Source organism: Prunus avium, chromosome 6 (genome assembly GCF_965620075.1).
Source record: "Prunus avium chromosome 6, drPruAviu1.hap1.1, whole genome shotgun sequence".
NCBI classification, from domain to species: Eukaryota; Viridiplantae; Streptophyta; class Magnoliopsida; order Rosales; family Rosaceae; genus Prunus; species Prunus avium.
The window spans coordinates 24114215-24184577 of NC_142289.1; the positions used below are offsets into that span (position 1 = coordinate 24114215).

The 70363-nt window shown below is 37.6% G+C and overlaps 7 protein-coding genes, 1 long non-coding RNA gene and 1 pseudogene across 10 annotated transcripts; 6 read left to right on the forward strand and 3 right to left on the reverse strand.

Annotated features, from left to right (window-relative positions):
• Positions 1–1661: 1661 nt before the first annotated feature.
• LOC110774161 (G-type lectin S-receptor-like serine/threonine-protein kinase B120) lies at positions 1662–5973 on the forward strand. Its single transcript, XM_088255735.1, has 7 exons — positions 1662–3047; positions 4238–4336; positions 4411–4613; positions 4711–4921; positions 5024–5261; positions 5369–5519; positions 5629–5973. The coding sequence occupies exons 1-7, from the start codon at positions 1796–1798 to the stop codon at positions 5935–5937; spliced, it is 2463 nt and encodes an 820-aa protein (XP_088111861.1). The 5' UTR covers positions 1662–1795; the 3' UTR covers positions 5938–5973.
• A 4864-nt stretch (positions 5974–10837) lies between these two features.
• On the forward strand, positions 10838–13338 carry LOC110744654 (uncharacterized). Of its 2 annotated transcripts, none has more exons than XR_015836808.1 (3): positions 10838–11587; positions 11755–12692; positions 13135–13338. It is a non-coding gene; the product is annotated as an uncharacterized LOC110744654 (long non-coding RNA). The 2 variants fall into 2 exon arrangements; XR_015836809.1 differs by having other exon boundaries at positions 10840–11587; positions 11755–11825.
• A 2058-nt stretch (positions 13339–15396) lies between these two features.
• On the forward strand, positions 15397–17438 carry LOC110744655 (G-type lectin S-receptor-like serine/threonine-protein kinase CES101; annotated as a pseudogene).
• A 1518-nt stretch (positions 17439–18956) lies between these two features.
• Positions 18957–23586, forward strand: LOC148293875 (G-type lectin S-receptor-like serine/threonine-protein kinase B120). The gene is made up of 8 exons (XM_088255736.1): positions 18957–20229; positions 21297–21395; positions 21469–21671; positions 21769–21979; positions 22082–22319; positions 22427–22577; positions 22687–23043; positions 23206–23586. The coding sequence occupies exons 1-7, from the start codon at positions 18960–18962 to the stop codon at positions 22993–22995; spliced, it is 2481 nt and encodes an 826-aa protein (XP_088111862.1). The 5' UTR covers positions 18957–18959; the 3' UTR covers positions 22996–23043; positions 23206–23586.
• Positions 23587–25108: 1522 nt separating this feature from the next.
• On the forward strand, positions 25109–25909 carry LOC148293876 (uncharacterized). Its single transcript, XM_088254630.1, has 2 exons — positions 25109–25414; positions 25544–25909. Exons 1-2 carry the CDS (start codon positions 25109–25111, stop codon positions 25907–25909), a joined length of 672 nt encoding a protein of 223 aa, XP_088110756.1.
• A 1967-nt stretch (positions 25910–27876) lies between these two features.
• Positions 27877–28605, forward strand: LOC148293877 (G-type lectin S-receptor-like serine/threonine-protein kinase At1g67520). The gene has a single exon (XM_088254631.1). The coding sequence runs from the start codon at positions 27877–27879 to the stop codon at positions 28603–28605; it is 729 nt and encodes a 242-aa protein (XP_088110757.1).
• A 5331-nt stretch (positions 28606–33936) lies between these two features.
• On the reverse strand, positions 33937–37040 carry LOC110768051 (uncharacterized). The gene is made up of 6 exons (XM_021971730.2): positions 36865–37040; positions 36690–36744; positions 36388–36438; positions 35286–35377; positions 35134–35211; positions 33937–34298 (listed from the first exon to the last, which is right to left on the reverse strand). Exons 1-6 carry the CDS (start codon positions 36918–36920, stop codon positions 34157–34159), a joined length of 474 nt encoding a protein of 157 aa, XP_021827422.1. The 5' UTR covers positions 36921–37040; the 3' UTR covers positions 33937–34156.
• A 3768-nt stretch (positions 37041–40808) lies between these two features.
• On the reverse strand, positions 40809–44260 carry LOC110768069 (Amino acid kinase family protein). Of its 2 annotated transcripts, none has more exons than XM_088254035.1 (7): positions 43909–44260; positions 43466–43613; positions 43324–43377; positions 42793–42884; positions 41991–42217; positions 41427–41603; positions 40809–41234 (listed from the first exon to the last, which is right to left on the reverse strand). In XM_088254035.1, exons 1-7 carry the CDS (start codon positions 44112–44114, stop codon positions 41125–41127), a joined length of 1014 nt encoding a protein of 337 aa, XP_088110161.1. In that variant the 5' UTR covers positions 44115–44260; the 3' UTR covers positions 40809–41124. The 2 variants fall into 2 exon arrangements, with proteins under 2 accessions (XP_088110161.1, XP_088110160.1); XM_088254034.1 differs by having other exon boundaries at positions 43466–43625; positions 43909–44259.
• Positions 44261–65134: 20874 nt separating this feature from the next.
• NDHO (NAD(P)H:plastoquinone dehydrogenase complex subunit O) lies at positions 65135–67132 on the reverse strand. The gene is made up of 6 exons (XM_088255801.1): positions 66670–67132; positions 66509–66564; positions 66253–66318; positions 66079–66120; positions 65620–65679; positions 65135–65442 (listed from the first exon to the last, which is right to left on the reverse strand). The coding sequence occupies exons 1-6, from the start codon at positions 66896–66898 to the stop codon at positions 65413–65415; spliced, it is 483 nt and encodes a 160-aa protein (XP_088111927.1). The 5' UTR covers positions 66899–67132; the 3' UTR covers positions 65135–65412.
• Between the last annotated feature and the right edge of the window lie 3231 nt (positions 67133–70363).

Genomic DNA, 70363 nt, shown 5'->3' on the forward strand with positions numbered 1-70363 from the left:
TGCCATGTCAGTAATTTTAATAGATTTTTTGACAGACTTAACGGTGGGGAGCAAAGTAAGACGCAAAACATCGATCAAGCGAGTAAAATTGGTCATTTTAACTTTCAGGGGGCAAATTGAGATTTGACCATAGTTTCAGGGAGCACTACAGTAAATAAGTGATATTTTTATATTGTCAATTTAGTCCCTTAATAAGTTTTTGGGTAAATTAAGAACTCCGATTATTTTAAAATCACCAATTAAGGGCCTATCGTCAGATTCTTAAGAATGCCATTTACTTTTCCGTTAGATTAAGGCCAAATTCGTAATTTTGCTGAAAATTAAGATTAATCCAAATTAGAAGTGGTGTTATGCGACGACGTCGAGGGCTGAGGCTGCGTTGTGTCGAAGATAGACTAAGAAGGGAAGAGGTCGTGGCTGCTTGGTGGTTGCTCTCGAATCCTAAAGCAATGGAGATTCCGGATCTAATCCTTTCTTGGCTTGCCTAATCCCTACACAAAGGTTAACAAAGGAGGAAAAATGGATTTTCTTTTCTTATGCTGGCTTGCGAAAGATGCTGGGTTTTCTTGATTTTCAAACCCAGCGGCCTCCATAGACCCATCATCCAAAGCATAAGGCTCGTTTTCAACTGGGTTTAGCCTAATCTTGAGACCTCTTCGGTTTTTGGGTTCTCCATGAATTGGATAGAAGCCACCGAATTCGGGGAGTGGAGTGGAGAGATTTGGGCGGCTGGGTCTGGTATTAGGAGCAGAGGAAGGGGACGGTGGGGACAGAGAGATCAAAGGCGGAGGATGGGGGAGATGGAAGAGGCACGAGGGGAAGGGGAGGGTGGGGTAGACGGAAGGGGAATGAGGGGAAGTGGAGTAAGAGAGGAGAGACGGAAGGGGAAGGATAGGGGAGGGGAGGGGAGGGGGGAGGTTGAGGTTGAGTTGAATATATTTTTAATTATTATTATTTCTTTAAATTTTAAATGTTAAATATTTCTTTTCTTTAAATTTTAAATGCTAATTTTTTTAAAATTTTAAATGTTTAATTTTAGGTTGGTAAGGTTTTAATTTTTAAATGACGATTTTTCCCTTAATTTTGACGAAAATTTGATGATAGGTCCTCAATTGGCGATTTTAAAACAATTGGAGGTCTTTAATTTATCGAAAAATTTATTAAGGAGTTAAATAGACAATATACAAAGAAGAAAAATGCACCTGAAGAGTTTGATTTGGACCGATTCATTGCTTATAAAGGAGAAAACGACTTAACTAATTTTCCTCACATCTGATTGGAAAAAGTCTACAAACCACAAAGTCAAGTTCACAAATTCTGGGACCTACCATTAGGGACAAATTTAGGAGAAAGTTAACAATCTGACGATAAAGTTAATAAACAATTTGAACAAAAAAATTTGGTGCATCTTTTGGACACGTAAGTGATGTCAATTTTCTGACATAATTATAAAATTAATTCTTCAGATTATAATATCAATTCTGAAAATTCATCTCAGTCTGTAATGAATTACATGGACTCAAAAGTCTCCGTTGACGCATGGCAAAGTATTCCATCACTTTCGACCGGATATCTCTCCTTTGAATCTTCTTACGGTAAAGTAAATTACATATTGGTGGTGAACTACTCCACACACAGAGAAGAAACACGTACGAATTCATTTACACCATCCACCTTAAATTAAACAGAAATTCAGAATTAGAACTTCATACTGCATTGGAACCAATTTTCTGGAGTGCTGCAGAAAGGAAAAAAAAACTAAGGAAGAGGAAGACAACACTGAGATCATTTTTCCATGGCTTGCATGGCATGCCTTCTTCTAGCCTTGGCATTTGTTGCAGCTGAAGCACAACAGATGCCGTCGAATATAAGCCGAGGCTCTTCTTTAACACCAACCACCAACTCCACATGGCTGTCACGTTCTGGTTTATATGCCTTTGGATTTTACAGGCAAGGCAACGGCTATGCTGTTGGGATATTTCTGGCTAGAATTCCCGAAAAGACAGTCGTATGGACTGCGAATCGAGATGATCCACCAGTCTCCAAAAATGCCACCTTGCTCTTCACAGGTGACGGCCTTGCCTTGCCAACAACAGAAGGCCAAAATTACTTGGTAAAATCTTCTGGCTCTGCTTCTTATGCTTCCATGCTCAATTCGGGTAATTTCGTGCTGTACAACTCTGGTAGGGAAATAGTATGGCAGAGCTTTGATCATCCAACCGACACCCTTTTGCCCGGTCAACGTCTTTTATCAGGAGATGAACTTTTCTCTGCGAAATCAGAAGCTGATCACTCAACGGGTATTTTCCGTCTCAAAATGCAAAATGATGGAAACCTTGTTCAGTACCCTGTAGATTCTCTAAACACCAGTGCTTATGCTTTTTATGCATCTTTAACTCATGGCGCGGGAGAGAACGTGACACTTAATTTGGATGCTGATGGCCATCTCTACTTGCTCAACAGTAATGGTTCGAATATTCGGAATATAACAGATGGAGGTCTTCCTACTGATGAAGGAAAACTTTATCTTATGAGAATTGATGCAAATGGGATATTTCGTTTGTATTCAAATGATTTGAAAAAGAATGCAAATTGGTCAGTTGAGTGGGAGTCTTCCAAGGATAAGTGTGCTCCTAAAGGCCTATGCGGATTGAATAGCTATTGTGTCTCAATTGATCTAGAGGCTGACTGTAAATGTCTTCCGGGATTCGAATCTGTCAACCAGGGAAATCCGACATCCGGGTGCGAGAGAAATTTTGTTGCGGATGCGTGCAACAACAGGAATGAGAATTTCAATTACACCATGGAAGAGCTGGAAAGCACAACATGGGAAGATGTTTCGTATATGAGTTTGAGATTATCCGACAAAGGCGCTTGCAAACAAGGCTGTCTGGACGATTGTGACTGTGAAGCTGCGTTTTTTGACGGTACAAACTGCAGAAAACGGAGGCTTCCTTTGAGATATGGTAGTAGAAGTGACATTGGAACTTCAAACATAGCTCTCATCAAGGTAGGTGTACCTACAAAACCAGGAAGCAAGAAAAAAGGTAGAACTGACATCCTCATTATTGGTCTTTCATTTACTGCTTTGATCCATTTTATTGTTGATTTCCGTGATTGTGTTGTGGAAACACAATGTCTGGGCATATATAAGAATGAGTGCTGTGAATGGTGACCTTGAATTGAATGAGAGTGTGGCTCCGCGATGATATGCTTATGAAGATGACTAATAATTTCAAGGAAGAGCTAGGTAGAGGAGCCTCGTCAACAGTTTATAAAGGGCTGCGCGCGCGTCAGAGCGAGGCAGCAAGAGATCACCTGAGTCGGTCGGCTGTTCCGCAAGCTGCACGTTTAGCGCCGTGAGGCATGGGAAGGCGTGATGAAGCGCTGCAAGGCCTGGCCAGACGGACGAGGCGGCGCGAGGAAGAAGAAGAAGAGTTCCCGAGAAAGAAGAACAGGAGTCCGCGTGAAATTAATATATATTATAAATTAATATATTAAGTTAATAATACATCAATTGCAGATTCGATTCTACTTACCTTTTTTTTTGCTTTCTAAATTAATATTTTAACAAATGGACCTATATATATATATATATATATATATATATATATATATATATATATATATATATATATATTGTATAGTACAACCCTAATTTCTACCCATACCCAATAATCCCCATCAATTTCAAGAATTCTCTCCTTTTGGTATGAATAAATATTTTATGTTTTGGGATTGATTATTATGCCTAAATGACAATTAGTACTTATATTTGATTATATATTTAAAAGATTGTTAAGAATTAGTAGTACAATTTAATTGTGTTGTATTATTTATAAATTTTTCATACTAAAATAAATTAATATTCGAAACGTTTACGCCTCACGTAACGTGACTAAAACGCCTCGCATCTATGCCTCATCTTTCAAAACATTGCAAAAGACTAGGGAAAGTTGCAGCCGAAGGGGAAACAGAATTTCAGAATGAGAACAGAGTTATTGGGAAAACCCATCACAAGAATCTAGTCCGTTTACTTGGGTATTGCCTTGACGGAGCTAAAAAGCTTTTGGTGTATGAGTACATCAGCAACGGCTCACTTGCAGATGTGCTCTTCACCCTTGAAAGGCAAAGTGTAACGAGAATAAATTTCAGGCACATGTACATAAGTATATATATACATGTCTACAATGAATATTGAAGAATTATCTCTTCACATTTGTGTTACTATGTGCAGCACATAAGTGGATATGGATTGGCACGGCTATTGGCGCTGCTCTATTGGTAATGGTGCTTTGCATCTCGAGCTATCTACTAAGGAGGAAACTATTTTCAGGTAGACTCTTTAAACATCTATGAAGGCTTTGGAAATTTTAAATTTTAATTTTCTTACAACATTAATCTAAACAGGAGAGACCAACCCGATTATTGAGAATGAATTGCTTGAACGGATGGAATCTGATAGATCCACTGGCGATGTCGAGGGGCTTCAAAATGATGGAATGATGGGAAATAATTTGACAGTATTTAGCTACGCATCGGTCGTGGCTGCCACAACTAACTTCTCGGAAGAAAACAAGCTCGGACAGGGGGGCTTCGGACCTGTTTATAAGGTAATTAAGGTTTTAAATAAAAATGAGTGTCTTTGTATTAATAACTGAAAAATATAAACCTGATTACTTGGTGCTATATTATGTATTATTAATGAAGGGAAAACTTGTGACGGGACGAGAAATCGCTGTGAAGAGACTTTCAAGATGTTCAGGGCAAGGAACTTTGGAGTTTAAGAATGAATTGATACTCATATCTGAACTCCAACATACAAACCTCGTTCAGCTTTTTGGCTTCTGCATTCATGGGGAAGAGAGGATGTTAATCTATGCCTACATGCCAAACAGAAGTTTGGACTACTTTTTATTCGGTCGGCAATTAAGATTCTCGATCACTTTAATCTTAGTTACTTGATTTCTTCTATTCGAATAATCTGACATTTCAAGCTATTTTCATGGATATATTTGGACAGATTCAACCAGAGCGATGCTACTAGATTGGACGAAGCGGTTCAACATAATTGAAGGAATCGCTCAAGGACTGCTTTACTTGCATAAATACTCAAGAATGAGAGTAATTCACAGAGATTTAAAAGCTAGTAACGTACTACTTGATGAATATATGAAGCCCAAAATTTCTGATTTTGGTTTGGCAAGAATTTTTACACATAATGAACTTGAAGCAAATACTAATAGGGTTGTTGGAACATAGTAAGTATATCATACATTATAAATTATTATGCCTTTCACCACTTTGACATTGCTAAACCTGTACTTACAAACATATACTAAATATATTTGGTTTTTATATGATACAGTGGTTACATGTCTCCCGAGTACGCTATGGAGGGGACTTTTTCGATAAAATCTGATGTCTATAGTTTCGGGGTGTTAATGCTTGAAATCATTAGTGGTAGGAGAAATAGTAGCTTCTACAATGCTGATCGCGTGCTCAATATAGTAGGATATGTACGTCTTACAAATCAAATTTACGATTAACATTTTCTTTTTTGAGTTGTGAATATATATACCATGAATCTTTCAACAACTTAATTAAATGAGTGCAATATTTTTTCAGGCATGGGAGTTATGGAAAGAAGGCAGGGGGCTAGAGCTAATGGATCCAACACTAAAGGATTCATGTACTGAAGATCAATTGTTAAGATGCTTCCATGTTGGTCTGTTATGCGTGGAAGAAAATGCAGCTGATCGGCCCTCCATGTCTGACGTCGTATCTATGTTGACCACTGAAACAATTTCATTTCCATTACCTACAAGGCCAGCATTTGTCACAAGAAGAAATGTTTTTGAGTCTGGTATAAGTAGAAGGGAGTTGCAAGTTATATCAGTAAATGGCTTGTCTAATACCACAGTTGGTGGACGATAGAGGATTCGACGTCTATCTTTGGGCCATAATTACAATGGTACCTTCATTTTGGAACATTGCAATTTGCTTTTGTATATGTTGTATTCCCTGTGAAAGTATGTTTTCTTGTGGATTATAGTTTTTTAATTGGTAATATTGCGTATAGATTCACTAGGTATTTGATATTTGACGTTTAATTGAGTTTTTATCATTTATAGCCGGAACTTACCACACTGCTCAATTAACCACTTAGCACAACCACAATGATAGTTTAGTGAACACTTGTATTGTGGGTGTGCTGAGTGATTTGACGAGTGATCCTATATATGTCAATACTGGGCCCCCAAAATTATATGGAAAGATTGGAATATGGGAAAAAAAAATACCCTTAATTATTTTCATGTTTTAGACCCCAAAACTAGCTTGCAAACGTTATCTAAAGGAAAGGGTTCAACTTTTTCCCGTATGGTCAGTGCAAGTACAACCTTAATTATTAAAGGGAAAGGTGAAAATGATATCAACAATTTTGTAAAGTTTTGTCTGCCACTTCACCTTTAGTTTATTTTTATTTTTTTTGAAGACCTTTCTTATTAATTTGAAGTTGTAACTTGTACCCTGTGCTCATTAAAGGTTAGTGTGCCAGCAATCCAGACTTAATTTTCTTGCTTGTAGATACATCAAGATGCAAGCGACACATTGAAACCAGATCACTCTTAATTCCTCAAGTTTCTTTCCTGCAAAGAGATAGACCATTCGCGGTGAATTTTGATCTTTACCAATTAGAATTTCGTTGGGACAGACCTTTCGCCGCGAATTTTATCTCTTCCAACAAAATTTGTCAGAACAACCTTTCGCAGTGAATCTAATCTTTCCCGACAAAGTGACACCGACCGACCTTTCCTGCAAATGTCGCAGGGACAGACCTTTGGCGAATTTTATATTTTCCAAGAAATTTCGTCAGGATAGACCTTTCCAACAAAGTTTTGCTGGAAATACCTGGCGAATTTTGATCTTTCCGACAAAAGTTCGGCGGGATTGCAGCAAATTATGTTGTTCTCATTTTATCTCTTTTAGTGCCACTTGCTTTTAGTGTTTCTTTCCCCCCCCCCACCCCCACCACAAAAACCAAAATTTCCACACGTGATAATCATGTGGTGAATCAGAATCAAACGGGATTTGAATAGAATTTTCCTCTCTTCCTCTTTGTATAACATATATACTTTTGTTTCTGTTTTCCCAGCTAAACTTTTGTATAACACATTTAAAAAAAGTACTGCAACTCACAATGAGTACTTTGTTTAATTCACACATCGCTAAGTAAGTAGTCGGCTGAGAAAAATAGGTACCTCTATATCTCACTTGATCACAGAAGGCTGAGAAAAACAGAGAGAAGAAAAGGGTTGGAGACTTGGAAATTTAATGTGAAAGGTTGAAACTTTCAAGTTAGGCTTGGGTGGGGCTAAACAAAATCACAATTTATAAACATGATAAAACATTGAAGTTAGGCTTGCCAATTGTTTGTTATCAGACGATGCTAATCCCGTGATGTAATCCAATTACTTGTCTTCATTTCTTCATATATTTGCATGAAATCACATATAATCAATTAAAACAATAGAAAACTGAGCATATATATACACAAAATATTAATAAATTTCTTATAATACCTTTGGATTTTATTTGGTGTTATCTTTTTTTTGTTCTACATTTTAAACTAGAGGACCTTGCGTGACCTTATAGTTTCTGTTTTTAGGGCATGTTTACGTATCAGTAATGGGTATGGGAGGAAAGGGAATGATTTCCATTCCTGACTTCCCCTATGTTTACTTGCAATCAGGAATGAAAAAATAAGTGGGCCCCACCTCAAAATCCGTAATCATATCCCCTCAAAACTAGGTATCAGATCAACTAGGGGGGAGTAGTCGATACGATTCCCATTCCTGTTTTATCTTAATAACTTCCAAAAATACCCTTACCACTTTACCATAATTCCCAAACACCCAAAACCCTAAAAATAAAAAAATAAAAAAATTAAAAACTCACTCCAAGAAGTTCCAAGACACTCCAACTTCTTTTTCACGTTAGCGTTGTAGACACAACCTCCCAGAAGCAGCAGCAACGCCTTGTGCTATGTAAGTCATTCTATCTATTTATCCATCTATCTATCTATCTTCTTCTTCTTCTTCTTCTATCTTCTGTCTTCACATTCATCACAAAACAGGTTATTATTATTTGATTGTTTACTAGTTACGTAGGTGAAAGATATATATTTTTTGGAGTTTATTTTTTCGTTTGAAATTGGCTCTGGACAAAGGTGTTATTAACATTATCATTGAATTGGGCTCTTATTGTTCACCTTGTTCAGCATATGAGTCCTCATGCTTACACCACCTTACTAGTTTGCTGCAGGATTAGTTTGATCTCCTTAGCCAATTTGAGAATTATATATGTGTTGTGGTGAAAATGTGCAGGGCATTTTAGTAATCAAATTAAATTGGATTTGGATTCATGAAAATTAGTAAACAATAACAATGGGAATCAACCCCATTCCTTTGCTAATTTCATATGTTTAGTAAACAACTTAATGGGAATGATTCTTCCCATACCGATTCAGTAGTTTCCCGATTCCTAAATTCTCTGATTCCGTACTTTCTCCATTACAGATACGTAAACATGCCCTTAGTTTCCATTTGTTAGAGATATAGATGAAATATTTGGGAAAATAAGAACAGAGGAAAATATTTGTTTTCATGTTTCATTCATTTTCTCATCCCTCCCACCACTCTTCTTCATCTCTCTTTTTATCTATGTATTTATTCTCTATCTCTGACAAATGGCTTGTGGCGAAGAAAATTTTTCGTATCATATTTCAAAAAAAAAAAAAAAAAAAAAGGAAAGACTTGTTAGTACTAAATGATTGCATGATTTTTTTGTGTGTGTGTGTGTTTAAACTTATCAGATGCAATACATCTCATGTGAATATGTATATATCAACAGGCTCCATTTTGAATAGAAACCTGACTTACGTACACAGGTACCCTGGTCAGAATAATTTGCAGTAAACACAAACACAAGCCAATTTAAGTTTTCAACCAGCAGAAAAATTCATTATTTGGATCAGAACTAGTACACGTTGTGGTTGCGGTAGTCATTCATGGCTAGCTGCAGTATCACCTTAACTCGTGGTGCAAGCGGCATGGACACACTCAAACCAGAGGTGAAACTCTAGATTACTCTGCAACTGGGAAGTTCACTTTGGGTTTCTACCTAACTGCTCATAATAATTCCAAGTACTCCAGCTACCGCTATCTGGAGCAAGCCAAATTACATGAATTAGCATGGGTTGCGAACGGAGACAAACCTATTCCATACCCTTTTACGGGAGTTCTTACTTTGGAAGAAATGAATTCAACCCTCAAAATTACACACAATGGTACTGGGAACCCTATCCAGCTTTACACTGCTCCACAAGCCTATACCAATATCAACACTAGTAATGTTGTGGCTACCCCCTTGGATGTGCTTTTGCCAGGTATGAAACTAAGTGTTGACCACAGAACTGTCACATTTGGTCACTTATATCTTGGTTTATTGAGTACAGCGCGGGCCAATTGAAGATTAGAAGACGTAGGTGGGGTGGTTTACTAGACAAAAGGAGCCTTTCTAAACAGTAACAGATTCAAATTCTTGAGCATTTTGCTTCTCTTGCTTTTTCCAGCTTTGTTATAAAAAAGTACTAATTATATATATTTGGTTTGCCTCAATTGTACGTATTTAATTAGGTGATGATATGCTCGAAGCTTTCAGCTAGTTTGCTGGACATTTTTCGTGCCAAAAATAAAGATAGATGATGATATGCTCAAAGCTTTCAAGTGATGCTTATGCGAAGTTCCAAATTTTCTTTAAATAGTATGTTATTAACAAGGCATGACCTAGTTTCAATCGTCATGTTGAAGGGTTACTACAAGTAGTGACCTGTTATCATAAAAATATTAATAAATAAATAAGAAAATTTTCATTATATGTATTAATTAATTCATAAGAGTTTGAAACTTTGAAAGTTCGTTGCCCTATGATATAGTATACCCATGAAAGTTCTCATTTTATATCTTCCATTGTAATTTTCTTTCCGTATTAAGAAGAGAAGAGATAAAAAACCGACACATCCATCCCACTCAAAGGTACACTATTTATTTTGGTATTTCTCAGGATTGATCCATCACTCACAAACCATTAGTAGGGCACCCCTATCTTGGCCGAGGATGGTTAGAGGGGCTTATTGACTGAATCGACCTCAGAATGACGTATCACTCATATCAGTGTCGAACATTTATCGACGACTTTTAACCGCAGGTCAAAGACAACATCCATGCTCGTTTCACTATATCATCCCAAAGAGTGAAATACCCAAATCAACATTTGGTACATGTCACATACTTCTACATAAAAAAACAAATAACAAGCATTGAGGAAGCATATATACAAAAGTATATATTGGAACAATTCACCTTGAATGCTAGGTAGAATTGTTTAATTAACACACTAGTCTTCATTTTATTAATTAGGAAGTTAAGGTTGTACTAACAATGTAGATACAAACAAGCGGAACATACTACTTACTGTTGTTGCTTGGGGTCTTCTCCTATAGCCGGCTTTGCTATCCTCGGTACTGGAGTATAGTAACTCTCCAGTTCATAAATTTTGATATTGGTTTTAGCTACTACAAAATTGTAAAACCACGACACCAAATAGACAATGGTGAAGTTTAAAACCGTCGTTGTATTTTAAAAAACGACGGTTTTACAAAACTGTCGTAGTATGCCATCTTATACACCACTAAAATCAATTTGTGTAGTTTCGATTTTTAAAACACGACGCTTGTAAATTACAAACGTCGTCTTTTAAAACACGCTAGCTCTTTTTTCTTCTTTGTCAAAACACGCTAGCTCCTTATACGAGAGTTCGCTCTAGACCTAAAAATTTTAGATTTCCCCCAAGCTCGAAAACATTCACTCCTGAACTCTCATGGCGCCCTCTCAACTCTCAAATCTTCCTAATCTTCCTCATCTCTCTCCCTCCCTCAACTCTTGCCCTCGACCAGATCTCCAAGAGAGACTCCTCCGTAACCCAACTTCATCGTCACATATCTCTCTTCCCTCGGTAGCCTTTCGTTGCTGGTACAAGACCTAGCGGTTTCGATTTGAAATCCTGAAACGACGGCGTTATATAAGCGACTGCAGAGAAAAGTCACAGCACAAGGTAACAGTGGTTGTTTCAAACCTGGTGGCTGCCGCTGTACTTCAAAGCATCAAGCTTTTCAATCTGCCGTGCAATTCAAACGTCGTCGGCGTCGTAGTGGCAGTGGGAGACCGCCATCGTCGGCGCCGTCGTTGGGTTTGCCACCAACGCGGCGATGCATCCCCTGGTTGCCGTATGAGATTTCAATTCCACGATGGTCGAGTCTCCAATCTTCCAACTTACACGAACACGGTTCATGCCATTTATGCAATTTCATTTGTCTTTTTTTATTCCGATTTCACTTCTGGGTCTTAGATTTATGTTGATTTACGAATTTTTGAAGTTTTCGTTTATTTTCCTATTAATGACTTATTTTTTCTGTGCAATAAAGTTTCACATTGGCTTGGATTGTTTTGAAGCGACTTGGGAACAGGTTGGTTGAAAATTAAATTCATTACTTCTATGTGTTTTTCTCTTTCTGTGGATTTTGGGGCTTTGGGGATTTTACTTTTGGGTTTTTATTTCATCAATGTTGTTCTATTCCTTAGTTTTGAGAATATATACACAAATTTTCTTTGGTTTGACATTTGCCATAAATAGGTGCTTGGGAATCGAGAGAGGAACTCTGAATTTGGGAAAGACAGTCAAAACAGATGAATAAGAACAAGTCTGTAAGTTTGGTCTTGTGTTATTCACAGTGCTTGCTTATGTAGCTCATGTCTATGAGTGTAGGTATTTTAATTGTCATCGTAATACATTTCAGATTTAAGTATTTGGTGTCTTGAAACTTTGTTTCTAGTTGTGATTTTTGTTCTCTAGCCCATGTGTGAACTATAATTTCCTGATACTATGTGCAGGCCTGCTTAAGATAGATAAAAAAAATGTAAGTATAGGTGGGTGTGGGTAGTGGAGGATTTTGAAACTTTCAACTCTTAGACCCCCTGAAGTAGAGTTTTCTTCTCCCTTCCTTAATATTTATTTTTTTAATAATGAATATAGCATTGGTGCACAACATTTGGGACTGGAAGAAGACAAATACAACAATAAAATACTATGTGATTATTCTCTTCCCTTAAAATATTTGGGACTTGTAGTAGTTATAGTGTTTTCTGACTGTGATGTTTGAAATATAAATGGACTTTGTTTTAAATCTTTCATTGTTGCTTGTGCATGGGGTTGGTTTGGAGATGAGATGCGCAGCAAAGAGCAATTTGTGTAATTGTGTCTGTGTATTTATCTGCATATATATAACAACAATGACATGATGATGATGGCGATTTGTGGACTCGGAGTGTTTTCTAAGAGTTGGTTTTGTTTTCACTCTCAATGCCATTCCTGCATTTTATTTTGTTTTTTTAACTCTAGAAAACAAACACATGAAACTTGAAATTTTTTTTATGTCTATGTCCCTGAATTTGGCTGACTTTCTTTTTCCCCTATTTGTTTTTTATGTGCAGCTCTTTTGAACTATAAGTTGAGTCAGAGTATTTCTTTTACTTGATCAAATAAGTCTCTCCAGGAATTGCCAAAAAATAAACGTAATGGCTCTAAGCTTTAGGATTTTCTATTGAAAGCCTATGATATTTGTTGTATTATAAGTCTGGAATGTATTGAACATTGTGTTCTAATATAAGTATGTCACGGAATCTCTGTTTTTCTGCACAAAGTTCATTTCAGTTAATTTGAGTCCCAGAAAATTGTGTTCTCATAGCATTCAAATTTGTTCATTACATTCAATTCATTTCTTGGTCTTTTGGGAGGAAGTAAGAGAGATTTGAATCCTGTTTGTTCATTACTCAAACAATTTCTAATTAGAAACATGTGCTATGTATTGATCCTAATCTTGTTTTCCTGTAGGATCTTGAAAAAAAATTAACAGGTTATTTGATTAATTTTTTTTTCACAAGGTAATATCATTTTATTCACTTTAAGTATTTTTGTTATTGGGTGCTTTTTTTTTTTTTTTTTTTAATGGAGCAGGGAAGGCATTGAAAGAGAGGGAAAAAGCTGCCGAACAAAGAATGAGATTTTGGGAAAGATACATGAGAAGGGACTATAGCGATTGAAGAGAGGAAGAAACACTTTGTTATATGTTTACATAATAAGAAAGGAAAGAGAAAGGGTTAATATTAGGAACCATGTAATTCAGGTATCATCTATGGATGTGGTAGAATTTGTGAGCAATCACATGTAGGCTTAGTTTGGTATTGCTGTGCTTTTTAAAAAAACTGCTTCTGCTGTGCTGCGAGAATAAACAGCTGTGAAGTGAAGCAGCTAAGTGTTTGGTAATCTATATTTATAAAAGTGCTGTGAATATAAAAAGCAGAGTTGTGGTGTTTGGTAAACCCTTTTGTAAAAGTGATGTGATTGTGTATAATGACCAAAAGGGTATGATAAAAAAAAATTATTTATTTATGTTTCTTTTTCAAAAGAGAAGAAATTTCAATACATCTTTTTTTCTTTATTTTTTCTCTCTCCCTTTTCTCTCAACCAATCTCCTTTCTTTCTCTTCAGACCAAAAAAAAAAATCTTCTCCTTTCTTTCTCTTTTTTGACAGAGACCATTCCTCTCTCCTCTGCAAGTCCTTTTTTTTTATAGTCAAAAGTGTAAGATTTTCCATCTCACACCTTTCTCTCTTTCTCTCCATCCATCCATCTCTTAAATTACATCAAGATGTGGGGGCTTGGGATGTCGGCAACCTTGAGTTAGTATTTGGGTTTGGCGATGATGCTTGGGATGTGGATGCTACATCCCCACCTCTCTCTCTTTGCTCTATGAATGTGAATAGTGGGATTGTAATATTGGGTTGTGTTTTGGTGGGGAAGACAAGGAAGTTGGGGGTTTGGTTTTCTTTTGCTGGAGGAGATAACTGGTGGGTAATCTGGATGTTGGATTTTTTGTGGATGTGGAGATGATAAAGTGCGGAGCTAAGGTTGGGGTTTTTTGGGTTGGAGGGGAAGAAGTTCTGGGTCTGTAAAATAGGAGGTGGGTTGGTGGGGTTTTGGGTTGAGATGGTAGCTTTGATGGATTGAGAAGGGGAGCAGGTTGCAGAGAGAAGATGAATCGAGCAAGCCAGAAAATCCAAGAGAAATGACACTTGGGAGGCTCGAACCCGGGATGACGAGGATAGAGCATGTAATTGTTTGAAACAAATAAGGGCAATATGGGCAATTTGAAAGTTTCATTAAACCCTCCGCATGCTTCTCCGCGCAGCAGATTTTAGAAGCAGGGTGTGAGCTGCTTCTTGTTTTTGGCTGTGAATGGCAGCAGATTTTAAAATAAGCAGCTTGGATTGGTTTTACCAAACACTTAAACCTCCAAAACTTCTTTTCAAAGCTGCTTATTTTTTAAGCGCAGCAACCCCAAACCAAGCCGTAGTTCCATTGTTTCTAATTCTATGTAATAAAATTGAATCTTCAACTTTTATGAAAGAAATAATTTTTGAGTATATATATATTCATTAATAAAGCGTTATAATTGATTTTCTAGTTAAAATCTTTGTATAGAATCATTGGAAACAAAAAATTAAAATGTAACAGGTTGGGAACTTATTAGACGACATATTTAAAGAAAATAAAACAATGGTTTTATTGGAAAAACCGTAGTTTGTACATATAATCAATGACCGTTTTTAACACAATACCGTCGTCTTTATATACAATCAATGACGCTTTTTAATAAAAACTGTCGTCTTTACTCATAAATAACGACAGTTTTTATAAACCGTCGACTTTACCCATAAACAACGACGGTTTTTAACAAAAGACTGTCGTCTTTACATTATAACAACGACGCTTTTACTAAAAACCGTCGTCTTTACATCTAATAGACGACAGTTCTTTAAAAAAAAAGGTCGTCTTTACATCTAATAGATGATAGTTTTGAGTAAAAGCGTCGTCTTTAAAAATAATAGACGACGGGGATTTACCGTTGTGGTTTTATCCATCAAAAGATGTTGGTCGATTTCATGACGGTTGAAAAACCGGATACACGACGGTGAATTACCGTCGTCTATTGCGATTTTTGTAGTAGTCCTTTCACTTTTATTCACTCCAACATCTCTCTCTCTCTCTCTCTCTCCTATAACCCTTCTATGAGCACATTTACTTCTTTTTTTCTGATTTATTTTGTGGCTTTAGAACATATCATTTCCATCTTGAAAGTTTAAGTGATAAGATTCTTATATTTCTCAAAAGAGGAGTTTTCAGATCATCTAGACAGTCTGGCCTTGTGGTCATTCTCATGGCTGCTGATTGGGTGATGAAGTGCTTCATTATTTTGATCCTTTTTGCATGCCGGTGGACTTTGCACGATGCAACAGACACACTGAAACAAGGGGACACTTTCAATTCCACAAAAGTTCCTTAGTTTCATCATCAGGGAACTACTCTTTGAATTTTACTGTAAGAACTATCGGCGGCTCAGACTCCAGCTTTCTTTCTATCATGCACATTAAACGTCATGGAAACATATCATGGATTGCGAACCCAGACTCACGTATTTCATCCTCCTCTTCCCCACTTCTTACCTTGGACACCAATAACACGCTGAAAATTACTCACCAAGGTGGCGATCCTTTTGTCATTTCCAGTGCTCCACAATCAAATGACACTAGTACTAGTGTTGTGGCTACCCTTTTGGATTTGGGCAACTTCGTCCTGCAAGAAGTGAGCTCAGTCAACAGATCAATGATCCGGCTTTTTTGGCAAAGTTTTGATCATCCACTAGACACATTTTTACCAGGCATGAAATTGGGTGTTGACCATAAAAGTGGCCACATTTGGTCTCTTTTATCGCGTGGATCTCCGGACAACTTGATGTCCCCAGGGCCTTTCAGCCTCGATTGGGACCCCAATGGACACCAACTGAAAATAAAGAAAGATGGGGTGGTTTATTGGACTAGCGGGGTCTTTTCTGATGGGATATTTGAATTTCTTTTGCCTGATGTGTCCAACAAGAGGTACAATTTTAGCATTGTGTTTCAAATCAAAATGAAGACTACGTCACTTACATTAGTAAAAATGATCCAAGTGATCCTGAGCCAGAATGGATTCTATCCTCCGGAGGGAATCTTAGAGACAATGGGGGCATGGGATGATGATTATATTATAGAAGTACAGAACTGTGATGGCTTTAACATTGTTGGCGGGTGCGTGAAGTCTTGTCTTCATCTTATGCGCCACTTATGTGCAGACTTCTCACCAACCAAGTTATCATCATTTCAGAGAACAAGTCCGTGGACTTTCTACAAACACATCGTGCCAAGTTTACTAGCTTTTTTTTTTAATTGGCTAATTATGCACACCATGATGAATTGTGACAAATATTAGAATCTGGTTAGTACTATAAAGTTGAAAACTCATATTCTCAATAAATATGTACATTACTTCTAAAGGAGGTGTTTCCTAAAAATCTATTGCTAGCAGGTACATTTTTTCATGTACAATATAAATCTTTAAATTATATTTGGGAGTCTAAAATTAGTTCAAATTGAAACTTTTTAAAGGTGTTTTGATGTTTTTTTAGACTCTTAGATTCTTAGGTCTAAAATATGTTCATTACTTCTAGATTCTTAGGACGGACGACTAGCTTCGACTTGGATCCAAGGCACTTATCTAGTCCGAGACACACTTTAAGCTCACCAAATAATGACTAGGACTCTTGTCCTTTTTAACTGAAAATATCCAGTCCAGTCCAACCTACCAAACATGATAGAATTTTAACTACTTGAGTACGAGTACAATTTCAACGTTGCCAAATGGGTTCGAGTGCTATTGGAGAGGAATTCGAGATCCACTCAAAAGATTTGGGTGGTTACTTTGAAATCACATAATGCAATGTCATTTCTGGTTTCTAATCTTGAACATCAAATCGGCATGAAATTATGCAACTTTGAGAAACTCACAGGAAAGACATTAGCTATGATATGGTCCACATATTGCAAGATTCTTGGCTCCCATTTTACAATTCAAAATATTTGGCTTCACATTTGATGTCTTCATTAATCTGGTTGATTTACTCTATACTTAAACAAAAACACATCCTTGATAGTAAATGTATATTGTACTGTATAGGGTACATAGTAAATTAATGAGAAAATTAATTGTTGTGCAGTTAATCCTGACATGTTCACACTTGAAGTACACCACGGTGGCTACTTTGCTGATGGTTTATATATGGGAGATATTGTACAATGGGTTGATGGCAAGATGCAAATGAGGTTTCAATGCTTGAGTTATTTGAAATGGTTACACCTTGGGTATGATGAGAAGAACATTCAATAATATTACAAGAACAGGACAAATGGCTGGGTAGAAATTAGGATAGGAAGAAGATCGTGAAAGAAGAGGGGTTGGATAAGAAAAGTTATTTTATATATTAAATTATCCTATATTATCGTTCAATATTTAGAACAACCATAGTTTAAAAAATACATACACGACAATATTATTACCTAAATATAAATTTGTATAATAAAATCATTTTGCACCGCTGGCGCAGTTCAGAAAAGTCATTTTTGAATGCCAATAATGTTGGGATAGGATTCCATCCCACGATGGAGTCAAATATAATTATTTAATGTTAACTCTTAATAATAATGTTGGAATGGATTCGAACATAATGCTGGCAATTTAATATAAGAGGATAATCTTTCCCATATTTACAATGGCAATTTAATAAAATTATATAGATGGAATCTTTCTCACTAACCAAGGCACTTTTCCCTTCCCTCTATATAATTAGTACTCTAAATAATAAATATTATAAATAAATAAAAAGTGAGAGCATGCATTTGCATCTGAAGATGCGCCCAAACCAACCCCTCTTTTTCTTTCTTTTGTAATTTTGTATTCTCCCCATATCTCATATCTCCTAAAGCCTTCAATTTTTTTTATTTTTTTTTTCCCATCTTCTTCTTCCTTCCGTCGCTTTCCTGGCGGAGCCAAAAACTCTATCAAGAGGGGTCAACATAAAATGAAACAAAATAAAAAAATTTCATCTAAAAATAAAATCCGTTTCTGGATATACAAAACGACTTAGTTAGTCATTACATGTTTATTGATGGTGACTTTTAGTTATAAAAAAAAAAAATTGTTTAAGACATTAAGTTATGACAAATTTTTATTTATAGTATTTTTCGTATTAGATTATGTGAGGCCCCAATTTAAGTTTCGCACAGGGCCCTCAAAATCTCAGGGACGGCCCTGAGTGGAGAATGTCGGTTGGGCTGGAGCATTTGAGTTGATATTGCTTTCATTGTTTTTGTTAAATGACAAAGTTTGAGTTGGCTAGGCTATTGTTTTTGTTAAGGAGGGGAAATATTTGAGTGGGTTGGGATTGAGTAGGCAGAAGAGATATAATTGAGTAGGCAGAAGAAATACAATTGTATTAAGTATTGGGTAATATTTGGTTTAGCAAAAAATAGAGTAGGCGGCTGCCTACCCTGCCCTTAGGGTAGGACCGCCCCTGTCCCTATGGATGTTGTTTGTTGACTGAGACTTAGGTTGGGTTGTGAATGTGGTCGCTATGCATGTTATTTGTTTATTGTTTGTCGGGTTCTTTATCTGAGTTTTGTTTGAGTTTGTATTGTATGGTATTGTATATGGTAAATTACATATTGATGGTGAACTACTCCACAGAGAGAGAAGAAACACGTACGAATTCATTTACACCATCCACCTTAAATTAAACAGAAATTCAGAATTAGAACTTCATACTGCATTTGAACCAATTTTCTGGAGTGCTGCAGAAGGAAAAAAAAAACTAAGGAAGAGGAAGACAAGTTACACTGAGATCATTTTTCCATGGCTTGCATGGCATGCCTTCTTCTAGCCTTGGCATTTGTTGCAGCTGAAGCACAACAGATGCAGTCGAATATAAGCCGAGGCTCTTCTTTAACACCAACCACCAACTCCACTTGGCTGTCACGTTCTGGTCTATATGCCTTTGGATTTTACAGGCAAGGCAACGGCTATGCTGTTGGGATATTTCTTGCTGGAATTCTCGAAAAGACAGTTGTGTGGACTGCGAATCGAGATGATCCACCAGTCTCCAACAATGCCACCTTGCTCTTCACAGGTGACGGCCTTGCCTTGCCAACAGCAGAAGGCCAAAATTACTTGGTAAAATCGTCTGGCTCTGCTTCTTATGCTTCCATGCTCGATTCGGGTAATTTCGTGCTGTACAACTCTGGTCGGGAAATAGTATGGCAGAGCTTTGATCATCCAACCGACACCCTTTTGCCCGGTCAACGCCTTTTAGCAGGAGACAAACTTTTCTCTGCGAAATCAGAAGCTGATCACTCAACGGGGATTTTCCTTCTCAATATGCAACATGATGGAAACCTTGTTCAGTACCCTGTAGATGGTACAGGCAGTGCTTCTGCTTTTTATGCATCTTCAACTTTGGGTGCGGGAGAGAACGTGACACTTAATTTGGGTGCTGATGGCCATCTCTACCTGCTCAACAGGACTGGTTCGAATATTCGGAATATAACAGATGGAGGTCTTCCTACTGATGAAGGAAAATTTTATCTTATGAGAATTGATGCAGATGGGATATTTCGTTTGTATTCACATGATTTGAAAAAGAATGCAACTTGGTCAATTGAGTGGGTGTCTTCCAAGGATAAGTGTGTTCCTAAAGGTCTATGCGGATTGAATAGCTATTGTGTCTTAAGTGATCTAAAGGCTGAATGTAGATGTCTTCCGGGATTCGAATCTGTCAACCAGGGAAATCCGGCATCCGGGTGCGAGAGAAATTTTGTTGCGGATGCGTGCAAAAACAGGAATGAGAATTTCACTTACACCATGGAAGAGCTGGAAAGCACAACATGGGAATATCTTTCGTATATGAGTTTGAGATTATCCGAAAAAGGCGCTTGCATACAAGGCTGTCTGGAGGATTGTGACTGTGAAGCTGCGGTTTTTGACGGTACAAACTGCAGAAAGCAGAGGCTTCCTTTGAGATATGGTAGAAGAGCCAATGGAACTTCAAACATAGCTCTCATCAAGGTAGGTGTACCAAAACCAGATACAGATCGTAGAATTGTTCAACCAGGAAGCAAGAAAAAAGGTAGACCTGACATCCTCATTATTTGTCTTTCATTTACTGCTTTGATCCATTTTGTTGTTGATTTCCGTGATTGTGTTGTGGAAACACAATGTCTGGGCATATATAAGAATGAGTGCTGTGAATGGTGACCTTGAATTGAATGAGAGTGTGGCTCCGCGACGATATGCTTATGAAGATCTAGAAAAGATGACTAATAATTTCAAGGAAGAGCTTGGTAGAGGAGCCTCGTCAACAGTTTATAAAGGGCTGATTTTGGGTAGCCAAAGCGCGTCAGATCGAGGCAGCAAGAGATCGCCTGAGGCGGTCGGCTGTTCCGCAAGCTGCACGTTTAGGGCGGTAAGGCGTGGGAAGGCGTGATGAAGCGCTGCAAGGCCTGGCCAGACGGACGAGGCGGCGCGAGGAAGAAGAAGAAGAGTCCGCGTGAAATTTTTTATTAGGGTAGTAAAACGCCGCCGTTTCACTTTCAGCCTTTCTAAAACTGAGGTTACTTAAATGAAACGCACGTTCAGTTTTGTTTCTTACCTTTTTTCTAATGAAATTAATATATTAAGTTAATAATACATGCTGTGTATTGTATATATCAATTGCAGATTCGATTTTACTTACCCTTTTTTTCCTCTTTCAAAATAATATTTTAACACATGGACCTATATATATATATAGTACAACCCTAATTTCTACCCTTATCCAATAATCACCATCAATTTCAAGAATTCTCTTTTGGTATGAATAAATATTTTATGTTTTGGGATTGATTATTATGCCTAAATGACAATTAGTACTTATATTTGATTATATATTTAAAAAATTGTTAAGAATTAGTAGTACAATTTAATTGTGTTGTATTCTTTATAAATTTTTCATATTAAAATAACCCATCACAAGAATCTAGTCCGTTTACTTAGGTATTGCAACGGCTCACTTGCAGATGTGCTCTTCATCCGTGAAAGGCAAAGTGTAACGAGAATAAATTTCGGGCACATGTACATAAGTATATATATATATATATACATGTCTACAATGAATATTGAAGAATTATCTCTTCACATTTGTACTACTATTTGCAGCACATAAGTGGATATGGATTGGCACGGCTATTGCCGCTGCTCTATTGGTAATGGTGCTTTGCATCTCGAGCTATCTACTAAGGAGGAAACTATTTTCAGGTAGACTCTTTAAACATCTATGAAGGCTTTGGAAATTGAAAATTTTAATTTTCTTCAACATTAATCTAAACAGGGGAGACCACCCCGATGGTTGAGAATGAATTACTTGAATGGATGGAATCTAATAGATCCACTGGCAATGTCAACGGGCTTCAAAATGATGGAAAGATGGGAAATAATTTGACAGTATTTAGCTACGCATCTGTCGTGGCTGCCACAACTAACTTCTTGGAAGAAAACAAGCTCGGACAGGGGGGCTTTGGACCTGTTTATAAGGTAATTAAGGTTTTAAATAAAAATGAGTGTCTTTGTATTAATAACTGAAAAATATGAACCTGATTACTTGGTGCTATATTATGTATTATTAATGAAGGGAAAACTTGTGACGGGACAAGAAATCGCTGTGAAGAGACTTTCAAGATGTTCAGGTCAAGGAACTTTGGAGTTTAAGAATGAATTGATACTCATATCTGAACTCCAACATACAAACCTCGTTCAGCTTTTTGGCTTCTGCATTCATGGGGAAGAGAGGATGTTAATCTATGCCTACATGCCAAACAGAAGTTTGGACTACTTTTTATTCGGTCGGCAATTAAGATTCTTGATCACTTTAATCTTAGTTACTTGATTTCTTATATTCGAATAATCTGACATTTCAAGCTATTTTCATGGATATATTTGGACAGATTCAACCAGAGCGATGGTACTAGATTGGACGAAGCGGTTCAACATAATTGAAGGAATCGCTCAAGGACTGCTTTACTTGCATAAATACTCAAGAATGAGAGTAATTCACAGAGATTTAAAAGCTAGTAACGTACTACTTGATGAATATATGAAGCCCAAAATTTCTGATTTTGGTTTGGCAAGAATTTTTACACACAATGAACTTGAAGCAAATACTAATAGGGTTGTTGGAACATAGTAAGTATATCATACATTATAAATTATTATGCCTTTCACCACTTTGACATTGCTAAACCTGTACTTACAAACATATACTAAATATATTTGGTTTTTATATGATACAGTGGTTACATGTCTCCCGAGTACGCAATGGAGGGGATTTTTTCGATAAAATCTGACGTCTATAGTTTCGGGGTGTTAATGCTTGAAATCATTAGTGGTAGGAGAAATAGTAGCTTCTACAATGCTGATCGCGTGCTCAATATAGTAGGATATGTACGTCTTACAAATCAAATTTACGATTAACATTTTATTTTTTGAGTTGTGAATATATATACCATGAATCTTTCAACAACTTAATTAAATGAGTGCAATATTTTTTCAGGCATGGGAGTTATGGAAAGAAGGCAGGGGGCTAGAGCTAATGGATCCAACACTAAAGGATTCATGTACTGAAGATCAATTGTTAAGATGCTTCCATGTTGGTCTGTTATGCGTGGAAGAAAATGCAACTGATCGGCCCTCCATGTCTGACGTCATATCTATGTTGACCACTGAAACAATTTCATTGCCATTACCTACAAGGCCAGCATTCGTCATAAGAAGAAATGTTATAAAGTATGATATAAGTAGAGGGGAGTTGCAAGTTATATCAGTAAATGGCTTGTCTAATACCACAGTTGCTGGACGATAGAGGATTCGTCTATTAGCTAAACGATATCTTTGGGCCATAATTACAATGGTACGTACCTTCATTTTGGAACATTGCTTTGCTTTTGTATTTGTTGTATTCCCCGTGAAAGTAGGTTTTCTTATGGATTATAGTTTTTTAATTGGCAATATTGCGTATAGATTCACTAGGTATTTGATATTTGACGTTTAATTGAGTTTTTATCATTTATAGCCGGAACTTACCAAACTGCTCAAAACGGATCAACGGTGAAGAGGGTATTGTGGCAAAGTTTCAATTATCTGGAGGATGTGCTTTTGCCAGGTATGAAACTAAGTGTTGACCATAGAACTGTCACATTTGGTCACTTACATCTTGGTTTAACGAGTAGAGCGCAGGCCAATTGAAGATTAGAAGACGTAGGTGGGGTGGTTTACTAGACAAAAGGAGCCTTTCTAAACAATAACAGATTCAAATTCTTGAGCATTTTGCTTCTCTTGCTTTTTCCAGCTTTGTTATCAAAAAGTACTAATTAGATATATTTGGTTTGCCTCAATTGTACGTATTTAATTAGGTGATGATATGCTCGAAGCTTTCAGGTGATGTTTATGCATCCCCTGAAAGGTGCACTATATATTTTGGTATTTCTCAGGATTGATCCATCACTCACAAACCATTAGTAGGGCACCCCTATCTTGACCGAGGATGGTTAGAGGGGCTTACCGACCGAATCGACCTCAAAATGACGTATAACTCATATCAGTGTCGAACATTTATCGACGACTTTTAACCACGGGTCAAAGACAACATCCATGCTCGTTTCACCATATCATCCCAAAGAGTGAAATACCCAAATCAACATTTGGTACATGTCACATACTTCTGCATAAAAAAACAAATAACAAGCATTGAGGAAGCATATATACAAAAGTATATATTGGAATAATTCACCTTGAATACTAGGTAGACTTATTGTTTAATTAACACACTAGTCTTCATTTTATTAATTAGGAAGTTAAGGTCGTACGAACAATGTAGATACAAACAAGCGGAACATACTACTTACTGTTGTTGCTTGGGGTCTCCTCCTATAGCCGGCTTTGCTATCCTCGGTATTGGAGTATAGTAACTCTCCAGTTCATAAATTTTGATATTGGTTTCAGCCTTTCACTTTTAATCACTCCAACATCTCTCTCTCTCTCTCTCTCTCTCCCCCTCTCTCTCTCCTATAACCCTTCTATGAGCACATTTACTTCTTTTTTTCTGATTTATTTTGTGGCTTTAGAACATATCATTTCCATCTTGATGAAAGTTTAAGTGATAAGATTCTTATATTTCTCAAAAGAGGAGTTTTCATGATCATCTAGACAGTCTGGCCTTGTGGTCATTCTCATGGCTGCTGATTGGATGATGAAGTGCTTCATTATGTTGATCATTTTTTCATGCCGGTGGACTTTGCACGATGCAACAGACACACTGAAACAAGGGGACACTTTCAATTCCACAAAAGTTCCTTAGTTTCATCATCAGGGAACTACTCTTTGAATTTTACTGTAAGAACTATCGGCGGCTCAGACTCCAGCTTTCTTTCTATCATGCACATTAAACGTCATGGAAACATATCATGGATTGCGAACCCAGACTCACCTATTTCATCCTCCTCTGCCCCACTTCTTACCTTGGACACCAATAACACGCTGAAAATTACTCACCAATTGTGGCGATCCTTTTGTCATTTCCAGTGCTCCAATCTAATGACACTAGTACTAGTGTTTGTTGGCGTGAGTCAATGCTCATATTATGAATAGAATTTATATTTTATTGTAATTATCTATTTTGAGTAGAATTAGGAATTTTGTACATATTTCCTATTTGTACCCACTCTGTATGTAGTATATATATTCCTCCTTGAGAGAAGAATAAACATATCAGTTTAAACCCTAATTATTTTGAGTTGGTATCAGAGCGAGTTCCGATCCGTCTCTACAACATCAAAACCCTAATCCTAAAAATACCTATTTCCGCTGCACCTAATCTTTTGCTGCCGCCGCCATCTATCACCATATCAAATGTCACTGAATCTTCTTCTTCTACTCCTATTGTGACGGTTCATACCGAATCGTCCACCAACCTACCTATGGGATTCAAATTGAATGGATCCAACTATGAGATATGGGCTTCGATGATCGAACCTCATGCTACTACACAAGGCAAATTGGGTTACCTGACTGGCGACACTAATGCTCCTGATTCTCAAGACCCGAAATTTGGGAAGTGGAAAATTGTTGATGCTGTTGTGAAAAGTTGGATGCTGCGAACTATGAAACCCAGTTTGTTGAATATGTTTCATACTCTACCTACTGCTAAGGAAATTTGGGATGCTGTTAATCAGATGTTTTATGATGGCTCTGACATATCCCAACTCTACGAACTGCGGTGCCAGGCTACTCGTCTCAAGTAAGAGGGTCGTCCTGTCTCTACCTATTTTGCCGAACTTAAGGCAATCTGGCTTGAATTGGACAAGAGACGTCCTTTTCAGATGAAGTGTGCTGATGATATGAAGACTTTTCAGGCTGCTGTTATGGCAGATCGTGTGTATGATTTTTTGGCTGGCCTTGACGATACTTACGACAAGGTCCGCAGTGATATTCTACGGAGTGATAAAGTTCCAAGCATTGAAAATGTATTTTTTATGGTCCGTCGAGAGGCTCAACGCCAGATTACTATGCTTGGATCTGGCACCAAGATTGGGGAACCTGCTGTCGTGTTTGCTTCCAAAAACACTGCTTTGGTTTCTCGGCCTACAGGGTCTGGCTCTTCTGCTGTTCCGCCTCGTCGCCTGACTTCTGCAGAAAAAGACAAACTGAAGTGTGATCACTGCGGTGAAAAGAGACATACTATCGACACCTGCTGGGCATTGCATGAGGTACCAGACTAGGAGAAGGAGCGGAGGCGTTTAAAGAAGGAACAACTGAATGGCAAAGCTCATGTGGCTGTTGCCCCCACTTCTATGGCTGACACCACCACTGGGCATGGCCACCTTACTGCTACGCCTCCTCCGACCTTGACCGCGGTCTCAAGCACTCCAACACCTCCACCTCCAGGTAACTTTGGTAAGGCTTTCCATGCCCATGACACACGCGATACATGTTGGATTATTGATTCAGGAGCTACTGACCATATGACATATAATTCTGCTTTATTCTCTACTACTCTTCCGCCTCATCGTGATCATGTTCTGACTGCTAATAATGTTGCTGCTCCTGTCACGGGGGCTGGTTCTATACTCTTGACACCTGCTTTACCATTGGACAAAGTGTTACTGGTTCCATCTTTGTCTAGTAATTTATTATCTGTGCCGCAAGTTACTAAGCAGTTAAACTGCGTTGTACTGATGTATCCGTCTTTTGTCTTACTACAGGATATCCAGACTCGGGAGATCTTTGATCGTGGTACTAAAAAGGGGGGGCTTTATTATGTGGATGATGTGGCAACTAGTCGGGTTCTTCGTGCTAGTAGCACCGAAACTTCTCAGCATCGCCGGATTTGGTTGCTACATTACCGATTTGGTCATGCCTCCTTTGGATATGTACGGCATTTGTTTCCAGCATTATTAAGGTGACTTTGTTAATTATTTATGTTGATGATATGATTGTGACTGGTGATGATACTGTAGAAATCGAGAAACTGCAGAAGCACTTAGCATCTGAATTTGAGATGAAAGATTTGGGCAGTCTGAAATATTTTCTAGGAGTGGAAGTCACTCGATCTAAACATGGCTTATTTCTTTCATAAAGGAAGTATGTCATGGACCTGCTAGAAGATACTGGAATGCTTGACTGTAAACCAGCTGATACACCTATTATTAAGAATTATAAACTTGGTGTTTATGTTGATCAGGTTCCAACTAACAAAGAAAGATACCAAAGGTTAGTTGGAAGATTGATTTATTTATCATTGACACGCCCTGATATTGCCTATGCGGTAAGCGTTGCTAGCCAATTTATGCATTCACCTAGTGAGGACCATATGGCTGCTGTGATGCGTATTCTGAGTTACTTAAAGTCTGCTCCTGGGAGAGGTTTATTATTTAAGAAAAATGGCCACTTGGATCTAGAAGGTTACACTGACGCAGATTATGCAGGGAATATTACAGATAGACGTTCTACATCAGGTTACTTCACATTTGTTGGTGGTAACCTAGTTACGTGGCGTAGCAAGAAGCAAAACGTTGTGTCTCGGTCCTCTGCAGAGTCTGAGTACAGAGGGATTGCCCAAGGGGTTTGTGAAATATTGTGGTTGAGGTGGTTACTTGCTGAAATTGGGTTTAGACCGAATGCTGCTACAGAGCTCTACTGTGATAATTAGTTTGCATTTGAAATTGCTACCAATCCGGTGCAACATGATCGAACTAAGCATGTAGAAGCTGATCGGCATTTCATTAAGGAGAAGCTGGAGCATAAGTTAATTTCTATACCTTTTGTGCCTTCTTCAAAGCAGCTTGCAGATATGTTGACCCATGCCGTGTCAAAGCGCCGATTTGAAGACTCACTTGACAAGTTGGGCATTACTGATATCTATGCACCAACTTGAGGGGGAGTGTTGGCGTGAGTCAATGTTTCTATTATGAATAGAATTTATATTTTATTGTAATTATCTATTTTGAGTAGAATTAGGAATTTTGTACATATTTCCTATTTGTACCCACTATGTATGTAGTATATATATTCCTCCTTGAGAGAAGAATAAACATATCAGTTTAAACCCTAATTATTTTGAGTGTGTTGTGGCCATCCTTTTGGATTCGGGCAACTTCGTCCTGCAAGAAGTGAGCTATATCAACAGATCAATGATGGCTTTTTTTGGCAAAGTTTTGATCATCTACCAGACACATTTTTACCAGGCATGAAATTGGGTGTTGACCATAAAAGTGGCCACATTTGGTCTCTTTTATCCCGTGGATCTCCCAACAACTTGATGTCCCCAGGGCCTTTCAGCCCCGATTGGGACCCCATTGGACACCAACTGAAAATCAAGAAAGATGGGGTGGTTTATTGGACTAGCGGGGTCTTTTCTGATGGGATATTTGAATTTATTTTGCCTGATGTGTCCAACAAGAGGTACAATTTTAGCATTGTTTCAAATCAAAATGAAGACTATGTCACTTACATTAGTAAAAATGATCCAAGTGATCCTGAGCCAGAATGGATTCTATCCTCCGGAGGGAATCTTAGAGATATGGGGGCATGGGATGATGATTATATTATAGAAGTACAGAACTGTGATGGCTATAACATTGTTGGCTGGTGCGTGGAAAGGGACCGGCCAAGTGATTGTGTAGAGAAATTTGGTAATGACTTTGAGATCAAAAAAGGTTACTTCAAGAACATCAACTCTAACACTTCAAAACCAGCCAGTTGGTTTGGCGACTATACTATTGACCAATGTAAGGCCAAATGTTGGCAAGATTGTGACTGCCTTGGATTCGACTTAACACTTACTAATCAGACTGAGGATGCAAGATGTGAATTTTGGAATGTGGACTGTGAGTTCATTGAAGACCTCACTGCCAATACTAGTTTTGTTTTGCAGCCAAAATTCAGTAGTATTTACCAACGCATGACCTGCTCCTAGATGTCAAGTCTTGTCTTCATCTTATGCGCCACTTATGTGCAGACTTCTCACCAACCAAGTCATCATCATTTCAGAGAACAAGTCTGTGGACTTTCTCCAAACACATCGTGCCAAGTTTACTAGCTTTTTCTTTAATTGGCTAATTATGCACACCATGATGAATTGTGACAAATATTAGAATCTGGTTAGTACTATAAAGTTGAAAACTCATATTCTCAATAAATATGTACATTACTTCTAAAGGAGGTGTTTCCTAAAAATCTATTGGTAGGTACATTTTTTCATGTACAATATAAATCTTTAAATTATATTTGGGAGTCTAAAATTAGTTCAAATTGAAACTTTTTAAAGGTATTTTGATGTTTTTTTAGACTCTTAGATTCTTAGGTCTAAAATATGTTAATTACTTCTAGGTTCTTAGGACGGACGACTAGCTTCAACTTGAATCCAAGGCACTTATCTAGTCCGAGACACACTTTAAGGTCACCAAATAATGACTAGGACTCTTGTCCTTTTTAACTGAAAATATCCAGTCCACACTGGTTAGGGTTTCGTTGGAGGTGTACATGAGAGCGTACGTAGAGCATGGAGGCAAAGAATGGAATCGAAGTACTTGTTCCAAGATCAGGTCGTAGATGGAGCGATGCCCAGATGGCCAAGTACAATAGTTGAACCATGCGCCGCGGTGTCATCGTGGTGGAATGCGTCGGATCTGGCAACGAATGCTTGCGGCGGCAAGGTCGTCTCAAGCACAGGGGCATGTGGCTGCGAGGTGGATCTAGTTGCGGTATCGTGAGGGTGGTGGCTGCTGGAGTCGTGCAGCTGCAAGGTGACATCTACTACAGGGGTGAGAACAACTCTCTCGACTGCGGGGCCGAGAGGGAGGATGGTGGCTGGAACTGTGGCGAAAGCCACGGTGCAGCTAGGGTATTAGGTCATGGTGGAAAGCGGCGGCTGCCATGATGCCGAGGAGCTGTGAAGGCTTGGATCCGTCGCGGATTGGGTCGTCACAGTAGCCTTGCTTCTAAACATGGTTATTTGGAAGGCTTCGGTTGAGCGATGAAAATGAGGAAACAGATTCCTTTGATTCAAGAGCACACGTTGAGTATAACTCATGCTCTCAATGAAAGCACCAAAGTGTTTGTGCAAATTTTTCACGGGAGAATATTCGCATGTAGATTCTTCACCCTTCGAGCTTCCTTCTCTCTCTTCCTCAATTCATGCAAAAGGCCCTCCGATGCCTAAGTTAATTCAATTGGATCTTTGAAAAAATATGCGACAATAGCTAAACTGGACGGAGTTTTTCTCACGTGTAGATCTGGGTGGCTAGAGCCATGAATGGTGGCACTTAGCCGTGTGGAGGGAGTGGTTGGCGGCAATGGAGGTGGCCAACGGCTAGGGAGAGAAAAAGGAGTTTTTCGTATGGTTTTGGAATTACCCCATGTGTTGAATGTGGCTATATATTTATAGGGATCTAGCCATCTAGTGTTTTTCAAAGAATATCTTCCTATTTGGAAGGAAGATATTCTTTCCTTTAAATGGAGAGATTGAGTCAATTAGGGATTTTGATTATGATTAAATCCCTAATTGATGATATTATCTATAATTGGTGATTATATTCCCAAATAAAGATAATATCCTTATTTTTTGTCTCAATTAATTGGCCCAATTAATGACCTAGGTGATATTCTTCTTATCCAGGTGACGCCTTGTGATTGAAAGCTGGAATATTTGCTCCCACAGTGGGAATGTTAGGGTTTTTTTTTTTTGGGTCAATATTTTTTTTATTTATTTAAAAGTTAATAGTGTTACATTTGTGTTAAGGATTAGCAAAGGGAATTTTCTTGAATTAATAATTAAAATGTATTATAGGAATAATGGTGGGTAGAAAGATAGGATTGTGTTTTTTTTCAAATTTACATGGTGGGAGGGAAGATAAGGTGGGTGGGGAAATAAGGTGGGGACAGAAATAGCGGCACTCTTAAAATATTGAGATCCTATGGAACTGTTTGTGCAAATAATCTCGGGGGAGAATATTTACTTCTGGATCCTTCAACCTTCGATCTTCCTTCTCTCTCCTTCTCGATTCCTGTAAAAAAGATTGGAGTAAATAGACCACACCCGGGGGGTGTTGGCCAAAGGCCCTCCGATGCCTAAGTTAGTTTAAGTGTTTGTAGGAAAACAATAGCTAAGAAAAGGGTACGGAGTTGTATGTATGGTGTGAACCGGGCGGCCGGAGCCTTGTGGAGAAAATATGGAGAGTGGAGAGTGGAGAGTGGAGAGAGAGCTTCAAGTATTTTTCTCGGGTATCAGGAGTAGGTTTAGATGTACCTTGAATGATGAATGAAGTCATCTATTTATAGGAGCCTCGAGGCTAGGGTTTCGTAGAGTTTCGTAGAGAATAAACTCTTATTAAATGGAGTTTATTCTTTACCCAAATTTGTAGAGATTAAGTCGGATTTGATTGTATCTGAATTAATGATATTATCTCATTAATTAGAAGATAATATCCTATAATTAAGATATTATCCCCTTATTAGGATAATATCCAAATTAATGATATTATCTTATTAAATAAAGATAATATCTTAATGATATTATCCCTATTAATTAATTAACTAAATAAATTGGTTTAATTAATTAATTTAAGGGATAATATTCTTTTCCACGTGGCGTGCTGTGATTGGAGACGAAAATGTTTGCTCCCACAGGAACCGAACCTCAAAATTTAGTAGTATTATTCTTTATACTTCAATGGCAAAAAGTCACTTTTGGTCCCTATAGCTTTTCACTTTGACCACATTAGTACTTATCGTTTCAATTTGGTCAATTTTATCTTTTTGGTTTCAATTTGAAGCAATTCAAGGACAATCCTCAATTTATGTCAATTTCTTTTAACTTCTGTTAGTTGTGGAGGGGCAATTTGGTCAACAAATTATTAAAAATTCATTCATTAAAAAAAAATAATTAAAGTCAAATTATAAATTTAAAAAAAAGTAAAATCTTAAAATTTAAAAAACTCTCAATCCCCATGTTTTCTATGTGTAACCCTAAAATCTCAATGAGACCGAAAACTTCAACTCTGTGTACCTACAAACCCAACGAAAACAAAAAACAAAAAAATTATGCAATTGCAGTTTAGTGCAGACACCCAACCCCAAGGTGAACTGTCAGACAAGAATTAGAAAGTTACTCTATAGGATTTACTGTTTTTTTTCTTTCTACTAAAGGGTTGCTCAAAACAAAGACAAGGCTTAGGTAGTGTTTGGTATTGCTTACATTTTAAAAAAAGCTGCTTTAATAAAATTTTGCACAACCATGGTGTTTGGTAAACATCAAAAATCAGCTTTTTAAAAAAATCGCAGTCAATGACCTCTGTTTTTCCAAAGCAGGCATAACCCAGCTTTTAAAAAAATTTAACCGGTGGTTTTAATGAATGTTTTACTTTCCCATAATGCCCTCACTTATTTTTCAAATAGACAATCCTTGTCCCTCCAATACAATCGAGCGACGCAAACTCCTCTTCTTCCCCATTCTGTAGACTCCCATTTTCTTCTTCATTCCTTTTTCTATTCGTCGTCTGCAACAAATCCCACACAAGCTCCAACCACAACCACAACCTCCCTTTTTCTATTCGTCGTCTCCAACAAACCCCACCCAATCTCCAACCACAACCACAACCTCCGACCATGGGCTGTAGACGACGATGACAACGATGACAGACGAAGAAGACTCCACAGGTTGGACTGTAGACGACGATGACGACCGTGCAAGAAGGACGACTTCTCTGGGCCGAGGGAGAAAAATAGAACAAGGAACAGAAGAGAAAATTTTTGAAAAAAAAAAAGTGCAGAGAGAAAGGAGAAGAAGAAGATGAAAAAGGAGCAGCAGAAAGAGATGCAGAGATCTGGAAAAAAAAAATGGGGGTTCCCCAAAAAAAAAAAGAGATGAAAAGAAACGGAAAAAGTTATGACTCAAAAAGTGTAAATTAAAAAAACAAAAAAAAAAGTAGCGTAAAGGTTTTTTTTTTAAGTAGAAAAAGAAATAAGAAAACAACAAATAATTTCATCATGATTCATGTCCTTTTTTGTCATTATACACACTAAAAGCAATTCTGATAAAAATTTACCAAACACTTTGATTACTCACAGCACTTTTTCAAATATAGTTTACCAAACGCCTAACTGATTTTTTTCATAGCTGGTTATTCTCGCAACACAGCAGAAGCAATTTTTTTTAAAAGCAAAGCAATACCAAACTAGCCCTTAATCAAAATCGATGCAAGGGGTACCTAAAATATCTCAGAGCCTTTGGGTTTTTTCCAATTGATCATTTTCCAGAGAACAAGTGCTTTTTTAAAGTGAGAATCTGCCTCTTCACGCCCAGCATCCTTATTTCTCTTCTTAACAGATTTTTGGGCTTTCTTAGCGACTGGGACGTTTGAAAAGAGTCCTTGAAGCCCTCACTAGAGACAACTTCACTTGGAGGCCTTGATCTTGTCCTGTGGCTGGGCGTTGGGGTTGGGAGGAGAAGGGGTTTTATTTTTATTTTTAAATTAAGTTTTTAAATTTATATTTGTATTATTTATTTTTAAAAGGAATGCATTTTTTAAATAGTTTCTGAACCGAATTACCCTTTCACAACTAACATAAGTTAAAAGAAATTGACAAAAATTGAGAATTGTCCTTGAATTGCTTCAAATTGAAACCACACGGACAAATTGACCAAATTGAAACAACTATGACCAAAGTGGTGAAATTGGCAAACTACAGGGACCAAAAATGACTTTTTGCCTACTACAATTATAAACATTCCAAAAAATCAAACACATTATTAATTTGAAAAATGAAATCATTAATATTAGGTTGCTCATTCTGAAAAAGTAACTTATTCCTAGCTTCCAAAGTTCTCCAACAAATGGTAAATTTTTCTAGATAAAGATTAGGAACGAAGACCATTAGTAATAAGCCAATCAAGTGACTCCTGTATGGAGATTTTTTTGCAAAATTGATCTTGCCTTTTGCATTCAACCCAGAACATATACAGCCTGATACAGATCAAACACGGATATAAATTATAATTGCCAAACACAGAAAATCAAGATATAGGCATCTGTTAGGGACTCCTGCCAATTTAAGGGCATACATGAAGGGTAAAGGGCCAGCAGTTGAATGTTTGATCTACATGAAATTCAACTGCACATAATGAAGGTTTCAAATTTCAATGATGCCTCAACTTCTCTCGATTTCAAGTCCGATGCTTAGAGAGAGAGAGAAATATTGATGGTGAAATTTTAAGGCAATGGCATGGTATTTTTTAACATAAAACAGATAAGCAGAACGCATTCCTACGCAATTTGATGATTATGAGAAAAATAAAAGAACAGTGTACGAATTTGTGATACTACATTATCAAACAGGGCCGAAAAATCACGAGAAATAAGAGACTTCCTATGAGAGGAATTACAAAAATATAGGGGACCACCTCTCGAGAGAATCATAAGATACTGGAGACTCAGGAAATTATTGAAATAAAATCTTGATACGCCAAATCAAATCTCAGAGCTCTTATCTTCTTTGGGAGGTGCAAACTGCTTGCAAAGCTTGGACCTTGCCCAAGGATCCAAGGGAACTCTCTGTGGTTGAGGAGCTGGTGGTTTTGATTGTCTGAGCTCATTTTCTCTGTCAATGAACCTATACAAGACTGTCAATAGTCAAAATGCGGCCCAACTTCAATCAATATTGATCAAAACAGTCAATCAACCAATTATGTGCTAATAGAGTCATCTAATGGATAGAATTGCACTCATTCCTATTAAAATTATCAGTGGGGTACGTAAACAAACAAATTGTGTAGTTGTTTTGGCTTTGCTGGCAAGATGTGTCCTCAGAATTTGGTGGGTTTACATTTTAAAAAGCATCACTTATTGGACAATCAACATCGGAAAAAATTAGTAACCAAAGTAATCACCAAAGTCACAGGTCCTCACATTAGAAAATGCATTAAGCACGGCAGACAAGTTTCCCTAGATGGAAAAGGGGATAGAGTGCATCATATGTATAGGGTGGGTGACAAAAATATCCCATTTATCCATTTAATCTTGGTTTATTACCCATACCCCTCCTACCCTATCAATACGAACAGGACCAACCATTACCCATTTACCCCCACAAACATTATGTATGCAATGCATGTATCCAGTAAAATTTGCTTAATCATTTGTTTTACCTAAATTTTTTTGTGAACTTTCTTAATATTTTTCTTTAGGGGCTTGATTGCATTTGATGTTTCCTTGGCTTCACTTGATTTGTCTTTGGACTCTAATAGATGGGTTCTGAATGGGTGGATTCATCCCCTCTTAGTTTTCTGTTTGGGTGTTACATATACGTGTGCCTATAATGGGTAAAACCTACAACCTCTACAAGTCTCTAAATTGGACAAATATATTTCCTTTCGCTTCATTTTTTTGTTGCTATTTTGGCCGGATATAAAAGCATATTTCTGTCAAGTAATAAATAACCGCCTTACTCAATATAGGCCATAGGTGCAGCATCACCAACTCGTATACGAGTCCGAAGTAGTCTTGTGTATCCACCTGTTCGATCTCTGTAATATAAAATAAAACCAATGTAACAAAAACAAAGATACAACACTCAGAAAACAAGAGGTTCGAGATTCACTTGTATCGATAAGCTAATTCTGTAAACAGCTTGTGCATTACATCATCCCCACGCACAAAAGCAGCAGCACGCCTTACAGCACAAAGGGAACCCTGTGACAGTTTTGAAAGAGGATAGAATCATGCTAGAAGGGAAAAAAAAAAAACCAATTAAGTGAATCTATATGGTAAGATAATTCCAGAACTTTGCAATTGGAAAACTAGTGTACCATTTAAGTGTGTTCAATACATACTTCAGATTCTTATACCCAAATCTAGTGTGAGAACTTTGGTCAATACCTTCTAAAGTCATTTGAGATAAAAGGTAGATTGAAACATTTACTCATGAAGGTCAAAGCAATCTATCAAACGACCAAATCTGGTTAACAGAGAAGAGTTTCACCTAAATCATTTTTATCATGAAACTAACAGAGCAGCTGAACTTATGGATCCTCCGGGACATGATTTATCGGGTACTCATATGTGGAGTTTAAATTACTCTTGTCGACTAACTATCATCTTTCTTGAAGACTCTGTAGAGAGAGCCTGTTAGAGGCTCTGTTCTAATTAATTTTCCAAACAGCAGGCCGCACAAGTCTTTTTCATTCAAATAACTAGGCCGGTTTTCATTAGAGAAGTGATTTGACCTAAATACAAAAGTTACACAGGTTTATGTAACTTCAAAAATTCCAAAACTTGATCCCTTGAGCCAGGACAACATAAAGCATAACCGATGCAAGTCAAGCTCGCTCTAATGCATGCACCTCATATTTTAGTCTCATGGTGGGCTATCTAAGATCAAACTCAATTTCTGTCGGATTAAAATAACAAGTCACAACTCACAGGAAGAGCAAACTTTGCAACTAGGGGTTACTCAAACACATACTTCTTAGAAGCTGGGTTATGTCAGACATTGATTTCTTTAATTGAAAGTGAAAGTAAGCCTATATGTTAATTGAAATACTAACTTTCAAATTCTCTTCAACTGCTGTAGGCCTATATGTTAATTGAAACAGAAAATTTCATTTTATGATGAAGATTATTAATTATAAAAATGTAGAAACTGGTAAGAAACTATTTGTAAATGTAATTTTAAACATAATTGTGCCAGAACCAATACATACATCTTTTCCAAGCTGCACCATTTTATCAGCTTTACGTCGAATCTCTTTGGCCTGAAAAATAAAGAAAACAAAACAAAACATTTGAACATAAAATTCATTTTGCACATTTATCCCAATTATATTTAAATTTCCCGAAATTCCAGAGCTTATGCTGAACATTCTTTTTTTTCCTTTTAACTTGCTGGTCACAAAAGACAAATTATTTCAATCATTAATTAACCCTAAACTAAGAAAAACCCTAAAATTGTAAACATATGAAAATTCCGAAAACGTTAAAAAAAGAAGAGAAATAGAAGAGGTACCTTGGCAACAGTGGTTTCAATCCGCTCGTGCTTCACCAACTGTGACACCATCGTCCTACAGATGACAATCAGAATAATTTTTTTTTTTCTACTTTGAAAATAAATAAATTTTAAAAAACCTTTCGGGCATGGAAAGCTAAAGCTGAGCTAACCAAACTGAAAACAAATTAGGAACCTGAGCATGGACATGCGGTGACCCGTGGGTCGGTTGAGCTTCCTGAACTTCGTCATCAATGTGGCTCTGTGGAAGGATGCTATTGCAACCAGTTACTTTTGAACGAAATTGGCAATCCCTCCAAAGAGAATTGCTGCAGAGTCTACAGACAAATCAATCTTCGCTTATGCTGAGTTTTGCCCTGGTTATTTTTCCTCTGGGCCCCTTAAGGAGCCATTCTTTGGGTTACTAACAAAAAAAAGTCCAGTTCAAAGCCCAAGAAGCCGAAATCAAATAACTTGTTCATTAATTTTTTTTCCTCCATAATGTGAGGGCAAATTTTTTCTAATCATTTGTTAAATATATTTATTTATTTTAATATAAGTGATAGATTACATTACAAGGGAATGTGGGTTTCTCACACACACTACATTGTCATTGGTGTTCAAACCTGAGATCACTCATCAAAGTTCTTCTCCATTAGGCTAGACTCCATTGGCTTTTTTAAAAATAAAAAAAAAATTTACTTTGGCAAATTGACGTGGATAAAAAAGGTCAAACTTGTCATTTATGTAATATAACTTGGACTATTTTATGTAGCTTGGTGTTTTCACTCTTTTAGAGGGCTACTATTTTCAACCCCTTATTCTATTTCCTCACCCAACTTATCTTCAAAATTTAAAGACAAATTTACCCATTTGTAAAATGATTTCTAAGACCCCCCTTCTCCCTCATCCGGACAAACCACCCCACCAACCAGCCACACATCCAAACCACACCTCCCCTCCCCCCCTTCTCTCTCTCTCTCTCTCTCTCTCTAATAGCCACGACCTACCCTACCATCTGTCTCATCTTCCCACGCAACCATCGACCCTTCCATCCTCATTTTTTCTCCTTATTTCTCTCCTCCCTCCTCTCAATAGCCACCCCCTATGAATTTCTTTGCATGTCCCATCTCATCGTCCTAAGCTCGAATATTCCTCATGGATTGGATATTACCAAATCAATGCAATCCCAAAACAACAATGCTCTTGCTGATTGTGTGAGAATGTGAAGGTAAAAAGTCCCACAATGGAAAGTTAAGAAACCTAACAAGGGCTTATAAGGAGTTGAGATACTCCCCCCATTGCCAATTGGTTTTAGGGTGGAACCTCAATGTTCTTCAGATTGCATCTATAACACTAAAATAGGGAATTTCCACCACTGGTATGGGGTTGTTGGTGTTGGTGGCTATTGAGGTTTGGCGGTTGTGGGTGGGTGCTTGGGTGACTGCTGCGTTGTTTTCTTTTATTTCAATTTCGAGTTTTTTTTTTTAATTCAAAGTTAACAATGTTGTGTTGAATGTTAAGTGAGAGGACACATGTCAACAAAATAAGAAGGAAACATGTGGGTCAAGAAAAATGGGTATTTAGGAATAATGGTGGGTGCAAAGATGAGATTGTGTTTTTTCAAATTTACATGATAGGTGGGAAGATAAGGTAGGTGAGAAAATAGGACTGGGGTTGGAAATAACAACTGTCTAATGAAAGGATATTTTAGGAATAATAGTGGATGGAAAGATAAAATTGTATTTTTTTCAAATTTACACGGTGGGTGAGAAGATAAGATGGGTGAGAAAATAAGATGGGTGAGAAAATAAAACGGGTGGAAATAGCAACACTCTCTTTTATTATTTGAGAAAAATTTAGGAATGCCTCATGTATTTATGAACTACGTACTTTCGATTTCCAATTAGACTTTCAATTTGGTTTTAAGCCCTCTAATCTCTTAAAAGTGTGAATACCCCTCCACCGTTAAACTTGTTAACTGCTTCGGGCTTTCAAATAGGAACTTGCCTCATGTATAAACTCTTGTTGATATAATGATTGCTCTCTATTCTTTGTATATATCTCTTATCTTTCCTAGATGGCAACGCTTGATTCAACACAATCAGATCATGTTAGCAGATGAAGATATATAAGCAAACCACATTTAGAGTATGCTGTGATGTCGTTGGGACTGAAGACTGCAAAACCACCTATTGAAGAGCCAAAATTTACCCATTATTTTTATAAATGTCAATTTTTATAAAAACTTTCAAAAATAGCAAAAAATTCGCCTAAATAGACTCAAATATCCTCAAAACTAAAAACCACATAAACCTAACAAACAAAACTTCCAATCTCTGTTTTCATTTGACTTCAAACATAAAAACTCCCCTATGTATTGATCAATGTTATATATCATTGGAGGGAAGAATATGGCGATCATCATTGTAAAAAAACATAAAAAATTATTGTTATAGGGAACTCAAGTCAGCCACATTACGGAAAGAAACTTGTTGTAAGAGTTTTCGGTGGGATGTGTACTCAAATGGGAATAGTACTCATGGTTCAAGTTGGCCGCATATACATGATCGGAAACAAGGGAGGCCAATTGAGATGTCTGGTTCTCAAAGTCCCGTAAATAATTTACAGAAGCTTGTTTATGGGGTCAAGGACGATTTTTGGCTTAATCATTATCAACCACAAAAGCTTGTCCCTCCAATGATATAACATTGATGCAGCGGAGTTTTTATGTTTTATGTCAGTCAGATGAAGACAGAGATTGCAGGTTTTGCTTTTTATGTTTACACGGGTTTAAGTTTTGAGGGCATTTGAGTCTATTTAGGTGAGTTTTTTTTTCTATTTTTGAAAGTTTTTATAAAAACTGATTTATGAAAGTATATGGTAAATTTTGACTATTTTTGATAAAAACTCAATATAATAAGACACTCTCGAGTTTTATATCGATGACGTGATCATGAAGTCTCAAGATGATGTGCCCATGACCTATTAGTATCTAGGGCTCAATAACCACTTCCATTGTCTCCACTTGTCTGGAAGACGCAGAGCATTCTCAACCTTAAGCTTGTCAAAGGGGCTACAAACCACCCTCCAAATATTTGTATCCATAGCATTCTGAGGGATCAGAGACAAGCACCGACCATTCTTCATTGACCAGTGGTAGCCACTCTTTACTGTAAATTGCCCATTCTTGCTCCATGGCCATACAAGCTGATCTTCATAGTCCCAATTCCAGAAGAAAAACTTACATGTAACGGGGGGATAATACAAGGATCAATGAGGTGAATAATACAGTCTAAATTCCAAGCCTTCGTCTCCTGATTAATATGCGAGTGACAAAGTTTAGAAGTAGAGCAAATTTTAGTATCAAAGTGCCACATAGGTTAGCAAAGGAAACTTTTAAAGAAAACATTTGCTACCTCCATTGAATGCCAAACTCGGCAAAGTTGCTTATACTACAACACAACATATTAATTATTGGGTTCGTTTCATGAGTGCCACATGGTGCTCTTACCCTTTTTCTCAGCTTGAATTTGTGCAATGACTAGAGACTGAATTACTTGGATCAACTAACAATGCTACGAAACTTCCAAATTGTTAAAACACAAAATTCAAAATTTATTTACACTAAAGACGCTGAATACCATTGACAAAAAAAGAAAAAAAGAAGAAAAAAAGAAAAAAACAAAGAAAAGATGCCGTAAACTAGGCCTGGAAATAAAGCCCAGGCCCGATGGGCTAGCCCGAACCCAGCCCAATTTTTTGATGTATGGGCTTACCCGGCCCGAAGTAATGGACGGGCTTAGCCCGGCCCGAAGGCTTAAATGTAGGGCTTGAGCTTCATTTCTAAGCCCTTTAAAAGCCCGGCCCGGCCCGATTATAATTAATTAATTAATTTAATTATAATTATATTATATGATAGTATATTTTTATATTTCTATCCGCTAGACAAGTTTGTTTTGAACAACTTTTTTTGTTTTTGGTGAGAAGTTTGGAACAACATTGTCTGCCAACTTGTCTTAAAAGTACCAACTTTGTTTTGAACAAAAGTTGGTAAAGCAACTTTTCTTTGTTGAAAGTTGGAAGTTGAAAGAAATAAAGGCATCCAATCCAAGGCAGACAACGGGTAGTGGGAGGCCATAAAGAAGTGGAAATGAGTTGAATAAAGCATAAAATAATGGCCCATTTCATAGGGCTAAATAGGCCCGAATCGTTGGCCCGATCATAAGCCCGAAAATGTTAGGCCCATGGGTAGGGCCTGGGCTTTGTATATTTGACATAGGGCTGGCCCGGCCCGGCCCGGCCCGATCACTCCTTAGGGCTGAAAAAGCCCGTTACTAATTAGGGCTTGGGCTCATACCTCTTAAGGCCTGGCTGGCCCGGCCCGGCCCATTTTCCAGGCCTACCGTAAACCATCCTCAATATAACCTCAACCAGGAAAAATGAAAACCACGCCTCATGTCGTCGTCACAGTAGAATTCCGTGTTGCTCCAATCAATGTGCCAACCTTCTCTCCCTTTATGGCTTTTGAGATGTTACCCGGTTTGTTTAGATTGAACACAACAACTGCACCATACGAAAGAATCAATAAGAGCCTGTTCCACATGGTAAGAAGGTTGGATATTACAAATACCAAGATAAATCCAAATGGCATTAGGTAAAACGGATAAAATGGGAAAAAATATTTGAAAAGAACAAAAGAAATATATATATACACACACATATATGTTTTGGATACCAACCAAAAAAAGAACATACCAGGAATGTTGTTTTCCTGGCATAAAGTAATGGCAGTCATGTCCATCACCGAAAGATCTTTCGACATCACCTCCTGATATGTTAGATTATCAAGAAGTCGGGCATTTGGGTTACACCTTGGATTATCGTCATAAACCCCATCAACATTTGTAGCTTTCAGCACAACCTCTGCATTGACTAGATAAAAAAGAAAATGAAAAACAGTTTGAAACAAAGAAAATAGTTCCTAAAACCCACCCACATTTGCAGTTTTGAGCACAACCTGTCCATTGACTGGATCAATAATTGATTGAAAGATACTAAAATTGAAGCAAAGAAATTAGTTTCTTAGACTGAAATTTTCCACCAAAGAAGAGTTGAAATTCAGTAATCAGGACTATATATGGTGCCACAGTCAAGACAGTGTTAGAACAAACTTGGGTATATTAATTAGTAACTTGGGGCAAATTTTGAAACATCCTAAATAAATTACTTTTAACCGCAGTGGTTTGCCTCACACTATGATAGGTACCATGAATTCTCATTAAGCCAAGGTAGCATTCAAACACAAAAGATTCAACTTACTTTCTGCACCACGAAGTGCTGCAGCAGTATCTGTGGTAAAGAATGGATTTCCAGTTCCTGCTGCAAAGATCACTACCCTCCCTTTCTCCAAATGCCTCACAGCCCTTCGACGTATATAAGGCTCTGCAACCTCAGACATACGAAATGCAGTCTGCACTCGAGTAGGGATGCCGATACTTTCCATTGTTGCTTGAAGAAATATTGAATTCATGACAGTTGCCAACATCCTATAAAATTGAATATAAACAGTAAATAGAAAATAAAAGACCAGAAATATGCATACTTAGAAAGTTTCTAAGCTTAAAAAGTACAATAGTCCCTAAAAAACCTCAATTTTCATGTCATGTAAGGCAAGTACTGCTCAACTTTCACATATGAACCACAACTCATTTCCTTTCATCCGACATTTTAAAGTTGGAATTGGTAAATATTGTAAAATTCAAGTTAATATAGTAGTGAAGCGAGTATATGGTCAACTAAGTTGTGCTCATTACAATATAGCCACATTTTGAGAGTGTGTGTGTGTGAGAGAGAGAGAGAGAGGGAGAGAGAGGGAGCCATAAGTTACTTGTGTTTTGCATATGGATGAAAAAGCACCAAGTCCAAAACCTCAATAATAGATAAACTACGTAAATAACAAATTATCCTAAGTCCATGATACACGAAATGAACCAGATCCAGATAAACTAATCACCCGATCACACTGCAAATTATAAACATGTGAAAACACAACTGCTAAATACCAGAAGTCTTGACAGGTGAGATAAAAAAAAATTCAGTCAATGCCAATAAAAGGAATTACCCGATGTAATCAGCAGATGACCGGTCAAGACCGCTGCTTCCCGCCCATGAAGATCCACGGAAGATATTTCCCCCACCAACCACAATGGCAACCTGAAATATTTGACTAAGATGACTAGCACATACCCAGATGCCAATAAACTACGTTTTTGGATTTCATAAGCTCACTAAATCTCATTAGTACAATCCGATTAGCTATTTATAGAAATATTAAACCATTGAAATTATTCCACTTTATGCAATGCCTACATTATGCTGGATATTTCAATAAAAGAAGCATACAATGCAATTCTTTTTATCCTGAATCATTTCCCAGACTGCATGTTAATCTGTGCATAGATAATTCTGGAATCCCCAAATTTCACTAAGTTGAACTTTATAAAACAGATGTTGTAATCATCAACATCACACTACAATAATATTGCAAGGAAAATATTAATAAAACTTCTGTGGGTGTGTGTGCGCCCCTGCCTTCAAGTATATAAAAAGAATATGTCATGCAAATTACAATTCTCTAATCTAAAGCATATACCTCAATGCCAAGGCGAGTCACCGATGCAACCTCTCTTGCAATTTCCATTGTTACCTAATATTGTACGGGGAAAAACACTCCTATATCAGAAAGCAACAAAAGAAGGATAATTATCACAGTATGGTTTAAGAATTTATCAGACCTTTGGGTCAATATTCTGCGTGTGATCTCCAGCAAGTGCTTCCCCGCTTACTTTAAGTAAGACCCTTTGCCATTTATAAGATGGCCCAGACTGGCCATTTCCATTCATTGTTACCCCATAGGGAGCCATAGATGGCATTTGAGTATGTCTGTTAAACGACCTGAAGTTAACAAAGTAGAAACCAGAGAAATGGTATCTAAATTAACAGCACAAGACTAACACAAGAAGAAGAAAAGAAATTCGTTGCAATTATCTCAAAATTCAACAACCAAGAATGCAACATACCCCTTAAATTACAACCCCAATCCAATTCCAAAACTTCCACTTAGACATTTCTACAAACACCTAATACCTTAATTCTTTCCAAACTAGACAATAAAACCGGAACTTCGTCACTACCCACTACATAAATGAAAGAACAAAAGGCACTTGCAGTCCCATACCTTCCATTCGCAGAGTCAGAACTGGAACCCATTTCAGAAGATGAGCAGTTAACAACCAATCGCCCACGCAAGCGCTGATTACTCACCATCAAACCACGGTAACGGGCACTCGAAGAACTCAGAGAAGGACATGGCAAAGAAGAGGAGGGGGAGGACGAGACAGAATTGAAAGAAACAACAGGCACAAAGGAGGTGGAAATTGCCATCAAAATCTTTTTTTTTTTCAAGTCCTGGCGCCAAGCTCTTGCTTCAGTACTCAGCTGCAACAAAGATAACTCTCTCTCCTTCTTTTTTATTTTATTTTATCTTTTTTAAGTTTATTTTAGGTCAAGCTTCTCCTTCTTGTTGTGGAGCTCTTAAAATAATCTCCTTTTTAATCGACAATATGTCATTTTCCAGTCCAGGAAAAATCTGCAGCTGACTGTGTACTCGTATGGTACACCGGATTCTAAAACGATAGGATTCATTAATGAGATGTTTACTTGTTATGAATGGTTAAGTAAGAAATTGGAGAAGAAGCGACAGATAAATAGTATGGGAAGAAGTAAATCACATAACTTAGCACATGAATGAAGTTGATTCTCTTAGATATTGTATGTATATTAATTCTCATTTATTTTTGGATAAATGACATTTTACCCCATTTAGATTTGGAGTTATTATTAATATGGGCTGTTTTAATTTAGAGTGCTACTAAACGAACCCTAAAATTAACTGAGTACACCCTATAATCTAAGTACACCTTATTATTTAAATCAAAATGTAAAATTAACTAAGTACATTCTCTTTAACTACCAAAATACCCATAGTACACCCTAATACACTCTATCATAGAACACCCTAATACCAATCCTAAACTTAGTTTCTCTTTTTACATGAATATGAACCCTCTTTTCAGATTTTGAGTTTGCATCAAAATCTTTAATTTTGTAAGCTACTGTGAAAATATTGCCGGAGACATGGTGTGATTTATCGAACTTGCAAACCTTGTTGATCAACGATTGCATGCAAATTAGAAAACTAGTGAACCTAAGACATCTTCACCTTAATTATTGTTTTAATCTAGAAAGTTTGCCAAGGGGAATTGCGAAGCTGACTTCTCTTAACACTCGATATGTTTGTTGTATTCATGTGATGATGAGGACGAAGCATTTAAGCTGGGAGATTTGAAAATTTTGAACCTCAAAGGGTATCTTCATATTTGTAGGTGTGAAAACTAAAAATTGTTAATGCGGCTGAGAAAGCAGAACTCATTACTAGAGGGAACCTTGTTGATTTGAATCTAGATTTTGACTAGAGTGAAGAGAGGACACTTGAAGATAAAATTATACTTGAAGCTTTACAACCACATCCAAATTTGGAATCTTTAGAGATTCGAAAATATCGAGGCACAACCATATCTCCAAAACGAACATTCAACAACACCTTCTTGCGCCTCTGTCATTGCTCTGCGTTGTTCGCCGTGAGCACTAAGCAATACGAAAACTTCTTAGGGTTGAATATGGTGAGTAATGTGTTATTAAAATTATATTTGTTTCACAATTCAATATATTCTTTTTGGTCATTTTATATTAGGGTGAATTAGTAATTCAATAAATAGTTTGATAGTAGGGTGTACTCAGTTAATTTTAGGGTTCGTTTAGCAGCACTCTTAATTTAATCAATTTACACCATAACGTGTTATACATAATACATGTAGATGTCGTTTATCCAAATCTAAACTAATTGTAGGCGTGAATTAGGCTAGTTGGCCAGATGAGCTTGCCTTTTTGCACCCAAATTCGAACCTCTCCTGATTAAATTAAATAAATTTAGAATAGTTTAGACTATCATTTGTATTAAAAAAAAACTCTAAATTAATTTGATTACTAAAACGCTCCTGCACAAATGAATTATATATTATATTAACCTACTTAAATAGTGAAAAAATGAAGGCAAAAAGTCACTTTTGGTCCTTGTAGTTTATCACTTTTATCACTAAGGTCCCTGTGGTTTCAATTTGAACTTTTTCGTCCCTGTGGTTTCAATTTGAATTGAAGCAATTCAAGGACAATCCTTAATTTCTGTTAAATTTTTTTAACTTTTGTTACTTGTGGAGGGGTAATTTAGTCAACAAATTATTAAAAAATTAATTCTTTTAAAAATAAACAATACAAATTAATAAATTAATAAATAATTTTTTTTCTCCAATATACAACTTTGTTCATCAATCGATTTTTAATAACTTGGAAATAGCTATAGATTTTTCCCTTCCCAACTTCAAGTTCTGTTTCTCAAAAAGCCATAATAAGTGAAAATAAAATTGAAATAGGAGTAGTTCTTGGTGGGTGGGGTTGGGTTGGAGCCATTTTTTTTTTTTTGCAGATCTATTGGCCATATTGTAATAAATTATGAGCAATCTTTTGCTTGCACTGAATTTTTTGGGCTGGACTTGAGAGAGAGAGAGAGAGAGAGAGAGAGAGAGAAGTTTTGCGGTGGGATGGTGGTAAGGGTTGGTTGTTGGGTTGGTGATGTTGGGCAGTGGCTTGATGGTGGTTATGGTGGGAGGGGAGGGCACGAGAGTTAAAAAGGAAACAATTTTGTTATTTATTATTAAAATTTTTCATTTTGTATTTGTTATTTTAAAAAAGGATTGTAATTTTTGATAATTTGACCGAATTGTCTCTCCATAAGTAATTGAAGTTAAAAAAAATTGACAGAAATTGAGAGTTGTCCTTGAATTACTTGAAATTGAAACCACATGAACAAAAGTGATCAAATTGAAATCACAGGGACCTTAGTGATAAAAATGATAAACAACAGAGACCAAAAGAGACTTTCTAGCAAAACATGATTTAACAAAAAGATTATGTGAAGAATAAACTATTTAACAAAAAGGTCAACTAAAAATTGAAAAAACATTATTGGGCAAAATATTATTTAACAAAAAGGTCAAGCAATCAATTCAAATTAAATCAAAATCTAATTGAATAATAAAATGTTAAATAGCCAACTGTTGAGGCCCAAAAAATCCAAGGCTGGACCCAAATATATTTCTAGCCCAGTACAACACTCAATTTAGAAAGGAGCCCGACCGGGGTGCACAGGAATTTGTCTTATACGCTTACACAAGTTATGGTCTGCATGCCACGCCAAGCCAATACTCAACCCGCCACGTAGAGAGGTCGTAATGAGCTTGTAAAATGTACTGGTTCCAAGAACCCGTGCTCATTGTCCCGTCAAGCACCACTTGGCCCGGCCATAGCCCGTTACAATACGGCAGAGCCTGAGCACAAACACGCCACATGACACGCAACGTCGAGCGAAGAAAACCTTTATTTTAGTACCGAGCCACGCTACAAGCTTAAGTGGGCCCAAGCCAAGCAAATGCCTAGGGCTTGTTGAGTGGGTTGTGGTATGGATAGTTACGAGTATTCATGAAGCCCATTGATGGTCCAAGAAGTGGAAGTTTTGGGCTGCTTGGGAGCACGAAACTCAGGCCCATTTCTTGAGCCCAAATATATGGGTAAGCATAAGAGAGGGAAAAAAAAATAGCCCAACATCTTAAATAAATGGCCAAGCACCTTAGAGAAATGACCCAACACCTTAGAAAATATCCTAGCACTCTATTAAAACCAAATCAAAACCAAGCCATCGTTAAAACTAATTGAAACCCATGTGCACGTGCTGCTGGAAGTAAGACACCTTAGACCAGCACCCTTACCCATTCTTTCCTCTGCAAGCTTTGGTAGGAAAACCAGGAGGAAAAGCAAGAGGCGCCTTACCCAAGATGGAAGAAGTCAACTGCAGGAAAACCTTGGAACCCCAAAATGCTATGTCCCAATGTGGTTGGATTAAGGAATTTTCACCAAAATGGATTGAATCAAAGGAAGTGAAGGGAAATGGAGGAGAGGACTTGACAGAGTTTGGGGAAAGTCAGCTAGGGTTCTTGAACCCAAAGGGGCTTCCAGCGCCTATAAAAGGGGGCATCTCCTGCCCATCGTCTCAACTCATCCAGAGCTAGCAAACATCCTTACTTACTACTGGAAGATTCAATTTCAAGCCGTGTTCTTCCATCTTCTTCCTCTTTCTCCCATGAACCATCCAGAGCACGACCAAGCAATCGTCAAGCTGCTGGAAAATCTACTCAAGCCACCCATCCTTCTATCCCTATCTCTCCCTCTCTTCCCTCATCAAATCTTCCCAAATTTTCTTCTCCCCTTGCTCTGAACCTTTGTTTCCCATAAGAAATTCAAGCTCTCTCTCTCTATTGCTAAATTCATGGAGGCTTAGCTCCCATGCTACAACCTTCTCAGGCCAAGCCGTAATATTGATTTGTAACAGTTGTCTGTCATGTTGGTGAAAGGAACCAAAATGATTCCTAAGGCTCCACGAACTTTTCGAAGCACTCTTTGGGCCTGATTCATGAACTCAAGCACAAAGGCAACTTCATCCATTTGCTCTTTACAGCAGCCCAGACCCATTTGCAGCTGCTGGAACGAAAAAGCCCCTACACCAACAACACTCACACATTCACAGCCAAAACCCATCAAGATTGAAGTATTTCAACCTCAATCTCAAAACCTGCATACAAAATAATTCAAAATTGTTTGAGAAAAGTGAGTTTGAATGAAACTCATTAACTCGCGTCTCTTGGAAAAGTAGAGAAAGTTTATACTCTTTATAAGTGTCGGTCTTCCTACACTTACCAAATGTAAAGTGAGCCTTTGAGCCCTACCTTTGAATTAGGCTAGAAATATGTACTTATTGATATTGCATACACCTTGATATGTTCATAATTTCACATGATTTTATATCATTTTTAGTTAGTTTTGTGAATTAATTTGGACTAAAGATGCTGATTTTAGTTATTTTCTGGTTTTTTAGCTTATGAGCCACGAAATGTATAAATTCGCCAAATATTCCTCGTAATAGAGTTTGACATGATCCCAATTAGAGATGGAAGATAGAATCTTGAAGTTTGTCCATGAATATTTTCATAATTTTTGAAGACTGCTAAGGTGCCATTTTTAATTAGACAACTCAGCCTAAACCAATTTCTGGAGAATACTGAGTCAGCAGGGGTATTTTGCCCATAACTCACTCATACGACATCGGATTAAGGTACACGACATATGGCTGAAAAGAAGACATCCAGAGCTTTCCAAAGAGTAGTTGTACGCAATTTTCTGAGGTCAGGAAGGTATTCAAATAGCATTCGCAAAGAGGATCACGTGCAGTTTCCTGGAGGTTTTAGGAAACTTAGTTTTAATTATCTTTTCTAGTTAGGAACTGACTTGGAAATCAAGTCTTTGTGGAAGGCCACTTGTTTAGACCCATTCTAACTAGATTTTAGGTTCTTTTTAGAGGAGAGGTCGGGGGGCTCGAAGGATATACCAGAAATTTCGGAATTCAACCGTGGAGCAAGGAAGAGTGACCGTGCCTCTAAACTCTAAGGGGGCTTTTCTTATCTCTTTCTCCATGATTTATTTTTGCTTTGTTACCATGATTATGAGTAACTAATTTTCTTTTACTAAGACACAATGTACCCCTTTCTAATTATTCGAAGCTTAGTTATGTCATGCTATTAGAATTTTCATGTTGTTGAAATTTAATCACTGTGCTTATTTTCTTAACTAATGATCTTGATGCTTAGCTACCATCTAGATTTTTAGTTAAGTAATTTGATGCATGTTAGGGTATACGCCATGCCTAATATGAGTTTTGCTTCTTGTGATTAAATTCATGAATAATGTGCCTAAGGTAAACATCATACTCATAGGGGTTTGTATGATTGTGTGAAGTTCTCATTGAAGCTAAGGTCTTTTTATATGTTTATATTTATGCCTCACGCTAAGGATAAATTGTGTATAAGAAGAAGTGGTTAATTTCTGTGAAAAGAGTTAATCATAATTTTGGAGAACTAATCATCAACATAACTTGGGAATTTTTGATAGTATGCATGCTAAGGTTTGGATAAGAGGATGTTGGCTATTCACAAATCTCGCAGCCTGGTGCTCCAGGCCGCGGGGGGGGGGGGGGGGGGGGGTTGTGCCAACACGGGTCGTCCTTCTTCGGTGCGGTGTGATTGTGCGCGGGCGTGCCAGCACGGTCTACCGTGCATTCGAGGATGATGAGAGTGGATGGATGGATGAGTTGCGCGCTTGTTTGAGTTTAACTTCTAATCAGAGCGATTGTGGCCTAGAGAGGAACTGATTTTGGCCGTCAGGTTCACGGCCTAAACTACAAGGCCGTTTAAATGATGGCGTAACTGGTGGATTTTTGGGCGGTGCTCCGGCGCGTTGCTGGATTGCAACGGTCGTATGATATATGGGATGAACGAAAGAAAAACAACAAGGATGGTGCTTCGGCGCCTTGAAAACCAAGGGTCGTATGATATATTGATGAATGGATTTTCCTACAAGCTGTCACTACTCCTAAGAAGGTAAGTGAAAGTATTGAAAATGCATTACAAGAAGATAAATGACATAAGGTAAATGGCAGGAAAATATAATCTGCTCCATTGGAGGCTTGTGTTTGGTGTTGAACCCTTTAAACGTAGTTGGAGCCCAGTATTTATAGGAGAGGTCCTGAGAGGATAATAAGGCTGAAAGTCTGCATGATGAGGTTGATCAGAGATAGTAGGTAGTCGAGTTGATATTTGGGAACGTGAAATATGGTGGTGTGACCCCCATAAATCCCGGCTGCCGCCCTGATCGTGGGTTTTGCGTCTTGGGCCTTGGAGGAGCATTTAATGCTCTGGTCTGATGGTTGGTGACTTAATCTTATAAGTCGTAAGATTTTCGCACCTAATCACCCTGATTTTGCTCATCACACCCTGACTTCAATCACTTCCCCTCTTCCCTTGCACATTAAATGCTCTTACGTGGATCGTGGGTCTTCTGCTGTAGTCATGGGCGTTACTTCATTAAATGAAGCGTGGGACCTCGATGCCACATGGCGACTTGACTTTCCTATTCTGGCCATGCATTTGAAGGGTTGTCATTTTCTTTGCTCAAGCTCACCGAGGCCGTGATGGTTTCGCCCTTCTTAGCTCACCCTTGTCCTGCAAGAAAAATGAATAACAACTTGCCGCGTTCGGCTTTTGGGCAGGTGTCGTGGCCGAGAGGAAGCCCCTTTGGTCGGCCTTATCGGCCGAGATTTATTAGGCATGAACAGAGGAATTGTGGTGAAATTGTTGTCTTGGTAAGCTTCTTTAGAAATTTTCACAAACTTATTTAGTTCAAGTTTTTCTTCGTTATCTTGCCTTTTAATTTTCTTGTTTTCAACGTTCTCTTAAAAAAAATCTTTCAAAACCAACTTTCAAAACTGCTTTATTAAGTTTTAGTTGAGTCATTAGTTTTAAGTTTATTAGTTAGGGTGTCTAGAGTAATTTAGGATTTAAATTAGTTTATAATTCACAACAACTTGAGAATTTATTCAGTCTCTGTGGGAACGACCTTGTACTTGCCTTGGCTATATTGCATTAACTTTGTGCGCTTGCAAGTTTATTTCTTGAATTTAACTATCTAATTTTCAGGTAGTAAAATTATACATCACACCCTTTATGCTTACTTCTACAGGAGTTATTGCTTTTTCTTTGAGTTTTTTCTTTTAATCATATAGAATTGACATGTTGACAACTTTAACTTTATTAGAGTTTATATAGGAAAATTCACTCTTACTTAGTCCCACATTGGAAGGGAGTGGTTTCCTTTCATGGTTTATAAGCACCAACTCTTTTAGAACACTAAATAGGATATGGGCCTAATGAAGGCAAAGTTGGGCCTCATCTTGGTTTGGGCATAAAAAAAAATATATATTTGGCTAATAAATATATATATATATATTTAATGGAGTCCAATTTTCATGTTTCCCTTTTCTTGGTTACCTATTTATTTTGGTATGTGACTACCATGCCCACGCTTACGCCGACTCTCCCTTCCGTTTTAATCCATTCTCATCTTCTTCTCCTTCCACTGCACCAATGGACTAGAGCTCTAACTCGAAATTGGAGCCTGAAGGTGAAGAGCCCAGAGGGTCAAGATGGATCCCGAGGCTTTAAAACGAGATGCTCAGAGGGTCGGGGTTGCTGCTGATGAGATGGGGTGGTTGACCAGGTTAGGTCAGTGGGGCTGTGGTGGCTTTCAGGTTTTTCTTTTTTATTTAATAATTGGTTTTTTTTTTGCTTTAATTTTATTAAATGGTTAACACTGTTAAGTGAGAAGTTTTTTTTTTGAGAAATGGAAATCATTCATAGAATCAAAGTAGCTTATATAGAACGACATGAAATAGTGGCCTCGTTAAAACCGTCATGAGAGACAAACCTCAGGGGGAAAGAGTACCACATTTGTCATAGACTAATAAGAGAGTTTGAAACAGTCATGCAAGACCAATGCTAGAGCAAGATAAAATAAAACAACAAACTAAAACATAGACCTTCGATGCAAAGACCTCTGATGAGAACACTACAACACAATCCAATTGTCAAAAGAGTCCTGCTATGAAATCATAGTCTTTTGTACTGCCACAAGACAGTGAGAACATCCGACAGAGAACACAATACACCAAGAAGAAAGAAAACAACCACTAAGCACACCATCTCCAGCCATAGCAATTGGCGATGAAAGAAGAGAAATTTGAAAGGAGCAACAAAAAAAAGAGACTAACCACAAATAGGCCAGGAAAGAAAATAAATAAAAAAGCCCCCAAGCATGCCATATCATCTCAACATTGACAAAGAAACCTCCTATGAAAACGTAGTCCTTGAGACAGGCAGAGAATCAAAGATTCGTTAAGGGGAGAACGAAGAAAACACCACGAAATAATAACAAAACTGGCCTAGCCATTTAACCTGAACACAGGGATCAAGCATAAGAGCATTCGCCGGATGCCAAGCCCACGAATGCTCCAAGAACACATTAAGGAAGGCGTCCAAGAGACTCCACTAGGGCAATCTCCATAAATTTATCAAGAAGGACACCAACATCACCCAGATTCACAGTTCCCATCGTAGAGTAACCAGCCAAACCCGTAAAGATGGATAAAAGGATGGTACCCAACAACCCTAGTGGCCAAAAACCTGGCCTAACACTGTGAAAAGGAGGATAAAAGCTGCAGACCCTAGGTGAAGAGCCACCCGCTCCAAATCTCTGGACAACGATCCTAGATCGGACGATGAAGGGGGCGTGAGGAAAGCCACTTCCACCGTGATTGCCGACTGTTGCGTCGATTCAGCTGCACCAAAATGGATTCAGCTGCATCCTCAACTTGTGATACTCGCAAGTGCACGAGCCGTTTGGTAGTATAGCATATGTAAGTGCGAGGTCGATCCCACGAGGATTGGTGATTGAATGATCCAATTCATTTCTCCTACACAAAATAGAAATGAAAAAGAAAATAAATAAAACAAGAACAAAGGAAATAACTCAAGCAAATAAGTTCCCAAGCTCAATTAGATTAATGGATTGATTCTAGCTAAAGTATGATTAAGCCATGGTGTGTGGTCATAACCTTGTGTTCCTAATTCCCTAATTTGATCATTTGTTGTCTAACCTAAAACTAAGCATTAGGAACCCATTAAGCATAGAAGAACAATTTAAACAACCAAGCATGTATCTAATCCCTATTGTCGAATGTCCATACATACTCTTCTTATTCATAGTTCAATTCGAATTAAAGCATGGTGTCTACTCTTAATTCAAACCAAGATAGCTAACATGCAAGCCTAAATGGTGATCAATCATTCAAACTAGCCTATTAACTTATAAGCATAATGAATAAGAACAAAAACCATAATTGAAACTTGGAAACTAATTAAACTTGAAACTTAAGAAAGAATGTACATTACAATGAAAAGTAAAGTGAAACTAAGAAAAACTTAATCAGAATTTCAGAATTTCAGAATTTCATTACAACAATTGAAAACTTAGAAAGAGAAACTAAGAGAATTTGAGGGAGAGAAGGGAAGGGAGCTCTAGAGAAGTGTTTGAGAGCTCCTCCCCTTGGGGTGTGTTTTGAAGCTTGAAGGCTTCTCTATTTATAGGGCTAAGAGGGAGGAACATCATGATGAACTCCCACACCATCCTTCATCTTTTGCTGCACCTCAAGCATCTTCACATGGGTTCAAAGGTGATCAGTTGTGGCTGCCTTTGCTGCCAACCCATGTGGTTGCCTTTTGGTTGCCAACCCATGTGGTTGCCTTTTGGTTGCTGAAAAACGAGTTTTCTGAACCAGTCTTGGTGTAGGAAGGCCAGAGGTTTCAAAACGTATCCAATGGTGCTCAAATTTGGATATGTTATACTAGACACCCATTGGAACAACTTCTATGAAGAAAGTATTCCCATCGGAGCAGTAGAAGTGTGCGTTTTGGGCCTTGCAAGTTGGCAGCCGAACAGAGACTGGAATTGACTTCATTTCATTTCTTTGCTTTACATGCATGCACATGCTTTCTCTATAATAGCTCCAGCATGTACCAACTTGCTCCTTTAGAATTTCATAGCTGGAATGCCTCCCCACTTCACTCATTATGTTGGATCCAAAGTCAGTTGCAGCATGGGTGAGGCACATGGCTTAAAGGAGGAGACAAGGCTCAAAGCTGGCAGCTGCAAATCCTCCTGAGCATGGTTCAGTGTTGGACGGGCTAAGGACTCCACATATGTTCAATTGGGCTGAATTTTGGATATGTTATACTAGACACCCAATTGAACAACTTCTATGAAGAATGTCTCCTCATCCGAGTTGTCCAGATTGTTGAAATGAGACCTGCAAGGTGACTTACGAAACTGGACTGACAAGGAGTGTGGCCCAACTTTGGTTTTGTCTTTAAGCTCTTGCTCTTTGCCAATCAGCCCTTAACATGCATGGATTGCATCAAATGTGATCTCTTGCTATCTTAACCTACAAAACACACAAAGAGAAGTAAGTGACTCAAAATAAAGAGAAACTAAGCAAAATCAATAAGTAAAGAAGGCATGCAAGTGTATGAAATTATGGACTTATCAAAACAGAAAATGGATTAAAAGCACAAGTTTAACTCAATAACATAACCAAATCATAAGCTAGAAGGGTACAAAATGATATACAATTATGAACCGATCAAATACCCCCAAACCTAGATTTTGCTAGTCCTCGAGCAAAACAAAAGGAAAACAAGGATAAAAACAAAACAAGAAGTTAACTAAACCACTTCCGCAGGTAACTCAATTGCATTGAGCATATGCAACAAGCCTTTAAACCTCTAGGCATCCCTAGTAGGAGGAGTTGTGTCTCCTGAGGGTTTAACAGAAACGATACCCACAAACGTTTTACTGACTCTGTAAAACAAAGTAATTAGAAAACTTAAAAAAAAATTGTGTTAGTCCTTTAAGCAAAACAAAAAAAAATAAAAATAAAAACAAAAATAAAAACAAAAATAGAAATAAAAATAAAACAAAAATAAGACTCAAAACAATCTTCCCGAACATTTTCTGAAGAGAAATGACTCATGCACATGACTCAAAAGTTTTAACAATAAAAGCTCTGTTTTTTGTTTTTTTTTTTTTTCAATATTTACAGGGTGGCAAAGTTCAAAACACAACATGCTTAAAGTGTAGTAGTGTGATAGCCAAATGCAACAAATTCCCCAATCTTAGTTTTCACACAATTTCAAAAATCATACAAAGCACAAGTTCAACTTCAAATCTCACCAAAGTTGTCCTCTCACAAATGAATCACTCAGAAGAGGGCTACAATGCATCACTCAGTTATAAACATGAGATTAGAGTTAAATCATAAGGGACTTAACTCAAAATAGGAAGATGAAGAACTTGCATTAATATGATCTCAAGAAGGATGCCAAACACTTAAAAGTAAGAAAATGCATGCAATTCAACCATATGACATTTAAGATCAATTTAGGTCTTTATTATAGGTTGTAATGGGGCCAAGGGTGTAAGGTGAGTAAGAAATGAAGGGTATGGATAATACAAAGTCCAAGGAACTCAAAATGTAAGAGCATAAAATAATTGTTTACAAGACTTCGAATCATCATGATTAGATTTTTTTCTTTTACATGATCAAAACTCCTTATACCTTCATTTACATTGATTCATACTCCTTTCCAAACACCAATTTATTTTGAAGGCCCAAAAATGAATTTTTAATCAACCACCACTTAATCACAACTTCTTTTTTTTCTTTCACCAATTGTGTGAATTTCTTTTTTTTTTTTTTTTTTTTTCTTTATGTAATATCCCTTCCCAAACTTAGCATGAAAAACACATCCGAATTAGAGCTCATGAGTTCCTTAGCAAGGTAAATATTTGTTTTTCGGGCTAAGGCGAGGAAATATAATTGGTAAAATGAAAGAAAAGGTTTACATGTAGGCTCAAAATGGTTAACAATGGAAAATCATGCTTAAGCATGCATAAGGTTAGCTTGAAAGGCACAAACGATCCAAAGAGGGCCTTAATATCACTTCTTAAATGTCATGAAATCAAATTGCATAAGAATGAATGACTTTTAAGTGTTCAACCAAATCAATGAATAATGAGATCAAACAACAACTTTGATGACAAGAAAATAAGAGTATGTGTATAACACTCATGAAATGAAGCACAAGGCTCAAAAGCTCACATTATATGGTTATATAAGTTTAATTTATGCTTGATACAATTCTTTGGGTCATGCAAATCCTTTAATTGGAAAAATATGGAACAAATGGCAAGTGCAAAGAAGGTTTCAAACATATCATGCTAGAACGATGCCAAATTTATTTATTTAATTTTTTTTGAAATAAAAATTTACAAGGAAAAAAATAATAATAATAAAATTCAATTTTCATTTAAGTCATGCAAACATTTATCACAATCTCATCAACTGTGTTCGGAAAGTGACTCAAAACAAAACAAGACTCAAAATATAGAAAAAAAAGAAAAACAAGCAAGAAATTAATTAAATTTTTTTTTTATTTTATAATTTTAAGAAAAACCAAATTTACTTGCTAAACTCCAATACCCCCAAACCTAGAAATGAACATTGTCCTCAATGTTTAAAATTTAGGCACAAGCAATGTCAAAAATAACAAGTGAAGGTATTAAAGCAAATAAAAAATCACAAAACACACAAGAGTTAAAATACAAAAATAAAATAATTACAAAATAAAAATTACAAAACAAACAAAAAAAAAGAAAAAGAAACGAAACAGTAAAACACTCGAAACAGAAAGCCCTAAACAAACAGTCTTACGCAAACCAAAACCCAAACAATTGAAAGCCCAACCCAAAAGAAGGTTAACCCACCTTGAAACCTAAACAACGGTGAAAACCCGACCCACAATGAAATCCGAAGCCCACACGTTTTTTTTATTTTTATTTTTTATTTTTAAGAGAACATGGGTCATGATGTCTCGGTTCAGTGTAAGGGACCAACTGATAGGGCGAGACACGTGTTGACGCGTAGAGGCGCCGCAGACTCCACAAGCAAAAATTACGGGCTCATGGAAAGGCGCGAAGACTTTACTGAACGCGTTCGTTCAGAAAAGACACGTCGTGATAAATGAGTTGGGTATGGTTGGAAGGCGAGAAGGTTGTGGGACTCAAGGAATGCTGGAGATTCAGAAAATGCTCAGATGCTGCAATGGCTAGGGTTTGTCAAAGACTAAGTCTATAAGAGGTAAAAAGAAAGGGTAAAAAAAACACAAACTTAGAAACACACAAAAGAGAAAAGAAAGAAAGAAGAAAAGAGAGTGAGAAATCAAATGGCCTCTAACTATCCATTTTCGTTGGATCTCAACCTAGCTCCACCGACTCAGACACGAGGCCAAGCAGCGGCACAAGTATGGATGCCCTACTTTGCTTCCGCACGGGGGCCTGTGACAGTAACTGACTCAATACTCCTGGACAACGATGTTGCCATTGGAGTGGCTAGAAATTTAGTGACTCCTAAAGATATACGTGTGCTGGGGACAAGGGATGACAACCGGGTCGTGAGCGATGCCCTGGCACTGAGCGTGCAGAGTACAGCAACAGTCGCAAGTTTGGGTCATCGCCTACTTGCGAAGTCCCATGAGGTAGAGGTGCTAAAGGGTCAGTTGGCGGCGGAGCGAAGTATGGTTGAAGAGTGCCAGAGTGCTATAAAAAGCTTGAAAAGGGAGAGGGCAAGGATAGTGGAGGTGAATCGACACCAGCTAGAAGTATTGCGGGACGAGAATAAAAACCTATCAAAGATGGTAGAGTTGTATTCTCGCGACATGCGAAAGCAGCTGGAGGACCTAGACCGACCGGGTAAACGCAAGCAAGCAGATCGCGAGAGTAATTACGCTCAAGCTAAGATTGCGATCTTTGGGAGCTCGAGTGATGAGCCCCAAGAGGCTGTGCATGAAGCCCCGGAAGAGGACAGCCAGAGGGCCAAACTCAAAGCTCCAATGGTCGAGACACCAAGCACCGAGAAGAAATGATTTCCTACTGCATTATTGTTGTTTTTATTTTATTTTGTTGTTTTTGTAATTTCGTTATTTTATTTCGGAAATAAAAGTAAAGTTGCAGAAGGAAAAAGAAAACGGAAAAGAAAGCACAGTTCCCTAACTAAAATAAAATAAAGATGATAGCTGAAAGGGAAAAGCAAAAACACAAAGCTCTAGAAAATGAAAGTAACGGGCAAAAACACAAAACACCAGAAAACACGGAAAAAAGAAAAGTAAAGTGAAAGTTAATGTGCTCCCCCTTGAAGCGATTAGGTCGAGCATGCCCGGGAAATCCGAAATGGTGTTGGCTCTCTCTCATCAGCATATGTCTATTTAAACCACACCTCTACAAGCGGATGATACCCAGCATTTCTTCCTGCAAACTCAAGGAAAAACATCAAAAAATTCAGAAGCAAAACAAATGGCATCCTCATGCACTCACCTTGATGATCTCAACCTTGAGCTCTCACTTGCACCACCGAATGCCCAGACAAGGGCTCCTCCAACTCCTGTCTTCCCAAACTCCACATATCATCACGGCACGGCCTCAAACTTTGCTGAGGCAATACCGAACTTTGCTGAGACAATGCCGAACAGAGCAGTGCTACTGGGTGGCATGATTGGCAGTATACTCACACCGGCAGATCATCTGCATGTGGCACAGCGGTCGGACAAGGTGGCAGTGGAGGAGTCCCACACTTTATCTGTGCTCCATGCGGTCTCGGCTACCAATTTGGGCATGCGATTACTGGCGAGGATGCGGGAGTGCACAGCGCTGAACGAGGAGGTGGCTGCCTTGAAGGCTATGGTGGCGGACTTGCAGAAGCGGCTCTATTGTGCCACTCAGCATGTGGAAGCACTGCAGAGGAAAAATGATGACCATGTAGAGCTGCTGCAGATTCTACAAGTGCGAGACAATAGAGGCAAGCCATGATGAAGATGAAGATGAAGAAGAAGAAAAAGTTGTTTTTTAATTTTACTTGAATGTGTTTTTTTTTTTTTTTTTTTTTTTTTTTTTTTTTTTTTTTTCGTAATGTAGAGTTTGGAGTGAAAATAAAAATGTGTCTTTAACACTCAGAAATAAACTAACTAACCAAACCACGTAAATAAATACATAAACTAACTTAACAAAACAAAAACAAAAACAAAGATTATACAGAAAATAAAACAAAGAAAATAAAAATAAATAAATAAATAAATAACTTAATTTAAAAACACACGAATATACAAGCAACTCACGGATGACCAGTTAAGGGCCTCAGAAAACACAGCCAGGGGATCCGGGAAGGTTGGAGGGGTCACAATGGTCCCGCTTAAAACCCAAACTTCTTAGACACCGAAGGTGTCGCCTAAAGAACTCCTAGACACTGTATTGACGGAAGTGCTTACTGGAGTTACCAAAAGTTAGCTCATATGAAAAATAATTTTTTTATATAAATTTTTTAAAAGATATTCTCGTAAGAAAAAGAAACAAAGAATTCAACGTGGACCAAAAGGCAAAAATAAATACGGAAATAAACATAATTCAAAGAAGAGAAAGGATTGAAATGCTCCCCCTTGAAGCGATTAGGTCGAGCATGGATGCACTTGGAGGTCGACTTCTCCCATTGCTCCACACTTCCCATTCTTACGATTGAGGTTGCCATCTCTCTCCATTTTTATTAAGCTGTCATAAATTGCTAAAACCAACACACAAACTTGAAATGGAATTAAAAGGATTAGGAATGAACAATAGAGAACTAAGTAGACTTTAAACATTATAAATAAATAAAAAGTAGGAAAATCAAATAGAATCAAACAAGGAAGCCACTTCCCCGGCAACGGCGCCAAAAACTTGTTGCGTCGATTCAGCTGCACCAAAATGGATTCAGCTGCATCCTCAACTTGTGATACTCGCAAGTGCACGAGCCGTTTGGTAGTATAGCATATGTAAGTGCGAGGTCGATCCCACGAGGATTGGTGATTGAATGATCCAATTCATTTCTCCTACACAAAATAGAAATGAAAAAGAAAATAAATAAAACAAGAACAAAGGAAATAACTCAAGCAAATAAGTTCCCAAGCTCAATTAGATTAATGGATTGATTCTAGCTAAAGTATGATTAAGCCATGGTGTGTGGTCATAACCTTGTGTTCCTAATTCCCTAATTTGATCATTTGTTGTCTAACCTAAAACTAAGCATTAGGAACCCATTAAGCATAGAAGAACAATTTAAACAACCAAGCATGTATCTAATCCCTATTGTCGAATGTCCATACATACTCTTCTTATTCATAGTTCAATTCGAATTAAAGCATGGTGTCTACTCTTAATTCAAACCAAGATAGCTAACATGCAAGCCTAAATGGTGATCAATCATTCAAACTAGCCTATTAACTTATAAGCATAATGAATAAGAACAAAAACCATAATTGAAACTTGGAAACTAATTAAACTTGAAACTTAAGAAAGAATGTACATTACAATGAAAAGTAAAGTGAAACTAAGAAAAACTTAATCAGAATTTCAGAATTTCAGAATTTCATTACAACAATTGAAAACTTAGAAAGAGAAACTAAGAGAATTTGAGGGAGAGAAGGGAAGGGAGCTCTAGAGAAGTGTTTGAGAGCTCCCCCCCTTGGGGTGTGTTTTGAAGCTTGAAGGCTTCTCTATTTATAGGGCTAAGAGGGAGGAACATCATGATGAACTCCCACACCATCCTTCATCTTTTGCTGCACCTCAAGCATCTTCACATGGGTTCAAAGGTGATCAGTTGTGGCTGCCTTTGCTGCCAACCCATGTGGTTGCCTTTTGGTTGCCAACCCATGTGGTTGCCTTTTGGTTGCCAACCCATGTGGTTGCCTTTTGGTTGCTGAAAAACGAGTTTTCTGAACCAGTCTTGGTGTAGGAAGGCCAGAGGTTTCAAAACGTATCCAATGGTGCTCAAATTTGGATATGTTATACTAGACACCCATTGGAACAACTTCTATGAAGAAAGTATTCCCATCGGAGCAGTAGAAGTGTGCGTTTTGGGCCTTGCAAGTTGGCAGCCGAACAGAGACTGGAATTGACTTCATTTCATTTCTTTGCTTTACATGCATGCACATGCTTTCTCTATAATAGCTCCAGCATGTACCAACTTGCTCCTTTAGAATTTCATAGCTGGAATGCCTCCCCACTTCACTCATTATGTTGGATCCAAAGTCAGTTGCAGCATGGGTGAGGCACATGGCTTAAAGGAGGAGACAAGGCTCAAAGCTGGCAGCTGCAAATCCTCCTGAGCATGGTTCAGTGTTGGACGGGCTAAGGACTCCACATATGTTCAATTGGGCTGAATTTTGGATATGTTATACTAGACACCCAATTGAACAACTTCTATGAAGAATGTCTCCTCATCCGAGTTGTCCAGATTGTTGAAATGAGACCTGCAAGGTGACTTACGAAACTGGACTGACAAGGAGTGTGGCCCAACTTTGGTTTTGTCTTTAAGCTCTTGCTCTTTGCCAATCAGCCCTTAACATGCATGGATTGCATCAAATGTGATCTCTTGCTATCTTAACCTACAAAACACACAAAGAGAAGTAAGTGACTCAAAATAAAGAGAAACTAAGCAAAATCAATAAGTAAAGAAGGCATGCAAGTGTATGAAATTATGGACTTATCAAAACAGAAAATGGATTAAAAGCACAAGTTTAACTCAATAACATAACCAAATCATAAGCTAGAAGGGTACAAAATGATATACAATTATGAACCGATCACCGACCCCAATGAAGCAGCTTACACCATGATCGTTGTTGACTTGGAGACTATCGGCACAATAGCAGGAGCAAACCTGCTGAAACCACCATATTAAGGCAACCACCAGAGACATCGACGCACCGAGGAGAAAGAGAACGACAAAACCAATGCCTAGGATATGAGAGAGACAACAACGAGGCCAGCACCCTAGAGTCGAAGAGAGGAGTGATAGCAGTGACTTGACGTGGAAGAAAAACGGCAGTGACTTGATGTGGAAGAAAAACGGCAACGACTCGATGTGGAAGAAAAACGGCAGCGACTCGACATGGAAGAAAAGTGACTTGATGCTGTCAAGTCAAGGAGGGCGACGACGGCGGCTGAACGTGGATGAAAACGAGCGTGATTAGGCTAAGGAGGGGATGATGGCTGAACGTGAAAAACCTAAACCCTAATATTTGACACACAGCTCTCCTCGCGTAGCTAAAGAGCGACCCTGTGTGGAAGTTGCATATGCTTTTAGCATTGCTCAGAAAAATATCTACTTGTTAAGTTAGAAGTTAAGTGTAGGGACATGTGTCAAGAAATTAGATAGATAACAGGAAGGGCACATGAAAAAAGGGAACAGGAAAATTGGACTCCAAAAGATGGGCCTTGGGCCTTTGGGCTATGTTGATTAAAATTAATATTTTTTTTATTAATTAGAAATTCATTTTTAGATAATATCATTATCTAAAATTCAAATTCTGTTTAAATAGTTATAGTTATTACAATTGTTGGATGAAGAGGTTTTAGACCTCTATATAATGACAATTCTTCCAAGCCAGTATGATATAGAAATTTTTGGAATTGCATTAACATTCTCCACACATAAGCACTTCTTGAGAGAAAGCATATATCACTGTTCGCTAGAAATCAAAGCCAAAATACTTAGGCTTTGATTTGTGATAGTTTAATCCTAGTGGGTAGACTCCTATCGAAATATAAGCACAAGGGATAGAGGAGAAATACTGTCTAACACTGCAACTCTGCAGGACTCTATCACCCGTCCAAGTTAGTATTTTCTATTGATTTTACTGTTATATTGAACATTGCTGTATTAGGGGTGGCAATTTCCGACTCGACCCGTTACACGACTCGAAACCCGCACGGGAAAAACACGACCCAAACACGACCCATTAATAAATGGGTAATTTTCGGGTCAACCCACCACTGACCCATTTATAAACGGGTGGGTTTCAGGTCAACCCGTCAACCCATTTAAATACCTGTTTAACCCGTTTATTAAACGGGTCGTGTCATGGGTCGTGTCAACCCGTTTACTACCTGCCAACCCGCGAAAAAAATTAGAGAAAATGAACCTTCATCACACCCAATGGGTTTCGAACCCCAGCCAATTTCACCCATCTCCTTGCTCCTTATCCATCTTGGTGTTGATAACTTTGTGATTATATGTTACAACATTTGATATTTATAATGTCTTTACAAACTGATAAGCACTTAATTATTACATTTTTATCCATAAATTATATTTGTTAATTATTACATCTTTAGAAAAAATAAGCACATTTCCCAAACTTAAAATAAAATAATTAAAAAAACAAAAACTGGAAAGGATACGTAAAACACAAAGCACCAGAAAATGAAAGTAACGGGTAAAAACATAAAACACCAGAAAATGCGGAGGTAAATCAAGAAAAGTAAGGTGAAAGTAGAAAGGGAAGGGATCCGAGGAAAAAAAGAGGGCAAACGGTTGGATAGCAATCTGGGGATCCGAAGTGGATGTCGGCTCACTCATTAGTAGATGTCTATTTAAACCATTCATCAGTGAAGTGTAGGATTACCCCTCATTTCTTCTTGAAAACTCAAGGAAAACCATAAAAAAAAAATCCAGAAACAAAACAATGGCATCCTCATCTAAGCTCATTGATGATCTCAACATTGAGTTATCACTTGCACCACCGAATGTTCAGGTAGGCGCTCCTCCAAACCCTATCTTCCCAAACTCCTCCTTTCATCATGGCTCAGCCTCAAACTTTGCTGAGGCAATGCCAAAAAGAGTAGTGCTGCCAGGAGGCATAACTGTTAGTAGACTCACACCGGCAGATCATCTGCACGTGGCACAGAGGTCAGACAAGGCCGCGGTGGAGGAGTCTCATGATTTAACTGTTCTCCAAGCAGTCTCCGCTACAAATTTGGGCATAAGATTACTGGCAAGGACGCGAGAGTGTGGAGCTCTGACCGAGGAAGTAGCCTCCTTGAAGGCTCAGGTGGCGGATTTGCAAAGGCGGCTCTACTGTGCCAACCAGCATGTAGAAGCACTGTGGAAGAGAAACAATGATCATGCAGAGCTATTGCAGATTCTACAAATAAGAGAAAATAGAGGCAATTAGCATGATGCCTCAGGTGACTCAGAATCTGGAAAGAAACATGTGATTTTTAAATTTATGTATGCATTTTTACGTTTAGGTGGCTCAGAATCTGGGAAATGTGCTTATTTTTTTCTAAAGATGTAATAATTAACAAATATAATTTATGGATAAAAATGTAATAATTAAGTGCTCATCAGTTTGTAAAGACATTATAAATATCAAATGTTGTAACATATAATCACAAAGTTATCAACACCAAGATGGATAAGGAGCAAGGAGAGGGGTGAAATTGGTTGGGGTTCAAAACACATTGGGTGTGCTGAAGGTTCAATTTCTTTAATTTTTTTCGCGGGTTGGCAGGTAGTAAACGGGTTGACACGACCCATGACACGACCTGTTTAATAAACGGGTTACAAATGGGTCGTGTCGTGTCAACCTGTTTATAAACAGGTTGGGTTTGGGTTTGCATTTCCTGACACGATTAATAAATGGGTCGTGTTTGGGTTGGGGTTTCTTGACACGTTTAAAAGTTTGACACGACACGAACCCGACACGACACGACCCATTGACAGCCCTATGCTGTATTGATTTAATTTAATAATATTTATAGAATTTATTTTCGTGTTATATGCTGATTGTTCTCCAACAAACTTGACCATTGGCCTGTGGGGAATAGTGATTTCTGATTCCAAGGGTTGAACATAAGGCTATGAATTTGTGGCAATCAAACTGAGTTCCATTATCGAAAACAATAATCTTTGAGAATCCAAAATCCACACATAATAGATTTCGTGGCAAACAGGGTCGTCTTTGCCGTGTTCTGATCAAATCACTTTGTGAGTTCAAATGAGGCCTCATCACGTATTGGCCTAATCATAGTGTTCTTTGTGTGCCTGATCGATCAATGACATCTATTATAATCATCTTTACAAAATTACAATACGAGTTGCAGAAGGTGATAAATATATGCTGGGTCCTCATGGCTTATCGCATTACAGTCTCTCATAATCGAGTCTCTCTGACTGCAAGAAAACGCAAAACGCAAGTACAAGATCAATATGAAAAATCCTTAGTGGAAACCTCAAATGACTGCAACAAAAAAAACCCCATTTTAGTTGATGGATTAGTTCTTGATTATCTTCTTTGTGTATATACTTTAAAATTATGTTGTAGCTTAAGAAGCAGGCAGTTACAAGTACCTTGATAAGCATCTCTGTTGGAAGCCATGCTGGCGCAGTAGGTACCCCAACCCATGCTACCTAAAATATAATTGTTAGTGTTAATTTAGTCAAGATGGGATTCTCTATATTGACACTCGAACAAAACTGGCTGAGGTTTTTCATTGAGACATCTAATTGTGATATAATAAATAGATTGGATTACCATCAAATTGCACAATTAAATGGTTATCGATTTGACCAATTTTCATAAGAACGGTCCTATTCCTAAAGTAGAGATTTCAAAGTAGACCGTTCAAATAACTCAACTACAATACGGAGTGTACCCTACAAGTTATCTATTCAATAATGTTACTGTTATTCGAGAGATTGCTCAATTCAATGCATAGTAATGGAAATATTTTTTATTTCGAAAAATGAATTAGCACATTATACGGAACTAAAGAAAGCATAAAACCAGACATAAGTAAGTTTTCTTACGAGTGCATATTCACCAGTCTCAAAAATGCGTAAATCCAGTACCTGAAAAGGTTTCCATTAGTCTCAAAAATACAAGAGCCATAATCAATTGCGCTTTAACTTCTGGCTATAACAAAAATAACATTATTTACACTAGAAATTAATAAATTATGTGGAAAAGTATGAAGAGGCTACCTCACCGCGGTCTTCATAAATATAATCTAACCCTTTGTAATAAGGTGGATGCCCAACAGATAGATACTGAAATTGTTTAAAACATCTCAGTATATATTGCAAGGAAGAAGAAAAAGAAATGCAAATAATATATAATTTATTGTGGAATTAATAGCACATATACATATGAGATCACAATATAATCCATTTTTCATTTCTTTCTCTTGTTTTTCTCAGTAATTAAAGAAAATATAAACCAAACTGTCAAGATACTTACATTAACACTGTTAAGATACTTCTCTTTCTCCACCCTCACAATCTGACCCTTCTTCACTGCCCAAAGAAAAAGCTATTAAATAAACAAAAGCACAATTAATTCTCCGAAAGTATTTATATATATAAGAGATTTATTCAATTTACAGAAAACTTGGTACTTACTGGAATAAACAGGCTTCTTGGGAGGCTTAGAAGCTGTGGGGGTTGAAGGTTGAGTAGCATTTGTAGACTCTTGGGTTTTAGCTTGTTTGAGTTTCTCGGTCTTATCAGGTTCTGCAGCTTTTACAGCTTTAATGGACAAAAGATGAAGAGGGTTTCTTCTCAATGTCTGTGGGAGCCGAGAGAAGGATGAGAAGGGGTTCTGAGACAGAGTAGTTGCAGAGGAAGCCATGGCAAAGAGACAGAGAGCTTTGCTGTAGAATGTGTGCCTATTCAGATTTCAGAAACCTCTCTCTGATAGTCAGTACCGAGTACAGATAAGTCCTGAACAAAGAAACAAGAAAAAAAGAAAAGAAAAAAAAAAGAAATGTAAAAGAGTTAGAGATAAGAGATGAAGAGTGGTCTTTTATTTCGAACGGCCAGCGTTTGAAGAAAAGAAGAGTTTGGGGGTTCCGGGTTAGAGCATCTTTAAGGGAGATGTCTTGGAGATGTCAAACATCAAAGATTAAGGGAAATTTGGCGAAATACTAGGGAAATACCGCAAAAATACCATCAAGGCCATACTTACTTCTCCAAATACCATCCTTGGTTGGACATTTTGGGAATACTATCTATAAATACATATTTATTGGGCCTTATCACTTTTTCTCACTTTTTCTTTTCCCTCTCATCTCTCTCTTTGCTCTCTCTCAACTCTTTCTCGCAGTTCTCTCTCTCACTTACAAAGTCCATTGTCGAGAACCAAAATTTGGGCAGATTTGGCCCTTCAGTCATGAATGGAAGCTATCAGAAAGCAAGCGACTAGGCTTAACAGGTTGCTAGGCAACAACAGTTACTTTCATACCAATCCTAATTCCACCAGATACACCTTTTATTTAATCGCTTTCACTATCTGCACTCTATTCTGATTCCGTATTTGATATTTCTTATTTTGACAAATTTTCCCTTGATTTAGCTCGACTTTCTTTTCCCTTGTCCTGTTGATTTTCTTGGTGAAATTTGCAATCTTATTCTGCCTATAATGCTTTATTTTCATTGGGTTTAGGCCTCATCATTTGGCCCGCGGGCTCATGGGCCGATGGGGGCCCGCCCAACCCATTGAAAAAAAGTCTGGCCCGGCCCGTTATGGGCTTTGAGATGGCTCGGCCTGCCTTGGGCTGGGCTAGGCTTGGGCTTGGGCTTGGGTGTCTGAAGCCCAGCCCAGCCCGATTAGGCCCAAGAAAGCCCAGCCCGATTAGGCCCAAGAAAGCCCGGCCCGTTAGACTCGCATACATATATAATTATGCATAAATAAGAGTTTAGGATTAGGATTATATCACTTAAATCACATATATAATTTGTTTCATTTCATTTACTTTTCTTTACTCATTCCTAGTTTATAATTGGATGATTAGCACATTAATTTAATTTGTGTCAATTATTAATAAAACAATTATATATATATATAAGATGAACAACATATCATATCACCAAATATAATCATAGCATGAAACACAATCGTACCACCAAATATAATCATGCTTTTCTTGAACACATCACCAAACATTTGCATATTTATTCATACCATCCTTTAAATTTTTTTTTTTTTATACTTATTATTTTTAAAAATTATTTCTTAAAACGTATTATAGTCTAATTATGTAATAACCTAAAAAATAATACTTGGTTTTATTATTTTTGTGGAAAATCTTATTAAGTTGTGTGACTTTATAGGTGTTTTATGAATTTGGTTTGATGTGAAAATATTGGAATTAAGTGAGTTTAATCTCAAATTTGGACTCAAATGCCCTTATGATTAAGTTTATGATTTTTTTCAATTGAAGTAGGCCTGTTTCGGCTCAACTCGGCCCGATGGGCTTTTTCAAGCCCGGCCCATGGGTCGGGCTTGGGCTTTGAATTTTCAAAAAAAAATCGGCCTGGGCCGGCCTGATATTTTCTCTCTCCTCTTTAAAGTCCGACTTGGCCTGGCCCAAGCCTATTAACTTTGGGTCGGGCTAACCCGGCCCGACCCATTGACGAGCCCTAGTTGGGTTTGTTATTTTCAATTTCTTTCACACTGTATGATCCAACTCACTGCATTTGCTTTTCAAAGTCATAAACTTTCTGATGAATTTTGTTGATTGACATTTGATGTGTAACCCAAAAGAGAGGCGATATTAATTGTATTCTTGCACGTTAATTGGTAAATTGCTCAGATAACATTCTTGGAATTTGTTTATGGAAGATTGCGAAAAGAATACATGCATTTTTGCATTTCATATTTGGATTTTCTTGTTTACTATTGTGGTATTGCTTTTGTATTGTGGTTGTATTGTTGTTTGATTGTTGTTTTATTGCTGCTGTATTGTTGTTTTATTGTTGTTTTATTGCTGTTTTATTCCAGCGGTTTGTTGGTGGCTTCACATGTATTAATGAAATGCTATTTTTTCATGCTCATAAATAGAGACAATTTTTATTCTGGTTTACTATAATGGAAAATGGGTAACCTCAAAGAAGATGTGCAAATACGAAGGGAGTGACTCAAAAGACATAATAGTACCACGAACCATCACATTTGCTGAACTGTTGAATCGTGTGCATAAGATTGGTAATACAAACAATAGGGAAGACAAAGTTTGCTTAAAGTTCTCAATTTTGGTAGCCTCGAATGAGTGGAAGCATATAAAGATTGAGTACAATGATGATGTCCAATTTTTAATGACATACAATTGTGATGTAACACCTTCAAAACAAGCTCCTTTACTGGTGAGTATGGAAGATAGAGGACTCACAAATGATGTAGTTGATAGTACGACAAATACTGTTTTGGTTTGGTGGTGCCGCTGAGCTTGTTCAGGATCTCCTCATTCAAGATTGTATCCCCACTTAACTTTCTATGCAATTGATCGTCATTTTTCAACCAAAAAAAAAAAAAGAAAAAAAAAAAGAACATTTGTGGAGCCATATGTTTCTAACATTTGTGTAATGTACTTGATACTGTTTTTGAGGTCATTATTATAATGAGATGAATTTTCATACATGGGTGTTGATTTTTTATGTACTATTTATTATCTGTAGCAACTAAATATTGTAATAGTTCAAAAATTAAAACGTTGTATAATGTGAGAAAAAGACTACAAAGACATCCATAAGGTACTCGTTTAGTGCCATTTTATTGCTTTCGTATTGCTTGTCTACTGCCACTTCATTGCTCGTTTTTTGCTTTCATATTGCTTGTCTATTGCCACTTCATAATCTACATGACATTACAATGGAGTGGAGCCTTGATTTTGGGTTGGTTGTCTTAATTATTATATTTTTTGCAGGGGAAGCAACTATGAGTTTGATTTACAAAAAGGACGTGACGTCCTTAATGGAATCACATTCTTACACCCCTATATCGTCAAAATTAACCATTCTTGCATCATCGTCTTCTATATTTTAAAACCATCGCATATGTGACTGCCGTCCCTTGCTCAAGATCCCAAAATTTTCAAGTAAATTGAACTAAAATTTCATTTATGGCATCAAAATAATTACATGGTCTTTGTTGTGTAGATACAGCTGCACCAAAATGGATTAAGCTGCATCCTCAACTTGTGATACTCGCAAGTGCACGAACCGTTGGTAGTTTAGCGTATGTAAGTGCGAGGTCGATTCCACAGGGATTGGTGATTGAATGATCCAATTTAGTTTCCCTATACAAAACAGAAATGAA

Excerpts from the sequence above, each read along its gene's own strand:
- LOC110774161 (XM_088255735.1), top strand. The coding sequence starts at position 1,796 with ATGGCTTGCATGGCATGCCTTCTTCTAGCCTTGGCATTTGTTGCAGCT. Across the intron at positions 4,337-4,410 it reads AAGGAGGAAACTATTTTCAG|GAGAGACCAACCCGATTATT; the intron begins GTAGACTCTTTA and ends TAATCTAAACAG. Across the intron at positions 5,262-5,368 it reads AATAGGGTTGTTGGAACATA|TGGTTACATGTCTCCCGAGT; the intron begins GTAAGTATATCA and ends TATATGATACAG.
- LOC148293875 (XM_088255736.1), top strand. The coding sequence starts at position 18,960 with ATGGCTTGCATGGCATGCCTTCTTCTAGCCTTGGCATTTGTTGCAGCT. Across the intron at positions 21,396-21,468 it reads AAGGAGGAAACTATTTTCAG|GGGAGACCACCCCGATGGTT; the intron begins GTAGACTCTTTA and ends TAATCTAAACAG. Across the intron at positions 21,672-21,768 it reads GCTTTGGACCTGTTTATAAG|GGAAAACTTGTGACGGGACA; the intron begins GTAATTAAGGTT and ends TTATTAATGAAG.
- LOC148293876 (XM_088254630.1), top strand. The coding sequence starts at position 25,109 with ATGGGATTCAAATTGAATGGATCCAACTATGAGATATGGGCTTCGATG. Across the intron at positions 25,415-25,543 it reads TCTACGAACTGCGGTGCCAG|GCTGCTGTTATGGCAGATCG; the intron begins GCTACTCGTCTC and ends AAGACTTTTCAG.
- LOC148293877 (XM_088254631.1), top strand. The coding sequence starts at position 27,877 with ATGAAATTGGGTGTTGACCATAAAAGTGGCCACATTTGGTCTCTTTTA.
- LOC110768051 (XM_021971730.2), bottom strand. The coding sequence starts at position 36,920 with ATGACGAAGTTCAGGAAGCTCAACCGACCCACGGGTCACCGCATGTCC. Across the intron at positions 36,439-36,689 it reads TTGAAACCACTGTTGCCAAG|GCCAAAGAGATTCGACGTAA; the intron begins GTACCTCTTCTA and ends TTTATTTTTCAG. Across the intron at positions 34,299-35,133 it reads GCACCTATGGCCTATATTGA|GTTCATTGACAGAGAAAATG; the intron begins GTAAGGCGGTTA and ends AGTCTTGTATAG.
- LOC110768069 (XM_088254034.1), bottom strand. The coding sequence starts at position 44,114 with ATGGCAATTTCCACCTCCTTTGTGCCTGTTGTTTCTTTCAATTCTGTC. Across the intron at positions 43,626-43,908 it reads TCTGACTCTGCGAATGGAAG|GTCGTTTAACAGACATACTC; the intron begins GTATGGGACTGC and ends TGTTAACTTCAG. Across the intron at positions 43,378-43,465 it reads CGCAGAATATTGACCCAAAG|GTAACAATGGAAATTGCAAG; the intron begins GTCTGATAAATT and ends GTACAATATTAG.
- NDHO (XM_088255801.1), bottom strand. The coding sequence starts at position 66,898 with ATGGCTTCCTCTGCAACTACTCTGTCTCAGAACCCCTTCTCATCCTTC. Across the intron at positions 66,121-66,252 it reads TTTATGAAGACCGCGGTGAG|GTACTGGATTTACGCATTTT; the intron begins GTAGCCTCTTCA and ends AAACCTTTTCAG. Across the intron at positions 65,680-66,078 it reads AGACTGGTGAATATGCACTC|GTAGCATGGGTTGGGGTACC; the intron begins GTAAGAAAACTT and ends ATTATATTTTAG.